The 72089-nt window shown below is 37.0% G+C and overlaps 5 protein-coding genes across 6 annotated transcripts in view; 2 read left to right on the top strand and 3 right to left on the bottom strand.

Moving 5' to 3' along the window:
* The window catches only part of LOC126801547 (protein FAR1-RELATED SEQUENCE 3-like), a 7903-nt gene extending 1658 nt beyond the window's left edge, over positions 1-6245 (top strand). The window contains exons 2-6 of the mRNA XM_050528931.1: positions 1-1175; positions 1328-1417; positions 1861-2010; positions 4732-4845; positions 5595-6245. The exon at positions 1-1175 is cut by the window's left edge and continues 1096 nt beyond it. Coding sequence (XP_050384888.1) covers positions 1-1175; positions 1328-1417; positions 1861-2010; positions 4732-4842 — 1526 coding nt within the window. The 3' untranslated portion in view covers positions 4843-4845; positions 5595-6245. The remainder of the gene's footprint in view (positions 1176-1327; positions 1418-1860; positions 2011-4731; positions 4846-5594) is intronic.
* A 1758-nt stretch (positions 6246-8003) lies between these two features.
* On the bottom strand, positions 8004-11538 carry LOC126802300 (ETHYLENE INSENSITIVE 3-like 1 protein). Its single transcript, XM_050529909.1, has 4 exons — positions 11337-11538; positions 11014-11078; positions 10271-10354; positions 8004-10196 (listed from the first exon to the last, which is right to left on the bottom strand). Exon 4 carries the CDS (start codon positions 10172-10174, stop codon positions 8366-8368), a length of 1809 nt encoding a protein of 602 aa, XP_050385866.1. The 5' UTR covers positions 10175-10196; positions 10271-10354; positions 11014-11078; positions 11337-11538; the 3' UTR covers positions 8004-8365.
* A 35105-nt stretch (positions 11539-46643) lies between these two features.
* LOC126803453 (probable pectinesterase/pectinesterase inhibitor 46) lies at positions 46644-48831 on the top strand. The gene is given in 6 exon segments (XM_050531260.1): positions 46644-46790; positions 46792-47689; positions 48123-48164; positions 48167-48549; positions 48552-48727; positions 48729-48831. Coding segments are annotated over 6 exon segments (1749 nt in total).
* A 611-nt stretch (positions 48832-49442) lies between these two features.
* On the bottom strand, positions 49443-53078 carry LOC126802223 (probable pectinesterase/pectinesterase inhibitor 25). Its single transcript, XM_050529814.1, has 3 exons — positions 52416-53078; positions 50276-50615; positions 49443-50140 (listed from the first exon to the last, which is right to left on the bottom strand). The coding sequence occupies exons 1-3, from the start codon at positions 53076-53078 to the stop codon at positions 49443-49445; spliced, it is 1701 nt and encodes a 566-aa protein (XP_050385771.1).
* An 11806-nt stretch (positions 53079-64884) lies between these two features.
* Positions 64885-69256, bottom strand: LOC126803237 (type I inositol polyphosphate 5-phosphatase 10). Of its 2 annotated transcripts, none has more exons than XM_050531025.1 (10): positions 68892-69256; positions 68730-68793; positions 67975-68062; positions 67760-67864; positions 66756-67275; positions 66457-66650; positions 66203-66311; positions 65590-65738; positions 65302-65514; positions 64885-65020 (listed from the first exon to the last, which is right to left on the bottom strand). In XM_050531025.1, exons 1-10 carry the CDS (start codon positions 68922-68924, stop codon positions 65014-65016), a joined length of 1482 nt encoding a protein of 493 aa, XP_050386982.1. In that variant the 5' UTR covers positions 68925-69256; the 3' UTR covers positions 64885-65013. The 2 variants fall into 2 exon arrangements, with proteins under 2 accessions (XP_050386982.1, XP_050386980.1); XM_050531023.1 differs by having other exon boundaries at positions 65324-65514.
* Between the last annotated feature and the right edge of the window lie 2833 nt (positions 69257-72089).

Below are 72089 nucleotides of genomic sequence, written 5' to 3'. Positions count from 1 at the left end.
CAGATGCACGTCACTGTATATGCAAGTGGCACATTTTAAGAGAAGGCCAAGAAAGACTGGCTCATATATATCTTGCTAATCCTTCCTTTTATGGAGAGCTGTATAGCTGTATCAACTTTTCAGAGACAATTGAGGATTTTGAATCATCATGGCTGTCCCTTCTTGATAGGTATGACCTTCGGAGAAATGATTGGCTTCAGGCAGTGTATAATGCTCGCAAGCAGTGGGCCCCAGTTTATTTTCGTGGGACTTTCTTTGCGGCACCTTCCTCAAATCAAGGAGTTGGATCTTTCTTTGATGGATATGTGAATCAACAAACGAGTATACCTCTGTTTTTTAAGCAGTATGAAAGGGCTCTGGAGCATGCACTAGAAAAAGAAATAGAAGCAGATTATGATACAATTTGCAGCACACCAGTACTGAAGACACCATCACCAATGGAACAACAAGCAGCTAACTTGTATACAAAAAAAGTATTTGCCAAATTTCAGGACGAATTAGTTGAGACTTTTGTCCATACTGCAAATATGACAGATGAAGATGGCCTTGTCAGTAAATACAGGGTTGCAAAGTATGAACATGATGACAAAGCTTATATAGTCGAATTGAATGTCCCCGAGATGAGAGCAAGCTGCAGCTGTCAGATGTTTGAATATGCTGGCATCCTCTGTAGACATATTTTGACTGTCTTCACCGTCACAAATGTTCTTACCCTTCCATCACATTACATTTTGAAGCGATGGACAAAGAAGGCCAAATCTTGGGTTGAAGTAGATGAACAGATCTCAGATCCGCAAAGTGTTGAGATACTCACTGTGCGGTTCAATAATTTATGTCAGGAAGCCATTAAATATGCAGAGGAAGGGGCAGTTTCTGTAGAGACTTACAATGCAGCAATAATTGCTCTACGAGACAGTGGGAAAAAGATTGCTGATTTGAAGAAACATGTTGCTAAAGTCGCACCTCCTAGCTCTCACGGAAGTGGAAGTTTACAGGAAGAAAATACGAAAAGATCTCATCTGCCATCAGGGGAAATGGGTCCTCCATTGTGGCCTTGGCAAGAAGCACTGCCACATCGCTTTAATCTTAATGATGTTGGAGTTCCACTTGCTGATATAAATCACCCTAGCATGGCCGGCTCTATTCAACCCGATGGCGGGCATCCTGATAATACGGTATGAAATAATTGGAGGTTTGGTGGTTGGTGTCCCTTTTACCATTTACTTTGGGCATACATTTTCTTGTGTGTGAGTTTTGAAAATGCTTATTTGGAATTTTCTGTGACATCTATTGTTAATTAAGTGATTAACTGTTTTTCTTTTTGTAGGTGGTTTATACATGTTTCAAGTCCATGACATGGGTCATAGAAAATAAGAATTCCACATCAGCTGGAAAAGTTGCTGTTATTAACTTGAAGGTATGCCAGTTCTTTTTGTCAAGGCAAACAAGTGCCTTTTGTTATCCTGTTCTGCATCTGAGGGATTCCTTATTTACGCTTAAAGATACATTTAAAGCTTTCCAATTTCATGATACCATTATCATGATGCGAAATGTGTCTTTCCGAAATGTGTCAATCATGTGTCATCGTCCATAACTGATTATTTATAACTCAAGTTTCTGCAAATTCTTTTTGGACAAAACGATAATCATTCTTTTCCCCTTAATTTTTTCTAGTGAGTAGTTCATTAATGATTTCTGAGTTTCGACAACCGACCATACGCTAGCCACTTGACATGTACCCTAGAGGAAAAATGGTCTTTAAAGGGACCGCGAAAAGTAAAAAACATAGTGACAGGTTTTTTTTTGGTATTGTTGATACTCTTGTCTTGCTGTTATAATTTTCGTTTCTGTTAACTGCAGCTGCAAGATTATGGCAAGAACCCGCCAGGAGAAACAGATGTACAATTTAGGGTAACCAGGGTCACACTAGACCCAATGTTAAGATCAATGGCCTACATCGGTCAGCAACTTTCTGCCCCAGCCAACAGAGTTGCTGTTATCAATCTCAAGGTATGCTTCTCTGATTTTTTTTTTCTTAGGAAGTTGTATGCCTAGATCTCTTTGCTTTCTCTTTTCTTGGTCTTAAGGTAAATGTAAAATTGAGTGGTTTTTGTGCCTTAATTTTGTTGTTGCACTTGGCATTGCAGCTAGACTTGTATAAAAAAAAAATTTCTGATCAGTAGAACAGGTCTGAAATTAAGAGAACTGGCCTGATTACAGTTAGTGTGGGCTTGGAAAGAGTTTAGAACTCAAATGCTTATGGCTTAACGGGCCAGGTTTAAGGGATGTGGTGGCAAAGGGATATATGGAGTGCCAGGTTTAAAGTTGACAAAGTTAGAGGGAATTGTCTGGCCAGTGGGCTGCATAAGTATTGATTCAGGGCCGTTAGAATGATTTACCCTTGAAATGTTAGGGGATTTTGTACCACGGTTGTAGGAAAAGTTCACTTCTTGAATGAAGGTAGAAATTTTATGTTTAGAGAGTTGTTCTGGGGCAATGGAAAATAACTTGTGAATAGTGTTCCTATTGTTGTTGGATTTTTTTATGCTAATCAGTGATCATTCCGTTTTGGGTTCTTAGAGTATGATTTGTAGAAGTTCATGCAACTATAGTGAGGAGTGAGAATGAATGCAAATAAATTTAAAGAATACATCAACACGAACGAATTTTAGGTAATTTATACTATATAATAGACTGCCACCATTAAGGTTCAAATCGTTTTCTCCTGGTCACCTGGTGACCAAGAAATTTATGGTCCCCAACATTTGAGACTCAAGGGTTGAAATTGGTTGTTTAGTGCATGCAAATATTTTCAATTAATCTCAACCCTTAATATTAAAGTATAATGTTCCTTCTGACAGAGAGGATGTACTTGGATGATGGGAATAAATTTGTTCTTTTGGGGCTCTGTTTGTATCATTTTAGTAAGTATGAAAATCAAAGGGAAGGTTTTGGTTACTAGATACAGGAAGGAAGTGAAATAGTGGATCAGCTTCTATTCTCATTGTTTCTATCCCTGGGAAAAGATGGGTTCATATTCTCTTTAAAGGGGAGATTAACACGATTGGTTTGAAACATTGAGGGTATTTCAAAGTTTTATGAACTGATGGATGAATTTGCAAAACATATGATCCAAAAGATTGTTTTTTCACCACAATTTCGGAAAGCATTAGCAGTTTCAATCATCTAAAGGATAATCGTTTACTCTAAAAAAGTATTATAGTTTTGGATTACTGGAGAAACACATGAATGAGGAATCACATTAAAGTCTTGTATGGCTGTACCATAACTATATGGGGACAGAGCAATAGATAAAGGTGCAAGAGGGTTGTAGGAATCCTAATTGTTTTTCAATATTTTGGTATGGAATTTATTTACTGAATCCCCATGTGCGAAGTGTTTAAAGACACATTTTGTACTTTTGGGGAGATATAACCTTTAAACTCTAGGCAGCATTACAAGTACATGTCTGTACTTGTAGGTATAGCTCAGTGACTTCTGTCTGTACTACATAGCCTTCAATGGTATGGAAACAGGAATGAGCTGGCAGATGATTTGAAATGGCTATAGTAGGATTTGCCGACAACGTTATTGGATGAGTTGATTTTCCAAGACCTGTTGTCTACTCTGGTAAAACTGACATGTTTAGGGAGACAAAGTAGAAGAAAAATGACTTCAAGTTGTTTATGGCTTATGATATAATGGGAACTTGGGAAGCAGGTTGCTACTCCTCGACGAGGGTCAAAAATCAAGACGCAATTTATCAAAAGATATCTCTAATGGGTACTCTTCATTCTTAGCCTGCTGGAGGTATGTGGTGGAAAAGTGGGGAGAGGTTGAGGTCTTGAGACTTGGGGATAGTTAATTGGAGGAATGTAATGCAACTTGTTCCCTTTACAATAGCTTCCTTGGATGCACATATCCAGAGATAAACAGGGCACGTGGTTATTGGATGTTTTGGTACCTTAAAGGCTTAAATTTCAGCTTTAGAAGAAATCTGAATAACTTAGACACAAATGAGCTCTGTTGCCAGGGTAGTTGAGAAGGCCAAACCCCCTTACTTCCTATAGGGGCAGGAGAAGGGCCTGGAACTAAGAAGGGACAGGAATGTTCTCTTGAAGATCATATTACATGCCAACCATTATGCCCCATCTGTTGTAACATGTAATATAAGTTGTTCCTGTACACATGCTTTCTTGTTTTGATAACATGGGGTTTTTCTTCTGTAAAATTGAGTTTCTCAATCTAAATGAAAGCAAAGATAAGGCACACATATTGTCTGTGGATGCACCGCGACAAAATCCTAGTTTTCTCAAGTATTCTTTCATGCTTATCTACTATGACACTATTAATAATACTTATCATGAATGTGACCTTCTTCACATTTCACCCTGTTCTCAATGAGAAATAACTTTTTGATGAGGCTAATGATCAATTCGTGCATTTTGACTCAAATTCTCCATTTTAATAACCAACTTTGCCGTGTTCTACTGCACGGTTCTGATTAAGTCATTTTATTAATTAGATGAGTTCCATATTGGAATTATGGAAGGTTTCATTCAAAAGTTGAACAAGAGGATGTTTTCTATAGATCTTGACCATGCTTTTTCCAACCTAGGAATCTCATCTGTTCAACATTCATCATATTTCTATATTTATGCTTTATGGTTTTGTTTCCCTGTTATGGTAAATTTCCTTCAGATGTTATATCTACATATTGTGGTTTCTCAGCTGCTAGATACAAACACAACATCTGGAGAAACAGAAGTCAAGTTTCAAGTGTCCAGAGATACACTAGATACCATGTTGAGATCAATGGCTTACATCCGTGAACAACTATGACATGTAAGACACTATATTCAGTAATATGTTGGATATTATATTTAGTCATGATTAATTACATTACTAAATGCTGTCTACTTTTCCTTTCATGAGAAGAGCCATTCTGTCCTCTTGCTCTCAAATTTCTGAACCGAGTTCCTATGCAATTATTTTCCTTATATCTATAGTTGTTTTCTTGTGATGCTACTTCATCGATAACCAACACAGAATTAAGATAGGAAAGATCACAATAACTTGGATCAGAAGTACACCAGAAGTCCAGAACCAAAACACACCTTGAAACTAAAATGAGAGAAATCTCCATTTGAATAATGCTCCCAATCACATTTAACTGCACTAAAGGGTATATCTCTGATACAGCTTTAATTAAGATGCTCACCTGGAACATAGTTCTGTAAGATGCACAAACCACATTCAACAATTCTGTTGGTGGACTGCAGTTGAGGTTGTCTCACACACATAGTAGAGAGTTAACTGGTGGCTGCCTCATGGAGAAAATTCAGTCATCAGGCTCTCTTAAGTTGTTAGCATCAGATTTGTTGTTGATAGTACTTTTTATAACTTCTTATTTTATTTTGTAAAATTAGTTTCCCTTAAAACCAGTTGAAAGGCGGTCTTGTGCTCTTCAACTCTAGTAGTCTACTATTCTGCTACTTTAAGATTTTCTTACTTTGATGTCTTAAATGAATAAAAAATAACCATGATTTGTACAAGGCCCTAATTCATTCAGTTTTCAATCTTACCACTCTCAGGAAGCTTGTTAGATTGGGTTATTCCTCATGGAAAGGTAACAACTAAACTACCAGTGACGTGGTACAGAGGAGAAAAACTGTCTTGGACTTCCCCTTGGTGTGTAATGGTTTGATGTTGAAGCGCTTGCCATAACAATGCCCGGTTGCATGACCTCCATTCAAATCACTGGGAAATTACTCTGGTTGAGGGAATCCTGTGGAAGTGTGTTTTGTACATAATGATTGTGGTTTTGAATGATACACAGTACAGCATTTTGGACAGAAGCATTTCAATAACTTTATATGGGTCATTTGGTTGAAGAGAAAAGAACATGTGAAAATGTGGAGGGACTGGAGCTTTTGCGGTAAAGGGTTTGATCATGGGCATCAGTTTCCGCAGAATTCAGAAATGGTTTCTACCATGGTAATGTCTAAAAATTGCAAATCCTATTGTGGTTTCTGTCTTTCGAAGTTTGCTATCTGTGCATTGATTCTGAGATATAGAGTAGAACATGTAGGTAGCAAATTTGGGTGAACATCTTGTCCTCTACATTGTACTTGGTATAATCTCTTAGTGAAAGTATTTTTTTTAAATTAGAAACACAAATCAATCTGAAATTTATAAGCTTTAAACGTCTGTGTTCTTCTCAATATATGGATTACAGTTTCCCATGTTGGTTGGTGTAGGCAACTTGCTCTCCTACTTGGTTCTTGGATGGTTATTATTATTATTATTATTATCATTTTTTAATGGGGATGGTTATTATTATTTGAATCAAATGAATTTGTTGCGGATGCACTTCATAGTGAAAGGATGGAGTTCTCGAACAATTTATAATCCTTGGGATGGTAAACTGATGCGGCCATTTCACTCGAAGTCTCGAACCTTTAGCCATGGAGTCCGTGAAATAGACGAATAACTAATAACATTTCACCATTTTCTTGCAACTAGTTTTAGTGAGATCAAGCACATGTACAATCCCAAAGATGATCAAACATGGATACAGTCGGGAGCTTCTGTAACCATTTACATTCAGAACCTCTATCAACACAATGTAAAAGATTTGTTCTGACTAATTTTACCGATATTAATATGGTCCTATAAGACATCAGTGACTGAAGATAACGAATGCTATATGGTTGCCTTTCAATCCCTTTAATAAGTCTCAAATATCCTCCATAAAAAAAAACCGAATGAAAAATCCAACCCATCACTGGCTTTCTTTGACTGCTAATTTCTAAACGGATATTCTCCAAATCACTTGCCAGTTCTATATACACTTATTCCAGCATTTTTCATGGAATGTTCAAACTCTACCAATTTATGGACCAACAGTCTCTAGTGATTTTGGATATGATATCCCTCAAACTGTCCAGATCTTCCTATGAATTGGAACCTCCTTTTGTTTTACATTTTCATCGGGAATGCATCCACAAAGTCACAAAACTCTCAAAAAAAAAAAAAAACCACCCGGGTATAGCTCTTTGTTGTCCATTACTGACCACGAAGTTAAAGCACAGGGCTAATGAACATGCTGTAATCAAGACTTGAGAATAGCCGTGCCATTGTGCAAACCCTCCCATTTCAAAAAAAAAAAAAAAACAAAAAAATAAAATAAAAAATACCAACTCATGTGAGCAGATCATAGGGGTAACCAACCTATGTAGCATCCCCTAATCTACTTTAACCTCAATGTGCAAACCAACAGTATTCCCTGCCATATTAGGATTACAGTGCAGTTAAGCAAATGTAATCACTAGCAGATTACATCTATAGTCTTGTCCAACTCAATTGGCAAACACTTGTGGTTCTCATTTGGTCTCCAATCTAATCCATTGCAATCTATCACGGAACCCTGCAAAATATCAAAGGCAATGGCTTGGAGTGAAGTGCAGGAGGAGGGGCCAGAGCCGAGTACAATATGTCTGCATAAATTTCAGGCCAGCGGCCAATTTTGTTGGCGTGACGTGCTATGTTGGCATGACAAAGAGAGATATAGAGACGAGTCATTCACCTTGCTTTGTCTAATATCTCATAGTGCAGAGGGCATATTCTGCACATATTAACTCTACTGGCTCCAAGTTTTATCGTACCAAAGCTACAAGAATCTGTGTCCGATAGTTGTGTGGAGAGGGTTGAGGCATTACCATTCTTTTTCACTTCTCCCCTGTTCCTCTCCCCCACTTCAGGGTGCGTTTCCAGACGATCTATAGTGATTCCGGTCACCCGGCTTTACTCTGATGACCAAATCCCAGTGGTTAAATATTGAGGAAGCATTCTAATAAATTTGAAGGGTGAAGTTGAGTGTGGCATGAAACAAACATGGTAGAAGTTTCACAGGAGTGAGCAGAAGGGCAGAACGATATCCATGGAGATTAAAAAAAAAAAAACAGTTGAAACCAACAAGCAAGACTAGATGAAACAAAAGGCACCACATAAATAAATGTCTTTATAAATAACATAATAATAGCTGCCAACATTGACTTAAGGATCTGAAAAATGCCTCTAACAAAAGCAACTGATTGCCCATCAGGCAACGTTGGGATCTTTCTGGTCCTTTTATTGTGGCCTACTTAAGCACCTATACTGAAATAATAAACTTGCTATATAATCCACCCCGAACACTTGGGATCTAATAAGTCTTGCAGATATGTAACTATAATACTAGGCAACTAAAACCTTAACAGGATGAGAAAGAAAGACTGTGTATAGACTATAAAAGATAGACTCGTTTTTCCCCCCATAATATACAGACTCATCCATATATTGGAGAAGCCGAGATAAAACTTGTTCAGATGTACCAAAACGATGATGCATCTTGCTTCATCAGTGAGTTACCAGAAGTATAGTCCGACTGCGGCAAGCTAAACTGAGATCCAGATCCAAATCTCAGGTCAGGAATAGCATCATTTGAATTGTTACCAAATGCAGAGTCAAATACCTTGCACTGATCAAACTGAACTTCTGGCGGTGGGAAAACTTGTTGATGCATAGGGATTGGGTTGGGTTCAGGCACATTGTTATGATCCATAGTCATCCCTTGACCATAAAAGTTATCATTCACTGGAAACCGATATTTTGAGTGGTGGTGGTTGTGGTCTTGCACGACACTGAAGTTGCCAGGATTTGAGTTTTGCAGAGTATTGCCTTCATATGACGACATAAGCTGGGATATCATTCTCTGCCCATCATCTGCAAGTCCCAGTCCTGAAACATCGAAGGGGCCTGACTGGTTCATCTGTTGTAGCATGGCGGGCTTAGCTTGAGCTGCTGGTAGAGGGTAGCCCACAGGCTTGCCATTGTTAAGCAAGTTTGGCATTGCAAATACTGCTGGACAATTCTTCCTGTATGGGCAACTCATCTGGTGATTGTTTCTAGCAGTAATGTCACTAAAGCCACCAATGCGACAATCATTATATGGGCATTGCAAGAATTCGCAGGTGTAAGCTTTCTGATTGAGCATCATTTGTGGCTCTTCAGCCTGACGCTGCTTTCTCTTCTTACCAAAAACTGAGTTGGTCTCGATAAGTTCTCCCTTATTTTGAGGTCCTTGTCCAATACTTCCCATATTGAAGTGATTCAGAATAGGTTTGCAATCCTCATCTTCAAGGTCGTCATCAACCCCTTCAACATCATAGTCACTAGTACCACTGATTACAAGAGACCCACTCCCAGCAGCAGATGAAGGTAGACATATGTCCGGGAACATCTTCCTGGCCAAAGCTTCCTCCTGGTGTATAATTGCCAGCCATGTGGCACTCTCCTTGGCAGTCATTTTGTCCTGCAAACATTTTGACTGACGAACAAGCTTGCGGATCTTGTTAATATCAGGTGACATGTGCTTGATTACAGCTGTGAGAACACTGACCTTCCATGCCTTCTTCAGATCATGAGGCTTCTTGTATGGCGGAGGGCCCTGATCCTTGCTCGAGTTCAATTGCAGCCACCATTCCTCATTACCAGTTGGCCACCATGGTGGAGATACACCCTTCTCCAATGGGAAACGTCGTTGGGGTGGATCGCAGTGCTGCATCAGGGCTGACAAAAGTGAACCCAGAGTGGTATCCTGGAGCTCCTGCAAGGTGTGTGGAGTAGATGCCACTGAATTGCAATCCTCCGTCATGCCAGGGATTGCATTATCTGCCTGATATTTGGAAATGGCAGCTGGACCATTACGATCAAATCTTACTTTCTCCTTCCACCATTCTCGAAGATTGTCAGAGGAGCCACTTACTGGTTTTCCTTTTTCAGGTATAATCCCATAAACAAAACCCTGAGCTTTACAAACTTCCATCATTTTCAGCATGTATTTCAAGATTCCATCTTGTGCCCGTGACATCTTCTTCCTCCGAGCTTGTTCCTGTGATTGTCGTTGCCTTGCATGCTCAGCTCCTTCCTTTCCCTCAGTTTGTTCTTTAAGACGCCTTAATAGAATCCGATCTCTCCACATTCTCCTTTCGAGCTCATCAACATCCAGTTCCTCATCACTAGAGTCCTCCTCCACTATTGCCTCTGGTCCTGGAACCACCTGACCTTCCCCAGCATGAGCTGAAATGAAATCCAGATTTCCACAGAAATCCATCTCCTCAAAGAAACCCATTTCACAACAGAAAGAACAAACCCTGGTTATATAATTTAGGCAATGACCAGTCACTTAAATGCTGTTCCCGTCAATGTCTTTTAGGCGATTTCCTACCTTGCACACCATTACTATATGCGAAATCCTCAGGTTTTCGGATCAAGGATAATCCACCACAAGAAGTAAACGAGTTGTATTTTTCTGCAAAAATAAGTAAATCACAAACAAGTCAGTTAAACGTACAATTATCACATATGACAGATCAGATACAATGAACTTCCAATAATAGATCCGATTCAACGAAAGAAATAACAATGGAGCGTACATAATTCCATAAATTTGAGTAGTCAGAACAGGACAGTAATTGATTCTATAAGTTGAAACTCCGTAAGCATTCACACAGACCATAAATTAAAACCAAAAAAAAGAAATAAATCAATTAAGGACACAGAAAAGAGAACAGGTCTCATTGTTTTCAAATCCTAATACACACGAAAAATTAAAAATAGCGCGGCAAGCGAACCAGAAGTAAAAATGAGTTTCAAAAACAAGTGAAGGACCCAAAAAATTCAACAGCAAAACAGAGAGCAGGAAAAAATTACAACTAAAAAACCAAAATTAAGCCGCAAGTAAATACCCTTTCCATTGTTATAGCACCCGGGATACCCAGATCCACTATTATCGGTTCATTTCATTTTCTTCACACAAAAAAAAGTGCCATCATTGAGTACACACATCACCAAATTAACAGGTTTCCCGGCTTACACAAGCTGTGATATAGCTTATAACACAAATTTTCTAGCTATCTAAGCAACGTAAATCTAGTCGTTAATTATATTAACATATCATTAAATACAAACCTGAAATTCCGGGTCAGCCTGCAAAAACTTGGTCTGGATCAAAATATTTGGTGGAATCGAAATCTCTGGAGAAACAACAACGAAAAGAAAGAACATCACAACAACAGAAATGATGAAGCAGAACCAAGCCAAAAACCAATGAGAAACCATACATATTCGTACAAATGAATCAGAACAGAACGGTAGTTACATATAAATGGCTCACAAAGATCAAACCTTCGAATCCACCGTACCAAATCATTTACATAGGATTTAGAAAAGAATATGTCTTTATTATTAATGAGGAATGTGAAATGAAATAAACAAGTAGAAAATGAAGATACCAGATTGATGACGAAGCCACTGAAGCTCCTTGACTGCTCCCTCTCTTTAGCAGAGAGAGAGAGAGAGAGAGAGAGAGAGTAGAGTTCTTCTTAGTGGGTCTTCCTTTCCGTTTCTCCTAATGGTAAAGAAGAAGAAGAAGATGATGCTATGGAACAAGGAAACTACAGTAACTATAACTTCAGTTGAAAGAGAGAGATTCAGAGAGACAGAGACAAGGACAGGGGAGAGACGGGGGAGTCTGGCCAACTATTTAACCAGGTCTCTGGTTACGTTTTTAACCGTGGTTCAGGCGTGGGACCTTTCGTTTTTGGATATGGGAGACTTTTATAGGCGTCTAAGTTTGTCTTGTGTGTGTTCGCTCACACCGAAGCCATTCGCGAGAAAGTACACATCACTCATCTTCCTTATTTGAGGAAAAATACACCTATATACAATTAATACACTTTGAACACTATACTTTGTTGAATGAAATCTTATCTATTTCTACGTATGCTCGTGTTGAACAATAAAAATATAATTATCAATGGCAATGTGAGAATGATCTAAAGTTTTGTTACATATTTCTAGGAAACGTAATGTAAGTAAGAAGATTCATAGCAATGTGTGTAATGAATTTATAGCAAAACACGTGACTTACATGTGCTAAGTTAATTGAGTTTTTCATTTAAGATAGTTCAACATTAGTAACAGTAACAACTATTGATGGAACCAATAAAGTTACACAAAACACAAGCAAAACAGAACATAACTTAATACGTGAAGTAATTTTTTTTAACCGACATGTGAAATAAAAATATTAAATAGTGGCATAAAATTGCATATTCGGGTTCTATTTTTGAAACAGAAATTTCAAAAACAAAACCTAATGATTTTTATTGCATATGCCAAATTGAGGAGTCCATTCAAAACAAATACCTATAATATCTGAGATATAACAGTATTACTTGATTTAACTAGCGATTTTGGTTGGTGGACAACGCCGTTTGGCCTTTAAAGGGAGCAAAATAAACACCATGAATTTCGTCAAAGGCGGATCTAGTGAATTACTATAAGAACCAATATTGAATCATAATGGGGGTTGTTATTAAATTACCATATTAATGTTTGCTGAGTATCCATTTTCCTAATTTTGGTAAATCCGGCAAAAGTGACAACAATTTAGGTGTATATTGTTTATAGCATACTAGTACAATAAAGATCATCCCCGAGGCCGTAATATTTGGACAAGTAATGAAGGCACATGATGAAATTGTAAATTAATATAAGGGTAGAGTAGAGGGATTCTCTATCACATAAGGACTAAGGAGTCATCATCATCACCAAAACGTTTGTGCACATGTGACTTATCAACATCATCACACATAAGTCTGGACAAAAGTTGGGTATCAGTTTCCACCTGTACTGTCTTTTCGTTGATTACTCTTTACAATTCTTTTTTTGGCCGCTTTTCAACATACCTAACTGGTAAAAACAAATTAGTACAAATTGCGGAAGATTTGAACTTTAAAATAAAATAAAAAAGTTATGAGGTTAAAAAATAAATTTTGAAACTACGACATGAGGTCTTTTATTAATAAAAAAATGTACGAAACAATATAAGCATATTTTCCGTTTGTTTCTGGAGTAAACCGTAGCTTCTTCACTGTTTACTTACAGAGCTATCACACTTAACGAACACTGGTTAGGAACCTGCCTAGTAGTTCCGGAGTATTCCACTATGATGCTTAAGTCAGTAAATAAGCTTTATCTTACAATAATAGCAAATAGGTCAGAGTCACATTATTTCCTTCTGAAGGTATCTACGATCCTTTTATAGCCCCATGAGTAATGATCCTTTGGGCTATGTTCAATGTGGGACCGATGTCCTTCTGACGTTCTATTTTCCAGCCCTCTTCCCATTGTCGTCCCAATCCGCTCCTCAACCCATATCACGAGTGAGGTCGACTCTGGGCCATGGTGTGTTGCAATAGAGCCGACGAGGGCGGGCCCAGATGATCTAGTACCGGTCTTATTGCTATTGTCAACACCGCCCCTTTTTGGAGCCATGATACTTGAAAATATGAGAAATGGCCAAGAACTAAAAACAACCCTAAAAAACTAGAATTACAACCAGAACACGAACATGTCTATGCTGAGTCTATGTAGTCGACTTCATAAACTAGATATGCGCTTCAGACTTAAACATGATTTAAAGCCCAAATTAGCTAACACTCATCACCTGGCTCCCAAATGTGGACTGAGAAGTGTCTGGGCAAGGAGAACAAGGCCCAAAACACCCAGGCCCACATAGGGAAACCCATATCTGCTCTAGGCACCACAGTCGGCCTTGCCCTCAGCTAAAGCCACCATCTCGACAACCAATGTTCTATCATCGTCTTCCACTACTGCCCCACCAACACACTCAGATAAAGAGAATTAGCGAGAGTAGAGATCTAGCCAGATAGGAAGATATTATGGAACATTAAGAAACCATCCAACCTTGCACCCTAGAAGCGTGAAAACCGCATGTCACACCCCGGGATGATTTCCGGTCTCGAAATGTAGCAGTAATCGGCGTAGTCCTAAGTTAGTACCAATCGATACGGGATCCTACGTATCAACAACACCAACTTACGACTACAAGACTATGAGGATAAGTAAATAATAGTAAATTCATGATAAAAGTAAATGAAGCTTAATTTATTGAATAAATATGAATAAGCGGAATGTAGCAAATAAAATGAAAGTTCAAGTATGACAAGAGAAAAACACATCATCACAATAAATACGGGCCAAAAGAAACAACCACACAACTGAACTGCAAAGTAACAAAGTACACATCGTGCGATTATTGAAGTAGAAACAGAGATTGGGTAAATAAGAAGTCACACCGAAAGCTGGCTCCTTGGTATCGAAAGTGAACCACGAGCAATTCAACGCAACTAGCACTTAATCCAAGTCCTCGCGAACCAGTTGCCAGGTACCTGAAAAATAGGGGTGAGCACTCGTCTTCACTAACCCGATGCGGGTGAGACGACCCAACCGTAGTTAGGTTTGAAAACCATTTTTATATACATACATATATATATATATATAAATATAATAGTATATATATATATACATACTGTTAGTGTAAAAATACGTAACGAAAGTCCAACCGAGACTATAACATCAAATGTGCCGACCGGCTCTAAGGTTCACCTTCGGGCGAACTGAGAGCCAATAATGTACTACGGTGCCAGACATCAGAATACTGTTATCACCGTATTATTAAGCCACACGGTGCTGGACATCAGAACAATGGAATCACCGTGGGTAAATCATGGTGCCCGGACATTAGGACGCGAGATTCACCATATAATAATAAAACACGCGGTGTTAGACAACAGTACACAGAATCACCGACTTATAATCATGCATAAAATAAAAGGATCAGTCATGAGACAATATGACCAAAGTAAAGTATCAATGAATGAAACATGTGATAAAGACGTATAGCACATAGGTTTTAGAATTAATTTCAGTTTACCCCCATAAAGTTTACATCCAAAATCAGTTTACCCCTTAAATTTTTATTTTAATTAGTTCACCCCCTTATACTTTCAAATGACATCAAAGTATGACAAAATTTAGATTTTTATATGGATTATATCGATAATTATGCTACGAGACCTAATTTTAAGCTTTAGTGTTGTTGTAAAATTATTAGGAATTTTGTTTTGATCTTGCATATATGATTTGAAACCTTCTTTTGATAGTTTTTGATCTGATTTTAACTAAAAAAATCTGAATTTTGTCATCCTTTAATATTATTTGAAAGTATAGTGGGTGAACTAATTACAATAAAAGTTTAAGAGGTGAACTGATTTTGGGTGTAAAGTTGGGTAAACTGAAATTAATTCTACATTTTATATATAGAAAACCACTAACCCGGAAGGTACTGGCTCACCCTAGCGGGCGTCTCACCCTACCTGATATAGCAGTGCCGAAGTTTGCGCCCCAAGTCTTGCTCCGAGTAGAATCACGTCCCTCAAGCTCGTCTCGTGGCTAAACAATAACAAAAAAGGGAAAGTAAGGTCCATGAAGTTTTTAGTCAATTTAGTAATTGATCGTCGGTTTGACTAGTTTGACTACCCGAGTCGAGGTCATGGGATGATCGGCTGACTTTTCTAAAGGTGAATGTGAATTTATTTTATAGATATTCGTATCTTAGATTTAAGACGAGAATAATTGATGAATGAAAATTTTAAATTTATTCTTCCGGCATTTAAATCTCTCACGCTTAAGAGTTCCTCGATTTCCAATCTGGGCAGAAATTGAGTTTAAGGTTTAACTGTAAAGCTAAAATTACGTTTTAGCGAAATGTTACTAATTTTTCTTAATTCGATTTAAATTGAGAAACCTAAAGATAAAATTGTTTAGGTAAAAAGTTAACTAAAAATTTACTGAAATAATAAAATGGTAAATCTGAAAAAGTAAATGTAAACAGTACATATGTCAGGGGTATGACTATGAATACTAAAAGTGAACGGGGGCATTCTAGTAATTTCACTCCATGGTAAAAACAATAAAAGGTAACTTGGTAACATTAAATATGTCTGGGGGCATGTCGTAATTACAAAAAGTCAACATGTATATTTTGGTCATTTCACAGGGCCAGTAAAACAGTAAAATTGTAACTTTAGAAACGGTAAAACTAGGGTTTTTACCCATCTTCCTCTGATCAACATTTTCGGCGAAGATCTATGCCTAAAATCAACCAAATTCGACATTCAACCAAACTAGACGAATCAAAACAACATTACAATCGCAACAATACTAAAATAAAGAAGATTGGAGCTCATTTGATACCTTTACGAAGACCAGAACGAAACCGATTGACGTTGCACTCCTTCGCTCCTGATCTAGGCTGCAATTGCTCCTCTGTGGCTTTCTAGCTAACTTATATTGCTGCTTCAATGCTTCCAGGCTCACTCCTAGCTAACCTAGGCTGCTAGCTCGATGAAACAAGGTCACCGGAACTTGACGCTCCACGGCGGCGAAAACAAAAGAAGAGGATGGAGTTTAGAAGCTTGGGTGTGACGGACAATGAAATGGAACAAAACAGACTAATGGAAGGACTGAGCTTATCAAGCAGTGGTTAGGAAACTCCCCAGAGTTTGATAGCTGCATGCCTACACCGGTGTGCCTCGGTATCTCGATCGGCTTCAAAATCGACCTCATTGGAAACTTGTTTGCATGCGAGGTCTACGAGTATGGGCAGGAAGAGGAGAATGAGGAGGAGATTTTGGTGGTGGTCCGCCTACCCAGTTTGGCCGGATGATGTTGGCGTGACTAGTCAAAGACAAGGGCTTTTTCTGGGTTTTAGAGAGAGATGAACAGAGAGAGGGTGCGGGGAGGAAGAAGAAAGAAGAAAGAGAAGAGAGGAAAAAAAAGGGAGAGAGAGAGAGAGAGAGAGAGAGAGAGAATTGTGTGTGGGAGAGCCTAGGGTGGGCTCTCTCTCTCACTTTAAGGAAATCAACGACCCAAATTGCACGAAGGAGATTAAGGGCCAAGATTTAAATATGCAAGAAATGTAATTTCTGAAAGTATAATTTAAAAATCGTTAACTTCGTAAATGCGTAGAAAAATAACCGAGTGTCGGAATTGTTTTTTTTAGTACTCCTACGTTTGAGACGACGTGTAGTTCAACACGAAAATGTTAAACTACATTTTGACATTTCGGAAAAATTTCGATTAGCGTGTCAACAATGCCGAAAAGATAAAGAAACTTTTTAAGGGCTCACACCACTAGCCGCAGTCGTCGATCTTCACCAAAATCAAAGAAACCAAACCTGCTAGTGACACGCCCATAATCTTTACAATTCCTTACGATTTTACTTTTATCTTTTTACTTGGATCAAGAGTCGTATTAAGTGTAACTAGTCTAAAAGTTGACTTTTCGATGCGTAAGATTTTCGAGAAAACTTCCTTCACAAAAGTTGTAGAGCTCGTCGATACGAATTCGTAGACACATGACAGGCCCAAATTGTAGTTCGTATGAAAAAGTTGCGAATCAAGAAGTGTTTTGGGTATTTTTGGAAAATAGTATAAATATAGGGTTTAAAGAGAGTAAATGAGAAAATTTAAAATCAGGCTGCATTGTTCCGCCATCTGGCCACCGATAGGGGCGCCACCGGTCGTGTTAGAACCGCCCCGCTATTTCCCGTCGATTGGTACTGATCTCACACCATGCTGACCGCCGTACACGGCCTAGTTACCAGCGTTTTTCGGTCACTCCGGAGCTCGAGGTTGCTACTAATCGATGTGATCCTTCATTCTGGGCATGTTATGATTGAAATAAGGCGACAAATCGGGCTAGATCAAAAAATTCTAAATAGGTGCACTATTCCGAAGTTCCTCCATGTTTTCCGGCCACTTCCCGGCTGATTTGGTCTCCGGTGCAGGTATGAAAAATGTTTGGTTTTGTGTGATCTACAACTTTCATGTTGGGGTCGAATAATTTTGGTAAGGTTGGAGAGGGGTGGCGTGTGCGGCCCACGCACAACCACTGTGGTGGCACACGCAGCGGCGTGTGAGGTAGTAATTGGAGCAATGGGTGGCTCTGTTAGGTTGTAGTCATTGATACTAACCCAACGAAATAGAATTTGTCGAATTTGGTTATCGTAAGTGCCATGTTTGGAGATTTTAGGTTTATGGTCACGAATTTGTGATCGTTTATGAATAATTACGGATAATTGATTTTGACGTGATATTGAGTTATTATTTTTCTTGGTTAATTATATTGATTTTCGGTTATTTGATTTGGATTAAAGTATGAGGATTATATGTCTTATTTGAGATTTTGGAGTTGTTGACAATATATTCGGGAATAGGATTTTCGAGAGTTGAACTATGAGTGGCTTGATCCCTTTTAAAGGGGTACGTACGGAGTGTCACCAAGTTGGGTTGTTACAGTGGTATCAATAGCGTACTAGAAGGATGGTGTGTTAGGTTTCATATGAGTCTGTGTGTATGAACATGGTGATTGTGTGAGTATTTGATGAGATTTCTAGGTTGAGGTTCACGTATTTTATATTATTGTAATGGTTTGATATTTTGTCCGGGATATTGGTTGTATATATGTTACGAGGAAGACTTGGGGTTAGGTTATGGGATTTGTGTCTAATGGTTTGAGATGAGTGTATGAAACCGGAAGAGAGGGGAGGAACCGACAGGATGTTGATGTTACGACCCAAATCTTTTGGTCACTTTTATTTTATTAAGTTTAAATACGAGTGTCACCGAAGTCCAATTTTATAGTTGAAGATTATATATTTGAGGTAAGTTTCTATTTTTTGGTGGAGAAAGAAAGAAAGGAAAAAAAAAGAACAAAAAAAGAGGGAACTCAGTTTTTCCCCGAGCCTCCCCGATCTCATCTCCTTCTCGCCGTCGCATTGGCCACCGTCCAGCCACCCCGGACCGGCGCACCGGTCCCGTTCGAGAGGTGACTCGACGCTCAATTCATCTACGGTAGTGGCAGCTCCTATCTCACCGCTTGGAGGGAGCGGTGTCACCTGGAAGTTCCGCCACCGTAGTGGCATCATACCGTCGGAACTCACTCCTCTGGCCGCCGTAGCTTCAATTCTTTGAGGGGTTTTGCTTGTCACAACGTCATTGACAATCCCTCCAAAGGAATTGAACCAAATCAAAGGGTAAGAACTCGAATCTAGGAATTTGAATTCTAGGTTTCTTGAACAATGCCGATCGTATGTTTTTGTGAAATTGGACGGTTTATAGTTTGATTTGGACTTTGTTGTCAACTAGGAAGTTGTTAGAAATGTCATTTGGATTGTAGTGGTCAATTGTGGGAGTCATAGGAGGTGGCCGGCTGCTTTTCCCGGCGGCGCTAGGGGCGCGCACCGCTGTGCCGGAGGTATTTTCGAATGGGTTTTGAGTGGTTTGATAGTTGAGAATAGTGTGGGAATATTTGTGGAATTTTGGAGTTAATTAGACATTATTTTCCCTCAATTTTGAAGGGATAAGAAGATGAGTTCTTGATTTTAATCAAGGAACTCTTCAAATTATGATTCTATAGTGCTTTGGAGAGTGTGGAAATCGTTGGTGAGATTGAGGATGTTTCTAGTTGAAGTTTGGAATGGTTTTGAGCGTGGGAGGCCGATGATATTATCATGTCTCTTAATTCGAAAGTATGGTATTTTAAATATAATTATGTCTTTTTAAACAGGACGTTCGGAGACTAGAGCCGAGATCACTTCGGATCGACTCTTGGCATACTTGGTTACTGTGAGTGGACATTTATTTTTAAGAAAATGCATGCATGATAATTGTGGGGCTCTTATTATTGGGAAATTATCGATTTTGATTTTTTGAATGTCGGAATGAGAATGTGATATCAGGGAGGGGTCTTAATATAATTGTACCATATTTGTCTTGGGTTTGGCTTATATTATATGTCTTCACCAAGTCCTATCAACTCAATTATCTCATCGAAATCAACGAGGCATAGGTAAATAACTTATCAACTCGGCTATTCCATTGAGACTAATGAGGTATAGGCAAGGTATATTCTTAGATATGGGACTTCCAGATTTTTGATGATGATTATGTTTATGGTGATGATGTTATGATGGTAGTGGTGGGGATGGTGTGTTTGGTTAAGATGATAATAATGATGATTTTGATGAGGACGAGAAAGATGGTTATTGATGATGATACATGTATAGATTCCATCTTATGGTGTCAGTGGCTGATAGGAGCACTTTGTGCGACGTTCTTAACATGTTTTTATCTCAATTTGTACTTTGCTTAGCCCTTATTGTTGTACTATTGAGTCATTCAGTCGTAGTAAGAGTCTTGAGCGGTATTTGATGCATTTTTGTGCGTACATGAGTTAAAACACATAATTGGTTTAGAGTCCTAATTTGACTAGGAATCCTTGTTAGGTTTTGAAACTAATTATCTCTTACTTATGATTTTATTTTCTTATTTTCAGATTAGATTGAAGAGATAATTAAAGAAAAAAAGATGGAGCCAAGTCATGCAACAATTAAATAGAAGATGATCATTAAAGGCATAAAACATGGCATGTTTTAGGGAATAAAACATGACATGTTTTAGGGATTAAAACATGCCATGTTTTGGGGAATAAAACTTTCCATGATTTAAGGCATTATTATAGGAAGAAAGAAGCAATTTCAAACCCTCCATCTTTCCTCTATATATTCATGGCCTCACCTCTCAAATATCATCACTTCTCATTAGCATTCAAGAGCCAAAACTCTACCAAAACACCACCATAAATTTCCCTCACAAATTAGCCAAGCCGTCCACCCCAAAACTATCATCATCTCCACCGAGTTTCACTATTGAAGACACACCTCCAAGGTTCCTACAACGTGTGATTCTCGCAACTCATCTCCATGGCTTCGTCTATTTGTGTTAATCTACAATTCTTTGTCTATGAAGATTGTAAGTTGTTATTTATGTGGAAATATTGGTTTTGTATTTGTTTTAGAATTTTCATATTGTATTTGATATTTTTTTAGACTATACCGAATTTATGTTCTTATAATTATTGAAGTTTGTATTTCTATTGTTGTGTTCTAATCATCTTTCTCATACTTTTAGATAATTTTCAGATATGTGTATATGAATTTAGTGGTTGGATGCAGTCCCTAAGATTGTGTTTGAGTGCTAGATTCATCAACCATATTGACATATATCGAATCATGCTCTAAGTTGGTTCGGTTTGTGTTGATTAAAAGTGGTAAAAAATTCTGGAAATTTGCATGTGAAACCATGGTGGGTGATGCCACACATGAAACATGTCTCCAACAAAGATTTAGTGCTTAAATGTAATCTTGTTTGATTTCTACTCTAAGTGTTATTGAATTCGATTGCATGCAAATTTAGATTAGGCCCTAAGTCAATCTAAATGTTAATTGAAATCTTGCACGATTAGATGATCCCCTAAGGCTCTAATTGTATTGGTGTCTAAAAAGTATGTAATTGGTCGAATTAGAATGCATGATAGGTTCAAACTTGTAATTATGTGGTGTAATGGTAAATTTGGTTTAAGTTTGTTAAAGAGAAGTCGATCATGTAAATAGTAATTTAGGTTTTATTTTAGTAATTAATAATCAATCTCAAACCCCCAATTATTTGTTAACACTAAAAGTTTAGAGTTCCCTTCAATTCCCCGGAAAGAACGATCCCTGCTTATTCTATACTAACGATGATGTTTTACAGGGTTTATTATAGACGTTTTAACCAACGCTCTATCAGTGGCTATCCCTAGTAGTGCACCCAAGCCCTTTCCGCCTGTGAGGCGATGTGGTATGCCGGCAATGCCACGAAAGCCCGTTACCCTCTCAGTTAACGTGACATGACGGTTTCGGGAGTATGGGAGTACATATAGATTTTTTTGCCTGAGAGGCACATGGGATGGCATGATGAGATTATGATGACAAGTGGGCTAGTCTATATGTAGAACTGGAGAGGATGGGGTGACTAGCGGGGCTAGTCAAATTTTGATATTTATTTCACATATTTATGTAATACATGCATTCATCGGAATTTTACTTTGCTAGTTGAAATTTGGGAAAAGTATTAAGTTATTTCATCTCTTTGTGTTATGTTTTCGTCCATTCACTCTAACGTTTTAAATACTTTCCCATGGGCCCTTTGTTTTCAAATGCCCAGTTCGCAAGCTTTCCGACTCCCCCTAGTAACCGCCAGGACTTGAGTCCATTGTCGACTATCCAGACCTGTAGGTTACCTGCTTAATCTACAAGTCACGTATTTTTTTATTTGTAGTTTCTCTGCTTGCCATGGGACTTAGAACTCTATGGAGTTGATATTTTAATTTTGAGTGTTGTATAAGATTGTAGTTTTATGATGTATAATTGTGAAGGGGATGATTATTGTGTGGTTTGAAATATTGTTGGATTTGTTAATTGTATTGCTACAGGTTGGTTGCCTACTTTCAAGGGAGAGTATGTCGAAATTTTTGGTAAACCTCCTTGGGTAGTGGTCCCAGCATGATCTACTCTAGATATTAGGGTAATATTTGAGGTGGGTCGTGTCAGTTGGTATCAGAGCCTAGGTTTTCGATTTACGCTTCCGTTGTGTCACTCTTATATTTGTGACACTTAGTGAGTGTAGAGAGATGGTTTTGTTGCGATCTCTCTCTTTATAACTTACTAATTTATTGGTGATCCTCAGGTGTTCAGTATGCCTCCACGTAGGGGTCGACAGCCCGCAAACCGCCCTGAGGAGGGTGAAGGAAGTAATGTTGGTGGATTAATGGCCACACTTGAGCGCCTTTTCAGGCAAATGTCGGATTGACTTGCTAGCCATCATCATCGCTAGACAGTTAGAAGAAAAGATGTCATCGAAGCATAAGCCTATGAATTTAAGGGTGTCATGGAGGCATTGGATGCTCATTAGTGGATATCCCGGATGAAGAAGGCATTTGTGGATGCAAGAGTTCCTGAGAATCAGAGAGTAAGCATGGCAGTGACCTTTTTGGATAGGACTGCCTATCATCGGTGGGAAGGCGTTAGAGTTGAGCATGGAAATAATGGAGAGATGACTTGGGAGCAGTTCAAGAACTATTTTATGCTCGATTTTTCAGTCAGGCCCACCGTAGTCGGTTGCGCGTGACTTCTTGAGTTTGAGGAGGGGTGAAAACGAGACTGTAGTGGAGTTTGAGCAGAGATTCACTATGATGGCATACCACCTTTCCATTTTGGTACAAGATGAGCAAAGTAAAATAGAGATGTTTATTGAGGGACTTGGGGGAGTGTATGTGAATAAGATGATGGGTAATGTGTACCCAAACTTCCTTCAAGTGGTGGGTGCAGCTATAAATATTAAGACCAGAATGTTTTCAAGTGGTTGACCTTTATTTTCAAATGCTCAGTTCGCAGGCTTTCTGACTCCCCTTAGTAACCGCCAGGACGTGAGTCCGTTGTCGACTATCCAGACCTACAGGTTACCTGCTTAATCTACAAGTCATGTATTTATTTGTTTGTAGTTGTACTGATTGCCATGGGACGTAGAACTCTATGGAGTTGATAATTTAATTTTGAGTATGTTGTATAAGATTGTGTTTCATGATGTATAACTGTTAAGGGGATGATTATTGCGTGGTTTGAAATATTGTTGGATTTTGTTAATTGTATTGCTGCAGGTTGGTTGCCTACTTTCAAGGGAGATTATGCCGAAATTTTCGGTAAACCTCCTTGGGTAGTGGTCCCATCATGATCTACTCTAGATATTAGGATAATATTTGGAGTGGGTCGTGTCAGTTGAGACACTAGGAGACAGAGGATGAGCTAGTGGTCTCGGCGGATTTTAGGACCGAAAGAGAGGGGATGAACTGGCAGGATGTTGAGACACTAGGAGAGAGTGGTTGAACTAGTGATCTCGACAGATTGTAGAACCGGAAGAGAGGGGATGAACCGGTAGAATCGGAAGAGAGGGGATAAACTGGCAGAATTGGAAGAGAATGGATGAACCGACAAAACATAGAGAAGTGGAAGAGAAGAAATGAACCGGAGCGGTTTTGATGATGCTAAGTCACTAGAAGAGAAAAGATGTACTAGTGGATTCCGGAGAGAGATTCAGAGAGAGAGAGAGAGCGCGTTGTGTGATCTCGTATTTGTTCTCTGAGTCAACTTTGGGCTAATTACAATGCACACAATTCTATTTTGACACAATATATAGTAGGGCCCTATATAATATAGGGAAAACATGTATATTCAATAATGATCCTTGATAATAAAAGCCAGTATTGAGGAGTATTGCTAATGGGAAACTCTAGCCTTTTATCTTTCCACACATTTATTCCTCCAAAACCCTAGAAACCTCATCAAGGCTCCCACGTCCACTCCTCCCTCTCCCATCGTGTTGCATCATGTTCTCCACCATAGACATCGACACAGAAAGTTTTACGAACTCTCTTACTATTGATACCCAAAAAATCTGGCGATTAGTTACTATACTAACACGTGACAAACATTATGCTCAGTCAAATAATTATATAAAATTCCATAGTCTTATAAGGATTCATGTCTAATTTCGACACTATTAGGTTAATATTAACCTAGTAATGCTTGCCTTATTTTTATTCTTTTGCTTTATTTATATATATATATATCTATGTCTTATTACATTTCCTACTCATGATAGGAAAATGTGCAAATGATCAGAAACACGTCAAAAGTTGTAGATTTAGCGCACGTTCTGGATTTGGGTGAAACTTTCAACCCAAAAAGAGTAAATGTGGAGATTTCACAAGAAGACAAAAGTCAATGCCGGAAAATGCTGGTCAAACTCCGGTGATGAGAAGGTGGTTGCCGGAAATGGTGGTGGCTAAAGTCAATAAGTCAATGAAGCATATTGGTGAATCATGAATTGTGGAATTTAATTTACAATTCAAATTCAAAATAGAAGAAGACAAATGAAAGAGACAATTTCAAGAACAACATCCACAATTTGTGCTCCATGAATTGAGGATTTAAATTAAAAAATTCAAAATAGAAGAAGACAAATGAATGGGACAATTCCAAGAACAAGATTCACAATTTGTGTTTCCACATTTGTCCACCATATGTAGCCATTCATCTCCTTACATCTCCACCATTCATTTGTGACCCTAAGGCCTTTAAATACACTCATTCTTCCCAAATTCATGCAACCTCCTTCGCCACACTAAAACTCCATCAAAACTTCATCTTTTCAATAGTTTTAACATAGTTTTATTATGCCTAAGTCATATATATCAAGTTGTGTAAAGAGAAGTGTAAAGTGTCTAGGGTTTTCACCAAAAACTAAAGATATTTTACACCTTTGATCAATCACAAACTTGTTTCATTGATTTGGGTTGGAGTAAAGAGTTGTGACAGTGTGAGGGTTTTAACAAAGTCATACTCACTTCACCCTCTTCATCCTCTACTCGTAGTCATCCTCAACCCTTGTTCTTTGTTTCTAGATTGTGTGGATAAAGTATGATGTTCATAGAGTTCTTCCTTTGTTAAAACTCATTAATACCATACTTAGAAGCACTTTATTTCTTATTACAACTATGTGGGTAATGAACCTTTAGAGGTATGGTTTGGTATCATTTGTACCAAACCCTTGGTAATCTCTTCTCTCTTTACTCTACTTCTCTTTTGATTTATTTCATTTTCAAGGGTTTGTTGTATTTAATGGGTTGTGAGTAATTGGATTTGAGGCTAGGCTAGCCCTAGCCAAACTCATGTGCTAATGAATTCATTTACTCTTAATTGATGTTGATGCATGTTGAATCTATGGGGTTCTACACTTAAAATGTTTACTAAATGTGTTACTAGTTTTGTCACCTAGAAACATGTTTAGGTAATTAATGAATCGGAACTTGAACTTGACAACTTCTTGAATCCGTGAGCATGGGTAGCCTTTAGGTGGTGGCTTAGTGTTTCTTACGGGAAATATTAAGTTACTTGAATTTCTTACCTTGAACTTAATGTTTGTGCCATGAGTGTAATTACTCTAAGGGGGTGTTATGCTTGTGGTGCATAGCCCACTTATATTATAGGGTAATATAATTGGGACTAAGGTTGTGTGATTTAATTTGGCTCCAAAAGACTTTGTTAAATTGCATAATTAGTTAGCTTCTTGGTAGGTTCACCAAAGCACTAGGGGGAAGTTTGTCAAACATGTTTATGCATTAATCTTGAGTTACATTTGTGCATGAGTAAGGCTAGGTGCAATGCCTAAGTCTCTACTCCTCTTTTGATTATATCTCTACATTTACTTTTCTTTGTTGTTTTTGTGCAAGAATTAGTTTGCTTAGCTTAATTTTAAAATCAACCAAGTCGATTCGCTACCACTTGTTAATACCATTTCCATAACTTTTAGCTTCCAAAGGGCTAAGGTTGTGAACTTGTAAAAAGTTAAAATGCATGTTTTTTTCTAGTTTTTCTTGCGGAAATCTAGTTAGAGTTGAGTTTCCCCCAATCCCTTGGGTACGATATTCTATACTTTCCCTTACTAAAACTTGACATCTTATACTTGGGAGTAGGTAGCTTCACACATAAATACACATATTCATATTTAAGTGATGCAACCAACAAACACACAGAGCAAACACGCTTTATATGTGGACCTAAGCCACATCTACATTTTTTACAGGCTTGCAAAGGTAGGTGTAGGAAACACACATGCTCATTTATCGATTCAACGTTGCCAGTGATTTTGCTCTATGGCCCAAAATCCAAGCATGTTGACTTGAAACGAAGTGAAATGTTGAATGAGAATTGTTAGATTGGGCCAATCTTCCACCTAAAGCACATATATTGTTACATCTTGGAAAGGGATGTGGCCAGCATAATTAAGATTACAATTATGTTTAGCAAGCGAACAAAACGAATAAGTTTCATCCTGACACTCACTAACATGAACCTGTGAACCAAAAATTTTCAACAAGTCTAATACTTTCACAAGTAAAAAGAAGGACAACATACTTATTACTCCTTAAATTTTATCCGTAAGAACAGTTGTGTCCCCCACCTTTTAAAAGAAATCGGTTAGTCTTTAATCTCTCAATTCTCAACAATAAGATCAATTTCATTGGCGAATGTAAGAATATCAAAATGTCTAAAATACCCTCATTTAAAAACAAGTTTTTTTCCCTCTTTTCTTTTCTTTTCTCTCTCATTACATCTCTCTCACACACACTCACAAACGAGCAATGGGTCTTAAGAAACACGTAGCTATCTTTTTCTCTTCCTTCCTAGGTTTTCTTTTATATTCTCTTACATCTCGCTCTCACAATCCCTTTTGTTTCCTCGTTCATCTTTAATGTCAAAGATGTATGGATTTTTCAAGAGAGTTAAACGATATCAATGATTGAATTTCATTTGGAGTGGCAAAGGGGTGGTGGATCTAGTGGGATACTTGTAGATGCGTGCTCGTCTATGAATACTATTGAAATGAGAGAGAAAGAAAAAGAAGTGGAGAGAAAACAAAAGAGAACAAGAAAATCGATTTTAACTAGGGTCTTTTAGTCATTTTATTAATTTAATTGATCCTTATGTGATGAAATGGACCTTACTGTAGAGAAATTAAAGATTAAAGACTAACTAGTTTAATTTGAAAGGTGATGGACAAAATTGTTTATAAGGGTAAAATTCAAGTAGTAATAAGTATTTTTTTCCTAAAAAGAACAACTCTTTACAAATTTGTGAAAATAAATAGATTCATACAACAAGTATGCGGAGGATAGCATTAAGCTACCGGTCCAAACTTTAAATAAACATATGACAACCCAAATTTCAAGATAATAGTGGCTACAACTCTGAATATAACCTCAGAAATGGAAAGTAGGTTACTTCACAATAAATGGAAAGAATCACACGAGGAATGAACAATAAACTCGGGTAAATTCTTGAGCTCCTTAAATTGTCAATAGGACATGCAAGAAAACTATAGTAGGGGTGTGCATCATCCTCGCTTGCTCAGTAGGGACCAGCCCGGTCATGAGGTTTCAAAACTGGGAAATTAAAGGGATGTGAAATAAGTTTTATATAATGTTGAGGGTAGGTTAAGCACCGAGGAAACTATTTATTAAAACTATGAAAGTTTGGGAAATACATGATGGTAAAACAGTGGAGTACTCAAAGTTCGGATATGATCATGTTAGAGATCTTTGACCGAACATAGCGACAAGGAAGTAAATACAATTGTTTCTTAAGTCGATGTCAATTGCCTTGTTATTAAAATAATAAGAAAAGAGTGAGAGTATCTATTTCAGACAATACCCTAAGGAGATAAAAGTCACTTTAATAATTTCCACAAAGCAGGAGAAAGAGTGGGACATTGCCCTTTTGAAGGGTTAAGGGTTATCGACACCGAGTGTATCCTGATAATCCAGGTTCCCATTTACTAACAGGTCTAAACATTGTTGTCATTTCCACAATGATGTCATACTTAAGGATCCTCTCTCTCTCTAACCAATCCTATTATAAAAAGTATCTAGCCTCTGGTTTTCGCAACATTTAATGCATAACACAAATAATCTTCCAAAAACTAGACTATGAATCTAAGTTTGGTCCAAAAGCAAGATACGAGAGTTAGCTCCTCTCCTCTACCTGGATTGATGTACATAATCCCCAAGTCCAAAACGTTTGCTCTAGCTCCAAAATAATACTGTTGTTCCAAACATTGAGTAATTCTTGTATCATCGACCTGTTCTGAATTCATTAAGTTCAGAAGAGTTAAACTCAAATCTGAAAAGTTGTAGATATGTTGACTTGATCTTCTTTCCTAGTTAGACAAGTAAAGTCAACATTTGACTTTCTGTTGACCATGGCTGGTTTGAAAAGGAGTTGATCTTGTTTAACCTCTTATGAACTAATTCTCGGATAGCCCGATAATAGTCTAACTTAAATGTTGAACGATGCAAGCGTGTTTTAATATTATTAAAGACACTCAGAACCGTATTGAAAATTTATATATTTACCAACATATATCTAAGTTAAAAAGAGTTCTCGATTTCTGAACCAGGCGGAAATCAAAAATATCGTTTAGTTTTCGTCTCCAAATTAAATTAGGGTTTTACTAAATTACCCTAAGGTAAAAGTAAACATGCACAAGCTGCTCAGCTATTGCTAAGTCATTAAAATAATTTTATAAAATAGTAAAAGTAGCTTAGGTAAAATTATAAACAATAAAATTATTACTTTCTTGCAGAGGCAGAATAGTAATGTAAAATTGTAAAAGGTACGTTAAACTAATATTTCACCCTATGTTTCTCCAACTACGTTTTTGGTTCCGAAAATCAATTCCGATCAAACTCCAATCCACATGCAACAATGATACAAGCTCCAATATGACATCTCATACTCAAATTTGAGAGATTGAAGAGAAAGAAGGTGATTTGCTACCTCAAATGAACTTAGTTGTAGACTCGGAGGTTGCTGAGTTATGTGTTCTTGAATCCAAGATGTTATTACCACACAAAAGTGTCTCATAGTCCTATGTTGCATTCCAAGCTTACTCAAAGTCTTCATATAGTTTCATGCCCAAAATGGAAACATAAAGGGAAAAAAGATTAATGATTGATTCCCAGAAAGGGTGATTGAAATGGAAATTGAAAGAGGAACAAAAGGTTGATTGGGCTTACGAATACGTTTATGTGAGCCTTGCCTAAAAGAGAATCGCTGATGGTGGTGACGCCGTGGTGATTTGGCAGAAAAGAAGAAACTCGGGTTAAGGTTCGATATGAGAAATTGAACAAGGATCTCTACTGGGTTTTAAAAAGAATAAATTCAACTTACAAAAAATAAATTGAAACATATGATCAAAGCTCTAGAATCAAGTTGAAGCTCTTTGATTGTCCCGAGTTGCCTCTCCTCCAATTTTGAGCAAATCAAGGTTGTTTGTAGGATTTTTTGATATGAGGAGATGTAGACTGAAAAAAAAGTTTAGGTGGTGTGTTTCCATGTCTAATCCTTGCCGGAATGGTAACAGCGTGGCTCAACACCGAAGGAGTGGTCTGTTTGGTTTGGTGGAAGAAAAAGAGAGAGAGAGAGAGAGAGAGAGAGAGAGAGAGAGAGAGAGAGAGAGAGAGAGAGAGAGAGAGAGAGAGAGAGAGAGAGAGAGAGAGAGAGTGTGTGTGTGTGTGTGTGTGTGTCAAGCATGTTCTCCTTCTTAGTCGAACCTGCTTTACCATTTTCCCCCAATAATCTCTCATATCTAGTTACCCCGCAACACCCAAATACACATTTCGTCCGTGCACCAACCAAATATACAAACCAAGCCAAAACCCCTTATCATCTCATTTCCCACGATAAGTCTTTAAAGCTGTTAAGAGGTTTTGTTCTCCCTAAAACCTGAAGTTCACAAATTCCAATATCCTTTGATTACCTCCTTTCATGTTTTGTGGCATTTTGTTTGTTGCATCACATCAATTAATGACTATCACAAGAAAAATCTTCTTTTCCTGATTTTATGGTAGAAATCATGTTTGAATTTAGGATGGAGGCTTCTAAATTCCTTTTCTTTTATATAGAACCACATTACGATTTTCTTTAGTTTTAGTATATTTTAAATATAAAAAAGAGAAAAAAGCAGAGACGAATAATATGAAATATGGTTAGTTAAATAGTCTTTTGTGTGGGAGTGCTTATCTCTCTAAGAATGAGGTGTCCTCACAAGTTTGAAAGTTGACTTTTGGAGTAGGAGGTGGATGTTTTAAGAAAGATGAGCAATATGATTGAAGAAGGTAGAGTCGGTTTCAATTGCTCTCTAATTGGCTAAATAGAGTCGAATGGATTTTCAAATATATGTTGAGAGTATGAGTGAAGAAGAGAGGGACATAAACATAGGGGAATCGAAAGAAATTTGGGAAATAAGAACCCTAGCCTGTTTCATCCCAAGGTACGTAAGATGTTCTTGGTGATCCTCAAGTCTAAGAGCAAAGACAGGACTCGAGTTTCCGCTATGAAATACCAGGTTAGGTTTATTGAGGTGTGTTTATGTATGCAACTCTATGATATGTTTGACATTGTTTGATTTAAATTTTGAGTGATAAATGTTAGTTGATTTAAAACATTGCTTGATAATGTTATATTTATGTTGGAAAAGCAAGTGTTAAATTTTTTCCGAAACCTAATTACAAGCTTACATTGGAAAACATATGTTCTTGCTTTTGAATATGTGATACATGAACATACACTTGTTTTCATTGTGGGATATGAGATTTGTTATTGAAAACCCTAGTTTATATAAGTTCACTCATGGGGCATCCAAGATCTATGGTCAGCTCATAAGTGTGATAGAGCGTTCTGTTAGAACGTCTATAAAATACCCTGAAAAACATCATCGTTAGTATAGAATAAGCAGGGATCGTTCAGTCCGGGGAATCAAAAGGGCCTCAACACTTATCATGTTATTGGGGGATTTGATTTGGATTCTAAAACTACAACTTAAAATAAATCCTAAATTACTTATATACAATTGATCAACCACTCATCACATAACCAAAACACGAATTCTACTCAAGAAACATGTATGACACGTATAGAATAACATATAGGCAGCAAGTATTTTCGATTCTTCTTCAGTCCATTTCAATTCCAATTCTAATTAGAGTCCGAAGCGGTTCATCTAATTGTTAAGACTTCTTAATTATTTAGAATCAACGAAGCGTTCAATCCTAAACATATGCTAATGAGAGTTCAACATAACAAAGCGTCTAGTTAAACAACAAAGTAGCACATAAGCACATTAAGTCGAATTGGAGACATGTTACACAAGCATGGCGTCACTCATCTTGATTAAACATGCAAATTCCTATAACTATCACAGCCCTATATAAGTATCAATAATTGAAACACGAAGCGCATATTCAATCAATGAACACTTTGGTGAATTAAATCGCAACCCTAGGAGAACCATGGCCTTGGCTACCTCAAGCATTGATTTGGATGCACAAGTTCAAGGAATTAATTGAAATAAAACCTAAATAGAAATCGAAAACCTACTGCCCATAGACGCTACACACGGCACACACACATATTTCATGAGTTCATGCAATTAAAACATAAAACCAAAGAAGTCTGAATTTATGTTCTTCATATATGAAACTGAAAATAACATCCAATAATTCATACAATGAATTCGAAATTTGCAGAAAATAAAAAGAAAGATTACAAGCCATGGATGAATCACACATTAGAAAACCTTGAAGGATGGAGGAAGATGAATTCGAATTGGTGGAGGAGGAAGATGAGCACGGCTTGATGATGATGGATGAAGGTTTTTGGCTTGAATTTTCTGGATTTATTTAGGCAGCAATTCGGCTTTGTTTGTAAGAGAATGGAGATGATGAATTGTGAGGGAGGCCATGCCTTTTATAGAGGAAGGAGGAGAGGAGGGGCTGCGAGGGTTTTGAATGGGCTGATCCATGTATTTTCTTCTCTTTTTTTTCTTTTCTTTCCTTCTCGATTGAATGATGATCATCTTTGTTGGTCACATGCATTCTCCCTTCTTCTAGACCACATGCATTCTTCAGAATTATCTCTTTGTTCTCTCCTTCCTTTTTCTTCTTTTGTTTCCTTCTTTTCTTATTCTTTCCATTTAATAGCCGGATGAACCTTCCCTCCTTTGAGGCTGCATACTTATTCCTTTTCATCTTATTCAGAAACTAAATTACTTCTTTCCTTTTTCTCCTTTTGTTTCCTTCTTCTCCTCTTTCTTTCCATAATTTCCAAGTTATTATCTCAAATTTAATTCTGAAAATAAGGAAAGGAAATAATAAATATAAATCACATATGTTACAGAAATATCGAATAATAAAAATCCTAACCAAACTAGGTTTCCTAGTTCGACAAGGAATACTACTCTATAGTACTCTCGACAATTTCTGCGTTTTACACCCGTTTTAGCACCAAAATGCAACTAACGCCACCCTAGGCTCCTAATCCGACTCAATGACTCAATACTACAATAATAAGGGCTAAGTAAAGTACAAATGGAGGTAAAAATATGTTAAGAACGTCGCACAAAGTGCACTTATCAAAGTGCACATATTTGGGAAAAACAAGTCCCTTTAACGGCGAACGACGATAAAATGATCTTATAGGGTTTCGAGTTTGGAGATCATGAATGTTATGAGATAACTAACATAGAAGAAAATTTATAGATTTTAGAGTGGTGCAGCGTTGAGAGTAAACATCATATTCATGCATTGTTTTCTTGTAATGTGATTTTGTTGTTTGTGTTTGAATATAATGTATTTGTTAGTGTATTAGCTAGCCATACTAAATTTAGCTCACTCATTTATCTCCCATTGTAGATATGGTACTAGTTGTGTAGAACAAGTTCTAGGGAATCTTATATTGTAAATTAAGATATCATATTTAGTTCTTTGTATGTAAGCTTTGAATAAATAATAGTTGTTTTGAAAAGAAATATTTTTATACTGTGTTGTAAATGCTTTAAGCATGTATGCTTCAAGCTCTGTTTCTAAAAGGATTGTGATATTAAATAAAAGTACAAGGATTTTGTTTCTTATGTTATGTTATGTTATGTTATGTGATGTTATGTTATGATATCTATCTTGTTTTAATTATGAATATTAAATCGTCTATAATGAGAATGCGATTCACATCTGAACATGAGTTTATACCTTTACTTGAGTTGAGGTGTAAAATGTTGGTATCAGAGCATTAAGTTTCGATTCTTAGTAAACCAACCATTTGTATGCTTAGGATACAATGATTATTTATTGATATATATGTATTGGATTTTAGTATCCTTATATTTTGGATGTATAGGTATGAAACTAGCTTAGAGTGAAGACACTTACATTGATTTCAAGGTAGTACCAAATGGACCGAAGCATGTGAACAATATTAAGTCGATCTCCGTATTCACTATACAACTACACTTAGCTAGGTTGTAAGAGTGTATAATAGAAGTTGGAGAACGTTGGATTTTGACACTCCTCACATGCGGAGACAAGTTGTACAACATCAAATAATGCGCGATCAAGACATTGCGAATCGTGAGAGACCTCTGAAAACTTCAGATTTTTACTACCAAATTGATATGGATAAAACCATGTTGACAATTACATAATAGTGGTAAGTAGGGTATCGTTATAGGCCGGAGATTGAGGGTACTCTGCAAAATAAAGTGTTAATAAAATGATTATTTATAATTATTTACATATGTACAAGAGATATAAAAGAGTTGAAGTTTTGCTTTCATGGATCGTTTGCAAATAAAATAAAGTTAAAATCTATATACATATTTACAAGTGATCATCTTCCATTTGTCAACTGCCTTTCTCAAATATCTCATGCTCAAGTATTATCTCAAGTAACCGTCATTACCATGTCATGTCTTTGATATAAGATTGAATATAAATGAAACGTCAGACATAGTCTAATTGCACTTATTCATTCCATCTATGACGCCAAGGTTAGGAACAATCCACCCTAAACAATTCCAATCTAGTTATAAGAAGTAATCCCTGACACGATCGAGAAACTTTCACGCAATCACTTAAGAACCAATTAGAACTATAACATATTAAGAATGTTTTATTCACATCTGACAATTCAAGGCTACTTAGCGTGAACATCTACTACTTGGATTGAATTCATCAGCAACTAGTAATGCTTAGAACTCGTTCCTAGCAAATTAAAGATGACTCTCAATCAATGGGAGTACATGAGGAATCCATTCATGTTTATATAACAGAATTGAAAACCTTTGAATATAAAGAACATAATCATGGAACGAAAGCTAGCATCATATATAATATTAAACACTTAGCCAATAGATCATACATCGCTTAATATGATCCATTAGACTTGGGATATATAAGAGAAGAATAGTCTATAAGGAGGGAGTCAGAGACATCACCCCTCCACACACAGCTCGGTTTTAACTATGGGAATTTGGGGGAGAGGGAGGTTCAAACTCTTAGGGGATTAGGAGAAACGGATAACCTTAGCGTCTTATCCGGGGGCTCTATTGTTTTTATGTTCCGTGACTCAATTTTGTCTCTGGGAGTATTATTGTCATACCCCGGTACCATTTCGAGTCGAGAGATGCAATAGTAATCGCCGTGGTCCTAAATTAGTGTCAATTGATGCGGGATACTATGCACCAACAACACCCACTCACACCACAAGGCAAGGGGTAAACATAAATAACAAATGAAATTAAGATATGAAGCAAAATGGTTCAAATACTATTTTATTGTAAAATAGTGGAAAGTAGCAAATAGTTCAGAGACGATTAACAACAATGTGAATAAAACATGTCATCACAATAAGTACGGGCCAACGGGAAAGGAAAGCAAGTCTAAATCAGTATGCGACAATGCATTTATTGAAGTAGGAACAAAGATCGAGAAATAAGGAAATCACACCAGAAGCTGGCTTCTCGGTATCGGAAGTGAACCACGAGCGATGCAACGCCACTAGCATCTAGTCCATGTCCTCGCAAACTGGCTGCCAGGTACATGAAAGTAGGGGTGAGCACTCGTCCTCGCTAACCTGATGCGGGTGAGACTGATAGTGCTTTTTGTTAGAACGTCTATAAAATACCCTGAAAAACATCATCGTTAGTATAGAATAAGCAGGGATCGTTCAGTCCGGGGAATCAAAGGGCCTCAATATTTATCATGTTATTGGGGGATTTGATTTGGATTCTAAAACTACAACTTAAAATAAATCCTCAAATACTTATGTACAATTGATCAACCATTCATCACATAACCAAAACACAAATTCTACTCAAGAATATGTATAACACGCATAGAACAACATATAGGCAGCAAGTATTTTCGATTATTTCTAAGTCCATTTTAATTCCAATCCTAATTAGAGTCCGAACTGGTTCATCTAATCGTTAAGGCTTCTTAGTTATTTAGAATCAACGAAGCGTGGTAGTTAAACACAAAGTAGCATATAAGCACATTAAGTCGAATGGGAGACATGTAAGCAAGCATGGCGTCACTCATCTTGATTAAGCATGCAAATTCCTAGAACTATCACAACCCTAAAAAAGTATCAATAATTGAAACACAAAGCGCGTATTCAATCAAAGAACACTTTGGTGAATTAAATCGCAACCCTAGGAGAACCATGGCCTTGGCTTCATCAAGCATTGATTTAGATGCACAAATTCAAGGAATTTGAAATAAAACCTAAATAAAAATTGGAAATCCTACTGCCCTAATTCATAATACACGACATACATACATCTTTCATGAGTTTATACGATCAAAATATAAAACCAAATAAGTCTGAATTTATGCTCTTCATATATAAAACTGAAAATAACATCCAAGTAATCATACAATGAATTTGAAAATTTCAGAAAACCAAAAGATAAATTACAAGACATGGATGAATCACACATTAGAAACCTTGAAGGATGGAGCAAGATGAATTCGGATTTGGAGAGGCAAGGGGATGATCACGGTTTGGTGATGATGAATGAAGGTTTTTGGCTTGAATTTTCTGGATGTATTCAAGCAACAATTCAGCTTTGTTTGTGAGAGAATGGTGACGGTGAATTGTGAGGGAGACCGTGCCTTTTATAGAAGAAGGAGGAGAAGAGAGGCTGCTAGGGTTTTGATGGGCTTATCCATCAAGGATGCACGGCTGTGATTATTTTGCTTGAATGGATTGAATGGCTGCTCTTCTTTTCCTTGTAGAACAAGCTCTTCTCTCCTTGTTTCTCTAAGGTTACACGGCATGGGCTGGACTCTCCTTCTCCTTGGCTGAATTGGATAGCACGGCCTCCTCTCCTATTTTCTCTCAAGAGTTCCACACGGCTTGGACTTCCTTTGGCTTCAATATGCATGGCTGAAACTCCCTTTTATTTCTCCCTTGAATTATCTCTTCAAATCTGAAAATAAAAACCGAAATTAATAAGAAGAGATAATCTATTTCGAAACTTATGTCTTAATCTAGACATTTGTTGTCTTAAAAAGACACATGTAATAGATGAGCTCAACTAGATTAGGAAAGTTTCTAATTTGTAAAAAAGAAACTTACTAGAATAAGTAAGTTACTAGAACAAGAAAGTTCATTTAGGAAAGTTTCGTAATAAGAATTTGAGTTCAAGTAGGAATTTCCCAAATGGTACGTTTCCTAGTCTAACAAGAATCCCTAATGCAAACATGACTCTCAAGATATCGCCAATGCGACCAAAACGTAGAAACATGAAGACTCTTAATTCAACTAGGTTTCCTACTCCTATAAGGATTCCTACTCAAACTAGGACTCTAGACCAATTCTTCGTTTTTAACTCGTTTAAGCACAAATAAACATCCATAACCGTCCTAGACTCCTATTGTGACTCAATGGCTCGATATTACAACAATAAGGGTTAAGCAAAGTACAAATGGAGGTAAAAACATATTAAGAACGTAGCACAAAGTGCTCATATCAGAGACGACCCAACCGTAGTTAGTTTGAAAACCATTTATATATATATATATATTTATTATGATGACATGTTTTATTCACATTGTTGCTAATCGTCTCTGAACTATTTGCTACCTTCCACTATTTTATAATAAAACAACATTTTAACTATTTTGCTTCATATCTTAATTTCATTTGTTATTTATGTTTACCCCTACCTTTGTAGTATGAGTTGGTGTTGTCGGTGCATAGGATCCCGCATCAATTGACTCTAATTTAGGACCACGACAATTACTGTTGCATCTCTCGACCGGAAATGGTCCCGGGGTATGACACTGGGCACCAAAACCAAAACCACCGCCTTGAGCCTGTTGAAAAAATGGTTTGGATAAACCATTTTAAACTAAATTTTAATTGATTAATTAAATTAAGTTAAACATAAAATTAATTAAAGATGAACATAGATTTGAGTTATCCATAATGAGGGCTACAAGATCATATATTTGTTTGTGTAATTTGGTTAGTGAGTGAATAAGAAATTGTCACTCACAGATGACTACTTAGAATGATGGAAAGTGGTTGTCCCACATTGGAACAAAGAAGTGTTGAAAAAGCTTTATATAGAATCCATTATTTATGGGTTGTAAAGTGTGTAAGCCCCCTTATAATTTCATGTCCTGTTTTGTTTTATAATTCAGTTTATTAAATTATAGAGGAAAAACCAAAATCATACCTAAAGTATCGTGAAAGGTATTTTTTGGTACCTACGAATATTTGTTACCGAAAATGGTACCTGAATTATTGCACTGTTACCCAATATGGTACATCCGTTAGTTTCCGTTAAATTGATGATGTGGCATGTATTTAGAGTTTTTTTACCAAATATAGTAAAACCTCGTTAAAATAAAACCTTTTTTCGGTCTCAACTAAGAGTCAACGTGTTAAATCAATAATTCACTAAATTTATAAGATAATGGAAGTTCGAGAATTTATTTAGCTAGACCCCATCAAATATATAAATTATTAGTGTCATAATTTATATAATAAATTTTAAATTTATGAGGATTTCATTAAAAATTTAATTAATATAATCATTATCAAACAATATAATATTTTTAACAATGTTGTACTTAAAAAATAGTATATTTAATAAGGTATACGTAATAAATTAAACAATGTAAGTCAAAAAAATTTTCTTCGACAAAATGTAACAAAATATTTATTATATCTTGGTAAATTAATAAATTAATAGATTATTAATTTATTGATATATTAATATATCGGTAAATTAATAAAATTTATCAATTCCGAGACTATTAATATATAGAGGTTTTACTGTAAGTAATAGGGAAAACAATAATTTTAAAATTAATTTTATTATTATTGCTAAACAAATATATATACTAAAACTTGTGTTATGTTTTGTGATACAAGAGTTGATTTTCCTTTTAAAATTACAAATTTCATAAAAAATATTGTAAATAAATTTGTAAATAATATATGTATGATTTATCAAGTCCAACAAATTTTCAGTCAGTTTGGTGAATTTGTGAGAATTTTGAAGGAAAAGAGATAGGAAATAAAAAATTTGTGTATAGACCATTTTGTCCTTCTAAATACATGTCACATCATCAATTTAACGGAGAAACTAACGGAGGTACCATATTGGGTAACGGTGTAATAGTTCAGGTACCATTTTGAGTAACAAAAATTCGTAGGTACCAAAAAATACCTTTCACGATACTTCAGATATCATTTTGGATATTTTTTCTAAATTATATATGCAATATCTCACTGATTTTCCAACAGAGCCGCTGTTCAATTCCTCCAACTTAATCGGGCGAGCTCAAGTCGGGAAGTTAATCCCAAATTATTTCTCATGTCCTAAGCTGTAACCATCTTAAACTCATATTTTGCTTTTGGTCTATTCGCTTTGGGTTGGAGGTCGGGTCTTCACACTAGTTTAGATGATAGGGAACCGGCTGCTACTGGTAGTGGTAGTACGAGGAATTTAGTGTTAACTAATTAGAGTCAAAAAATTGTAGGGATATAGCTGCTAAGATTATGGATGAGTTGTCTTTCATCTTTGTCGAAAATAAAGGGTTTAGGTATTTTTGTCGTATAGCTGTGCCTATGTGGAATGTACCTTTGAGGAGGGTGATTGTCGAATTATTTTTTTTCTATGTAAGCAAAAGCAAAACTCATGCTTAAAAGAGAGTTAAAATCTCATTGTTTGTGCCTAACCACCGATACATGGACATCGGTGCAAAGTATTAATTATAGAAGCCTTTTATCCCGACAGAGCCAAACATTCCATTACTATCATGAGAGGAGTATACACCCAACCATTAGTTGGACCGACATTAGCTGATAGTCTAGCAGTAGCTGATATCGTAGTAGCTGATATCCAATGGTCCAGAGGAGCAAAATTTGTTCATTTGAGCTTTAGAATGATAGCCACTTAAACATGCTTTCCCAAGATAAGCATATTAAGTTCTACATCAAACATCAGCTTATTAGGTTAACAATTGAATTTGATCTTAGACAAAGTCAGCCCACCAAAATGTGTATGAATAATTACACTAAGAAGGTCTCCAAGTACTACAAAATATAAACCGTATGGATGAGGATGAGACATATTGGCCGAATTGAGGAAATATAGAACTCCACAACATTCTCAACATGATGGAAGATTGAATACAAATACAACAAAGAGGATAAGAGTAGTAGAGCAAAATATAGGTTAGAAGATTAGATCACCGCTAACCAAAAAAAAAGTATCACCACTCACCAAAGGCAGCATTTTCCTTTGTTTTATTAGGAGCAGTTTTTTTCCTTGTTTGTATTAGGAAAAATAAAGCTACAAGACTATTCAAGTCAAACTTATTTACTGAATAATGTAAAACAGTAGATCTAGCTCTAGTAATCAATGACTACGATGAAGACTGCATATTATGTAGGATGTATCCTAAAACTATAGTGCCTTTAGTTATGGAAAAAGGACAACTGTCTGCCCGGTGACAACTATCCATTTTGTTATATAATCGCTTTATATAGGGTGACAATTACAAAAATATAAAGTAGACTAGTAATACATTAATGACAATTAAAACTACTTGATCAGACACATTAATGAAATTATCCTTATGAGAATTGACCAAATGGTCAAAAATATGCCAAAATGTGCCCATCCCAATTCAATGACATCCATTAAAATTAGGCATAAATGTCGATTTGTACCCTAAATTTGACTGAAATTGTCAATTTGCACCCCGAACTTGTATTTGAGTCAATTTACCTTCTAAACTTGGTAAAAATTGCCGATTTACACCCCGAACTTGTATTTGAGTCAATTTACCTCCTAAACTTGTTAAAAATTACCGATTTGCACCCCATCCGTTAAATTTAACTGTTTCTATCTAATTTTACATCACATGTCATGCACATGAGGGGTAATGTTGTCATTTTATATTTATATTTTTCTTTAAAAAAATAAAATATTCTTTAAAATGAGGATTATTTTGTTAATCAAATTATTTATTTACATCTTTTTTTCTACCTACTTAACCCTACTTTGAATTATATATTCAATATACCCACCATTCAAATATAGTGTGTTGTGTATAAATATATTTTTATATGTACACATTGTTGGAGGATGAACAAAACGAGAATAATAACGACGTAATATAACAGAATGTAACCGTTTATTGATTGATAATGAGACCAATATATATGCATTATATAACCACAATCCCGTAGGATTCGGAGTTATAATCTATTACAGAGATGCGAATCTATCTCTAACAGGAAACCTAATAAGGCTAAGACATACACAATGGTAGAATAGTAATTCTCTCGGAACACACATTTATTTTTAATTTTCAAAATATTTATTTATTTATATTTTTTCTAATATCTTTTAACATACCATATCACATAAAATAATAAATATATAAATCAATAACATGTTTCGAAAAAACAAACATTGTAACAAGTGTTCCTCTTAAATAATTTTATTAATTTATTTCATTATTGAATATGAATAAATATATAATGACAATACTACCCCTTAAATGCATGACATGTGACTTAAAATTGGATTGAAAACATTAAATTTAACGGATAGGGTGCAAATTGGCAATTTTTACCAAGTTTAGGAGGTAAATTGACTCAAATGCAAGTTCGGGGTATAAATCGACAATTTTTACCAAGTTGAGGAGGTAAATTGACTCAAATGCAAGTTCAGAGTGAAAATTGACAATTTCAGTCAAGTTTAAGGTGCAAATCGGCATTTATGCCTTAAAATTACCTAACTACACTAATTTCATTCACCTATTGTCCTGCTTCATCATAAGTTCACGACCTGCATATGTCTCTCCTCTCTCTCTCTCTCTCTCTCTCTCTCTCTCTCTCTCTCCCGACGCCGATGGAATCCAAACTCTGACGTTGACGTCAATGCTGACGACGTCTGCATCCCAAAATCCCGATGGTAGCTCTCTAACTCTCTCTCCTCCTCCTCCTCCTCCTCCTCCTCTCTCTCTCTCTCTCTCTCTCTCTCTCTCTCTCCTCCAATCCTCATCCTCTCTAACCCAGGCCATCGTCAGCATCTATCTCTTACCTGCAGATCCCACCGCCGCCTCGAGTCCACACCACTCGGTGTTGGACGACGACGACCATATCAAATACATTGCCAAAAGGGAGAGGGAAACCACATCAACCATCTCATATCTGCCCATGACATCGTTCAACTTTTCAAATCGGATCTCTCTCAATCCACCATCTCTATTGCCATCCTTCGGCTACACGTCCGAGCTTTGAGTCATGATAAAGTCAACATCGAATAAAAGAGCTATGTTCATGTGAGAGTTCTGTTTATTTCAAGTTTTTGTTTTTAGTATTTCATTGTCAATTTATATCTGGTTTGAATCTGAAATTTGGAGTTATTTTCATCAACTATATAATGCCCTTCAAAATGTAGTAGACTGTCCAGGAAGTCAGAAACTATTGATATTTTTATGGGATACACTACGTTCATTTAGTAAGAAATTCTTGATTTCTGTCCGATTTCTTCACATATTGTAATACACTTACCTATTTGTTAAGTTATTTGTGATGAGTAATCAACTATACACTATTTACTAGGGGTAGTAACATGATTATTGATTATCAGTAACATAATTATTAAAGTTACTGGGAGTTAGTAACTTAAGAATAGTAGTATGTTATACCGATTTCAAAAGCTATTAAGATCAGTTTATCAAATAACTTGAATTAAATATGAGTTACTGGGGGTTAATAACTTATTGTTAGGGGTTACTGACTGTCAGTAATTTATTGTTAGGGGTTACTGTGAGCCTGTAATTTATTTCTAGTTGTACTGGTGACCAATATGTAATTCCATCGACCGGTTACACGATTTTCAATTTCCAATGACCGGTGGCTCGAAATTTATTTCGGATTATTAGGGGTCAGTAATTTATTCCGGCAAATGGTGATCGGAGTCCGGCAACTGACAATCGAAGTCCTATGATCAGTGGCCCGATTCCAGCAGTTGGTGGCCAGAGTCTGTGAGGTTCCGGCCTAGTGTTCCTTATCATCAACGTTCTCTCTCTATGATTGTTTTAATGTGTAAGGGTTAAATAGTCTTAAAAATATACAAAACAATAGTTTTTGTACTAATTAGGTAAATGTTAGATTACCTTATATTGAAATAAACATATTTTAAATTATGTCATTCAAATAGTCATTGAGGGGCCCAAAATAGTACTAAAATGGACATTTTCCCTTATCCTAATGTCCTAAAATGAACGGTTTAGAGATTTTATCTCTAACTCTAACTATAACCCACCCTTAACGCTAAAATTTGTGTTGTTGAATATATAGTTTGTCAACCATTTCAATATATGAAAGTTATTCCCTTCACAACCGTGGAGGGTAACAGCAGATAAATAGAAATGTGGCTGTCAATGGTTGGTTCCATAAAAAAGTAAATATTAGAGGGAAACTATCTGTGCATGGGACTCTCTCTCTCTCTCTCTGCTACCAGAAGCCTTACAATTTCGTAGCCATGGCGAGCAAAAGTTCTTCCATATCCATAGTTTTGATACTCTGTCATATTGACATCCGTTTTAGTTGTTAGATTTGAACTTTTAATAATAGCCAACGGTTATTATATTGCCAACACGTCAGAATACCGATATTTTAAGCATGTAAAACGTTGGCCCATGGAGAGCACCAAAGTTCAGAGAATCATCATCCATGTGGTTAACTTTCTGGGCATAGATTCAATTCTATTTTTTTTTTTGGAAATTTGTGGCTTTTCTAATGTCATTGGGAATAGAATTGGGTTGGGATTGAGAAATTAGGAAAATTACTGAGATAAAAAATTAGATTGGGATTGAGAGAGAACTAAAAGTACTACGAAGTTGGAATTGGGTTGGGATTGAATTACTAAGATGATGGAATTGGTTTTGAAGAACAACTCGTGTTGAGTACAAATTTGATATTTCTATTTAGAGGGAGTTAAGACTGACGAATTATGAGATCGTCAGTGTTCTCCAACCCTTCTAGAGTTTCAGTCCTCTCAGGTCCTAGCCATCCTCTGCTCCAACGTCGCCATAGCCTCACCACACCCGATCAATGATAGGAGCACTTTGTGCTACGTTCTTAATATGTTTTTACCTCCATTTTATACTTTGCTTAGCCTTTATTATTGTAATATCGAGTCATTGAGTCACAATAGGAGTCTAGGACGGTTATGGATGTGTCTTTGTGCTTAAACGAGTTAAAAACGAAGAATTGGTCTAGAGTCATAGTTTGAGTAGGAATCCTTATAGGACTAGGAAACCTAATTGAATTAGGACTCTTCACCTTTCTACGTTTTGATTGCATTGAGAATATCTTGAGAGTCTTGTTTGTATTAGGAATCCTTGTTAGACTAGGAAACGTACCATTTTGGAAAGTCCTACTTGAACTCAAACTCTTATTACGAAACCTTCATAAATGAACTTTCTTATTCTAGTAACTTACTTATTCTAGTAAGTTTCCTTTTTGCAAATTAGAAACTTTCCTAATCTAGTTAAGCTCTTTTATTACATGTGTCTTTTTAAGACAACAAATGTCTAGATTAAGACATAAGTTTCGAAATAGATTATCTCTTCTTATTAATTTTGGTTTTTATTTTCAGATTTGAAGAGATAATTCATGGGAAAAGAAAGAGGCACGAATTGGAGAATTTCAAGGAGTCATATTCCATGTTGGAAAAGAATAGAGCACGGCAAGGAGATTGAAGATGAAGCTACTCATGTTTTCAGCCCATATCCAAGAAGAAAAAGGAGAGCCCAGCCCATGTCGTGTAACCCTAGAAGAAATAAGAGATAATAGCTTATTCTACAAGGAAAGCAATGAGAGCCATTTGATCCAATTAAATAGGGAAATCACAGCCGTGTATACATGGATCAGCCCATCAAAATCCTAGCAGCCTCTCCTCTCCCCCTTCCTCTATAAAAGGCACGGCCTCCCTCACAATTCACCATCTCCATTCTTTCACAAACAAGCCGAAATTCTGCCCAAACACATCAAGAAAATTCAAGCCACAAATCTTCATCCATCACCACCAAACCGTGCTCATCTTCCTCCTCTTCCAAATCGAAATCATCCTTGTTTCATCCTTCAAGGTTTCTAATATGTGATTCATCTATGACTTGTAATTTTTATTTTGGTTTTCTGCAAATTTCAAATTCATTGTATGAATCATTGGATGTTATTTTTGGTTTCATATATGAAGAACATAAATTCAGACTTCTTTGGTTTTATGTTTTGATTGCATGAACTCATGAAATATGTGTGTATGCCGTGTGTAGCATCTATGGGCAGTAGGTTTTCGATTTCTTTTTAGGCTTTATTTCAATTTATTCCTTGAATTTATATATCTAAATCAATGCTTAAGGAAGCCAATGTCATGGTTCTCCTAAGGTTGCGATTTAATTCACCAAAGTGTTCTTTGATTGAATATGCGCTTCATGTTTCAATTCTTGATACTTGTGTAGGGTTGTGATAGTTCTAGGAATTTGCATGCTTAATCAAGATGAGTGACGCCATGCTTGCTTACATGTTTCCAATTCGACTTATTGAGCTTATGTGCTTCTTTGTTGTTTAACTAGTACGCTTCGTTATGTTGAACTCCTTTTAGCATATGTTTAGGATTGAACGCTTCGTTGATTCTAAATAGTTAAGAAGTCTTAACGATTAGATGAACCGCTTCGGACTCTAATTAGAATTGGAATTGAAATGGACTTAGAAAGAATCGAAATAATTCGCTGTCTATATGTTGTTCTATGCGTGTCATACATGTTTCTTGAGTAGAATTCGTATTTTGGTTATGTGATGAATGGTTGATCAATTGTATATAAGTAATTTATGATTTATTTTAAGTTGTAGTTTTAGAATTCAAATCAAATCCCCTAATAACATGATAAGTGTTGAGGCCCTTTTGATTCCCCGGACTGAACGATCCTTATTTATTCTATACTAACGATGATGTTTTTCAGGGTATTTTATAAACGTTCTAACCAACGATCTATCAATCAAACACAACTTTGAAACTGAAGCCGGCGACGACAGGATGTAATTTGACGAAAATGTGATTTGGGGCACGTAAGCAAATGAAGCATGCGAAACACAGGTTGTGAATTACCACATGAAGGCTCCACGGCCGTGGAGGGAATAAGGAATGTTTGATTCTTAACTGCGGCGAGCTTGATTCTCAACAGCACCCCGCAACATCCATTGGCCATCTTGATGATAGTTTAGGACGAGAAGCTAGAGTTTGATTCTTAAAGAAGGCAATGTTTGAAATTTCATATAATTAATCATAGGAATTGGTACTTCTAAAAAAAAAAAAAAACTCATAAGAGTTGGTAGCTTAACAAATACTCAAATAGGATGAGAAAATAATAAATATTTCTGACAAATTAAGTTGTGATGTGGTGGAAATTTCCTAGTCGTTTGGAATATTGTATGTTTGAGCGAGCTTTCTTTGTGATCGCTAGTTGATTGCTCGATCTGTTTACATATGTGGGGGCTTATTTGAAGAAGAAGAAAAAAGTTGACCGCACCACATCCGTAAACTGTAATAGTCAGGAGTTGCAACATGTTTAGCACTCCAGAGTTGGAATTAAGTTATTGACCAAAAAAAAAGAGTGGAATTAAGTTGACAAAATTATAGAATAGTGCAATGCACGTAGTACCGCGTCTGCTCTCAATATCTATGTTATTCATGCATTTATGCTTCAATTTGTTTTTATATATAAACACAAACACACCACCAGCCATTATGCAATCCATAAACAGAAAGAAGTAGAAACACGAGCAAAGGCAAGCATGTCGTCTTTCAAAGCTTATGGCAAAGTCAGTGAATCCGACCAAGCCAAGCTCGACACTCGTCGTAAGACTCGCAAGAGAGTCGCCATCATTTCCATTTCCTCTATAGTTCTTGTCTGCGTCGTCGTTGCCGCCGTAGTTGAAACTTGAAACTGCTACTCATAACTCCAAAAAAGGTGACGACAATGGCAAAGGTTCGCTTTCCACTTCCGTCAAAGCTGTTTATGACGTGACATTATACCAGGACTCGTGTTATTCTAGTCTTGGTCCAGCTGCCAACTCCAGCAATTTGAAGCCTGAGGATTTGTTCCAGTTGTCGATTCAGGTGGCGATCGCCGAATTGTCCAGAGCCGCCACTCAAATTTCAAATGAAGGGCTCTTCAATGGTAGTGTCACTGACAAATTGTCAGTCAAAGCCTTGAAAAACTGCGGCGAGCTGCTTAGTCTTGCTTTGGATCATCTCAACGACTCGTTGTCTGGGGATGGTTCCTTGTTTGAAGTGGCTGAAGATCTCAAAACATGGTTGAGCGCAGCAGGAACTTACCAGCAGTCATGTGTAGAAGGGTTTGAGGATGCTAAAGGAGAGCTCAAGGATACCATCGAAAAGTATCTCAAGGCTTCCACTGAGCTCACTAGTAACAGCCTTGCGATTGTCTCTTGGATTTCGAAAGTAGCCAACTCTGTTAAATTAAGGCGGTTGCTGAGTAACGATGCTACCGCGGCTAGCCATGGCATGCCCAAGTGGCTGCACCAGGCAGATCGGAGACTAATTGAAAGTTCTGACTTGAGAAAGAAGGCCAACATTGTTGTAGCGAAGGATGGGAGTGGTAAGTACAAGACAATAAGTGCTGCACTCAAGGCTGTGCCAGACAAAAGCAAGAAGAGAACAGTCATCTACGTGAAGAAGGGAGTTTATTTCGAGAATGTTCGTGTGGAGAAATCCAAGTGGAACGTCGTGGTGGTCGGCGATGGAATGACTTCAACTATTGTGTCCGCCAGCCTCAACGTCGTGGATGGAACTCCCACCTTTTCCACTGCAACATTTGGTGAGTTCCAAGACGATATATTCTTTTATTACAAGCTTCCAATCCATTTGGTAGATACTTGCCCTTATTTCTGATAAAATGAAACTATCAGAGCACATTACTTGATTACAAAATGTAACTAATCTTGCTCGAGGCGTCGAACCCATTAATTCATAACGTAATAACTTTTATGAATGCATGCATGTCATTCCTGACATCATTTGGTCCATATAGTTGCTCGATCGAGCGAGGCGTATTCGTTCAAGTGTTGAAATTTCAACTACCAATTCTTCCCTTTAGATTTTTAGAGTAGCGATCTTTAAATTGATTGTTAAAGTTTGTGATTTCATCTTGCATGCATATTATGATGTGCAGCAATTAACATGCCTCATCAACAAGCAGTGACACTTGATTCACTAAAACCATCACTGATTATAATTTTGGGCTTGTGCAGCGGTATTTGGGAAGGGATTTGTTGCTAGGGACATCCGATTTCGTACACAGCCGGAGCAGCCAAGCACCAGGCCGTGGCACTAATGTCAAGTGCTGACCAGACGGTGTTCTACAGATGCCGCATTGATGCATTCCAGGACTCACTCTACGTTCATGCCAATCGCCAATTCTACCGAGATTGCGACATCTACGGAACAGTTGATTTCATATTTGGCAATTAAGCAGTAGTCCTCCAGAACTGTAAGGTGTTCCCCAGTAAACCAATGACAGGCCAGCAGAACACGATCACTGCACAAGGTAAAATCGACCCTAACCAAAACACAGGAATCGCATTTCAGAACTGCACCATTTGGCCTTTCGGAGACTTGTCTTCGGTCAGGACTTACCTCGGGAGGCCTTGGAAGAATTACTCCACAACTGTGTACATGGCTACATGCAAACGTTCATGGGAAGCTTGGTTCACCCAGATGGATGGTTGCCTTGGGTAGGCACAACGGCCCCTGACACCATTTTTTACTCTGAGTTTCAGAATTTCGGACCTGGTTCTGTCACAAAGAATAGAGTTAGGTGGAAGGGATTGAAAACAATCACCAGCAAAGTGGCCAGCATTTACCGTGCACTCATTTCTTCAAGGAACCAAGTGGATTTCTGATGAAGTGTTCCCCATAAATCAGAACTCTGATCAAAAACACATTTGGTGGTCTTCATGAGCATGATTGTTCTTTTTTTTTTCCCTTTTCTTTTTGATCATATGTTCACTGTTTTGTTTTGTTTCGTTTACTATACTTTTAGAATTTTACCGATTGTTTTTGACAATTGTCAATGATATCACAAATATGAAAGACGAGTTATATACGGTTGTTCCGATCCTCTCTTCCATAGAAAGGGAGCGCTCTATATTATATATATATATATATATATATATATATATTTTTTAAGATGGAAAAGAGAAACTATCTATATCCATTTAAAAGCAACAGTCATTGTGAACAAACTTTTTATTAGTTTTAACTTTAAAGGTTTCAGGTTGTTTTATGGGAGTAGTAAATTAGACATTCAAATCTCTGTGAATTCAATGTCATCAACCAGTGTTATAGTGGAATTGCTGAATAACATAAAGTACGTTACATGCTATTAGGTTAATATATATAAACCGAGTAGAGAACAAAGAGGACAAAAAACAAATCTAAACACAGAGCTTCAAGGCAATATGTTTTAGACCAAGGAATTAAGTAGAAGTTTCCACTACATGCAACTAAAGAACAAATAATTGACTAAGAGTTTTTCTTTTCACTTGGAATCGAATCCGACGAATCGTCAGTTAATTTCCAATTAATCCTGCAAAGAAAGGTATATCTGTGTAAGGCAACCAAGTGTCTCCCAATGTGAAGTTGGTCACTGTAAAATTGAGAGCTTGTGTGGCATTCATAAGACTGTAACCAGGCCATTGCACTCTGCTACTGGTATTAGCTCCAGGTCCATGATTCTCAAACTCACCATAATATAAGGTGTCTAATCCAACAGTCCCATTCCATTCCAACCATCCAACAGAACTAATCAGAGGACCAATATAAGACTGCATGATCACAGTCCTAGAATACACCTTCCAAGGCCTTCCCAAAAAGTTTAGGGTTGAGTTCAAGTCCATTGCCAAGTCTGGTGCCGCTTCAATAGTGCAGTTGTGAATTGAGATTCCCGTGTTTTGATTCGGGTCAGTTCGTCCCTGCGCTGTGAATGCGTTTTTCTGGTTCGGCATGGGTTTACGCGCGTACAAGTTGCAACTCTGGAAGACAGCAGCAGCATTGCCGAAGATGAAATCCACAGTTCCATATATGTCACATTCTTTGTAGAACTGCCTTAGAGAATGTGCATAGAGTGTGTCTTGATACCCTTCGAAACTGCACCTATAAAATGTGGAGAAGTCTGCATTGTTTCTTACTGCCACCGCTTGGTGCTTTTCTGGACCTGCTGTGTTTTTGAAGGTAACATCAATGGCCACAAATCGCTCTCCCGAAACAGCTGCAGCATAATTAATAGCAAGAATTATATACTGAATCACCTTCATTTTGTTCACAGGTATACGATCACGTTTGTATCAATACAAAAATTAAGAACACGTACGAAATTAAGTTAGTAGCTAGCTAATTAACTTACCAAAGGTAGATGAATTGAAAGTAGTCCAACCATCGACGAAATTATGTTTTCCGGTGATGATAGTCTTGTTAATTCCATCTCCGAGCAGCATGATGTTCTTCTTGTATTTGGGAATTACAACATATTCCTTATAGCGCCCTTTTCTAGCGTAGATAACGAAATATCCATCTTCTGGCTTTGTATTATTAGGTGCGGAATCGATGGCAGCTCCAATGGAAGTGAAGTTGTCCGAACCATGTTGACTCACAATGACTGCATCATAAACAATAATGCCGCTGCTCTCCATTTCGTCTAGAATTCTCTCATCTCTCGACCTTTTGGAAGAACCCTTCCGTAGACCCTGCAAGATCGAGATCATATCCGATCCATTCATTTCGATCTTCCTTCATATATATTATTTCGATACAGTTGTACATAATTGGTTCACATAATTAAGTTTGCACGAATTAATATTATCATGGAATTAAAACTTAGGATCACATGATTTATATGCCTACCTCAAAATAAGCGCATTCTACCATTTGGTTTGAAGTAAGCAACTTAATGTTGGCTGGTTTTAAACTTAAGGAACATGGTTTTACTTATAAATTTGTACGTTATTGAATTGTATAATATTGTAAAAGGTGTGTTCATTCTAATTAAAAGAAAATTATATTATAGTTCATTAGATTGTCGAAATGTCTTTCATGCCATGATTGAGGCACATGGGATTACTTCTAATAACAGAAATTTAACAAATAATATGCTCCTCTTTCTATTATAGAACATGCATGATATTGTGTAGAACCAATAATCAGCTACAACTAATGGTTGGATATATAGTTTCAATTCCACTTAAAAACAAAGATGCCAAACAAAAAGAATGATAGTAGATCTTGCTAGAATTTTCACAAATAAGTAGTCATCTAGCGAGTATCTGAGATCTTAAGCAAGAAATCCATAACCCACTCAAGTATAATCTTACAGGGTACTTAACATGCATGATATAGTTTAGTGTCATGGTGAATGTCACTGTTATTTTGATAATAATGTACAGAAACTAACGTAGTATGGTTACGAGTAATGAGATGGGTGGTGGCGTGCTTTATCTGGTGACGGTGAGCCGGTGAGGAAATAAGGGAAAGGCCATGCATGATGATCTGATGTAAGCGGTACAATTGCCTCTCTATATGCACACTTCATGTGACCTTAATTGATTGGCCATCTGCCCCAACTACTTGTATCTCACTACACCTACATCAAACAATTATTGATATGTTTGACTTAGCCTATCACATTACCCTAGTTGACTCGTTACTTTGTAATTTAGGATTTCAATTTATAAATTAATACACGGTCACACGGGAACTGCCTGTTGACATAATTGAACAATATATATGATTCATTAGCCTGAGATCTTGGAGGACCTTACCTTCTAATTGATAGTCTAGCTAGCTTACAATCTAGCATATGTATCTATGATCATCTGCATTCCTCACTAACCTTATTTTGTGGTAACCCTCATGGCCATAATCATGGACGTACGTACCACGTACATTTCCCGTACGTTTAGGATTACTACTTCACAAAGACATTACGTCAATCTTCATTACTGTCTCAATTTTAATTTTTCGTCGAATTCAATGAGTGTCAGTTTTTTGTTTTTGGAACAATGCGACCAGCTAGATGTTGATTTGTCGACCTAAGTTTACACAAATACACATGCAGTTGGAGTTCAACTAACTTTTATTGGGCAAGGAAAGAAAAAACCTCTTGTCTATTTGCTAATTGTGATAAGGATAAACAAACACAATTTGAACAATCCTTTCGAAGTCTTGTTTGTGATATTTCACTACTAAAAAAAAAACCACATTAGTTTTTACGTATATACTTCTCTACCTTTGTTTTGAAAGGGTTTTACTTCTCTACCTTTTTTTCAAATAGTTGCCATATGATCGACAGTATGAGGCAAATTATAAATGTTCTTAATTAAAATATCCCTATCAATTAAGCTAATTAAGAATGTAGTAGGCGTGGACCAGATGGTCCAGATATACATGCTATCATGCTAAATGTTAATAGCCTAATACTAATTACCCATTAATTAATACCCACTATGCAAGATTTAGGCGAGTAGAATCATACAAGAAAGCACACGTACCTCGATGAATGTTTCAAGTGGCTCCCGGATTTTGTGACCGTGAGAGACAAAGCCTTTCCGTTTCTTATGCTTCTTGAGGTTTCGAGCCAGAGAATGAGTGACCAATCCGAGCGACACGCTGTAGAGCTGCGTAGTATTAGAGAAGGCCACGGACAAGGGACTCGTGCTACTGTTAACGATGCTGCTCTTGGCCACCACCAGCCCGTCGAAGCAGGTCTGCTGGTTTGTCACTATCCCACTTAACAAAGTCTGCACCTTACCCACCAGCTCCTCGTTGAGAAGCTCGGCCGACTTTAGCTCCGTCCCGATGGCCTCCAAGTAGTCGACGTTCAGCTCCGACAGCTGCTGGCAGTCCTTGAAAGCGTTAACCTCTGCGTTGGTCATAGAAGAGTAGCGTTTGGGGCGGTCGAGGGCTTTGGAGACCTTGCGTGCCTTTTTGAGGCATTGGTTGATGGAGAACTTGCCGTAGTTGTAGGGGTCGGAGGGGGAGGATCCGATGGTGGAAAGAATCGAACGGCAGAGCTTGGGGTAGAGGGTGTACTTGCACGCGGCGGAGGCAGAGGAGGAGGGTGACGGTAGCGACTCGGCTTCGGCCGCGAAGCAGAAAAGGAGAGGAACAACCAGGAGGAGGAGCAACGACGAGGATGGTGGTAGTGTCGGCATGGTTTATGAATGGAATTGGTTTGCTTTGGGGGGCTCTATACATGCATGGAGGGATTTATAGAGAGGGATGGATGTGCGTTAAGTGTTGTTGATCGATATTAATATTATTGATTGAGGAGGTAGGAGCTAGCAGAGTGGCGCAGTATGGGGGGAATGGGGTTGGGTTTGTCGGTGTCATCGGTCGGTAGCTATTAAGCTACAAATATGGTATGGCAGATGGGAACGTGCATGCAGGGAAACAAACACATGAACTAACCTAGCATTACTTCATTATTATCATTTCATTGTATCGTATTGCCCCGCTACTCCCTAGCTCATAGATTCAGGAAAGAAATAACTTATTGCCTTTGCTAGACGCCTAGATCCATATATACACCATCTTCTAACATTTCAGATAATAATACGAAATCTTCTTGGCCATTTGATGACTCCCCGAGAGAGAATTCCTTTTTTTTTCCCCTCTACTTAAACAGTCAAATTCACCCTTTTGTAATTTCGTTAAAAAAAACTCGCATAAATTGATACCATTATGTTCAAAAATTTCATCTACCCTCTCTTCACTTGTGGTGTAATCACTAATCTAATTATTTGAGACTCCAAAAAGCTTTGAATTGTCCAACGAAAAAATCTAACTAGCAAACTACTCTAGATTAAATCATCAATTTCATGAAAAGTTATTGATAACCTCTTAACACAACAAATGTCTAACTACTAATAATAACGTTTGTCAAGCTTGATCTTGAGAAGGCTTGTGACTATCTGAATTGGGATTATATCTCAAAGTGCCTTACTAGGTTTGGTTTTAAAGAAAAATGCATTAAGCTAGTCATGACTCATGAGGGTTGGTTCCAACCAACAAGAGGTTTCAGGCAATTGACCCCCTCTCTCCTTATATTTTTTATTTTAGTAATGGGGGCTTTAATCAGAAAGCTCAATTTAGTAGCTTCCAATTATAAAGCTCAGGTGGGTTTTTTGTTTTCCCTCAAAGGTGATAGGATTTCAAAGTTAATGTTTGCGGATGAATATCTCAATTTTAGTAAAGCTACCAAAAAAGGTTGCTAGAAATATTGTTGGAGTTCGGGATAATTTCTCTTTAGCTTCTGGACAAAAAAAAATTAATTTTCATAAATCATCTCTTTATTTCTCTAACACAAATGCTAATGTAAGTTTAGAAATTGTCAATATTTTGAGCACTTAGCAAAAATGTACAATAGGTAAGCATTTAGGAATACATAATGCCATTTATTGGAAGGATGTAGTCAATGCAAAAAAGTTGCTCTTGACAATTTCCAAGAAACCAAGGCCCCGTTTGGTTGAATGAAGTATAATGATGAGAAAGTGAATTGTACACATTTCTCTTTCAAGGATGGAATGGAATGGATTTAGCATTTTCACTTGTGGTGTTTGGAAGAATTTAAGACTTGAGATTAGGAAATGATTTGAGTTAAATTAACAGATTAGTACTTTCCAATAATACCTAATCATATTAAATACGAAAAATTAGAAAATGTTATGTGTCATTCAAAATTACCAAAAATAATGCAAAATTTGAGAGTCTGGATTGAATGATTAGATGCTGAAAAACAAAAACAAAAGAAATGGAGGTCTAGTGAGTGAATGAAAGGTGTGATGAGTAACATATAAATAAATTCAAGGTTATTTGGTAAATTGAATGGAGGTTTAGAGAGCAAATGCATGTATTCAAAAGTATAATAGAGATATAAAGACCATGGGAGGTCTAATGAGAAAATGTGGAGATCTTGTTAGCAATTCTCATTAATGTATCTTCCACAGTTACAATTCTAAATGTTTATGCCTAAGAAATCAATATTTTTAAAATGTTGTGTTGTTAGATGTTTTTTTTATCGAAAATGTCAACTCATTATATTGCTCAGCAAAAAATACAAGGCGTAAACGCCATATATAGCCAACAAAAAGAATTACACCATATGACTATCAAGCACCTAGCTGAACCTAATCCCCTAACAACCTAAACACCACCCCTTTTGAAGCACTTTATAACGCAATTCAATAGACTCGGAAAACTTAGAAGCTTGAATAAAGCGTATCAACCAAATGGATAGCCGGGTTTGTTTCATAAATAGAAATCCATTTTGAACTCTAAAGGCTCGGTTCAACCAGATAAAGATAGTGAAGGTAGCCAAAGGCCCAGCTCAAGAAATAACTAAGGCCCAAATCCACCTTCTCATACAATATTGTACCCTCAACATCTTTAGCTTTAACAAATTGGGGCCAAGCCCTAATTAAAAGACTCATATTCTGAATCTTCCACAGCAGTCCAACAGATGCATCAACAACAAAAGGAAGACTTCTCGCATGTGAGTCATGAGAATTTTACCATACTAACTTTGGAGGTTACGACAAAGTTAGTAACTAATGGTAAAATTCTTAAGTAACACGTCATTTCTTCCTACGACCATTTCTTAACTTCGTCAACTCTTCAATTTCAAGTTACGACAACTAAGTATATGTCATTACGAGCAAGGTTCAAAATCTCCCCGATATATCCTATGATATCTCCGTTTTTCAAAAAAAAAATGATATATCTTAGGGGTAAATATCTTATTTTTTTCCCGTATCTACGATATTTCTCCAATAACATAAAATATCTCCGATATTTTTCCGATATTTACAATATATCATATATATCTTCGATATTTTAGAGAAATATCCGAAAAATTTTATTTACAATTTTTTTTATCTCAACTTGATGATGTCTTGGACTGTCGGAGATAACTTTTTGATTAATTAATCACCTTGACTCTCGAGAAATATCAAAAATAAGACTAGAAGAGTAGTCCCTCAATCGGCCAATTTTACTTTTTCGTAAAAGATATTTGGATGAGGAGTGAAGGTTCAAGTCTTAACTCTTAAGAGTTAAGATATATCAGTGACAAGTGCTCTCCTTGACCTCGATGATGAAAATGTCAACCTCCTCTACATGTCGTAGAACAGGCAACTGATTTTGGAATTGATATAAATAAGGTATTATCTGATGAAGTTGGAGACCCGAAAAATGATTGTGATAATGCTAGTGTGTGGGGTGGCGTAGCAACTCCAGATAGTTCAAATGATGATGGTGGTGGTGGTGGTGGTAATGGTGGGTGGTGGTAGTGGTAGAAGTGGACAAGGTGCTAGAGATACAAGGTTTGAATATGGACAATCTTATGTAGCTGGTGGATTTGAGCAGTTTACTTGTGAAAGTAATTTTGATCATCCTACCCAAGATGAAGATCATAGATCTAGAGCAAGTGGTCATGGTGCGTAACAACAAAATAAGTGCGAGAGGATGACAAAAGGGGTCATTGATGATCAAAGTATTCCATTTGATGTTAATTTAGTTGTCTTAAGTTTTGATTCTATATTGATAGAGCACATAGCATAGTGGGACGTCAAACGAATCACATGAAGTCAAACTATCAATCTGGTTATCCTATTTACGATTATGATCGGCTTGGAGAAGTATATGATCAATTATCAAGTTGAATTTATCCTTATTATCCACTTTTTGGAGAAACTATTGGCAGCTCAAAAGATATATATGTATATCATGTTAACCATTACAATTCATACTATATGGCTTGTATAGGAGTATTGTAGTTTTGTTGATCAACATGCGTCTTTTCAAGTACCTATAGCTTTTTTCTGGTATTAGGTAAAGTTAATAATTGTATATGTTTGTATGTAATTTAATAATAAATAAATAAATAATTTTAGAACATGAACGATATATTTTTTTCAATATCCCCGATATATCTCCCGATATCTTCATTTTTTCAAGACCAATGATATATCTACTTATACCGATATTTTGAACCTTAATTATGAGTACACCGGTACTTCCGGATTATTTTTCTGAGTTTCGAGCTACTTTCTATGATTTTTCAAAGTTTTGCAATCTTGAAAAATCATTTCTTTTTATTCAGAAAAAATAGGTGAAGAGATCTTGGCCATTTGCCTCTTTCCATTGTTTCCAAATTTAATCATAGCTCTCCATTCTAATTACTTTTCCTTTCATTTAAAATTCTGACCAAGGCTTTTTCTTCTAGCCTTTGGATCAAGGCGTCATCTTCTAATCTCAGCCCTCCATGCCTTTATTTAAAAAGAGAGATAAGTCAACTTTTGGTCAAAACCAAAAGAAGAAGAAAACGAAGAAGGAGAGCTCGCGTCCTTCTTTGCTTCAGACCCAACGACCCGACGCAAGGAGGCGGGTCGACCCAACTGGTCCGGCCAACTCCGACAACTGAACGGCGCCGGGAGCTCTAGATCGGCCTATCTCGGCAGCGCATTCCTCCCTATGCCAACATGCAGAAGATTAAAGCATAGATGAAAGGGTTGGAAATTTGAGTTCATCACCTCCATTGTTCTTCATCTTCCAACTTGATGTAACTGTGATTCTTCATAATTTCTGGTGAGAAATCACACTCCTTTCATCAAAAATCTATACTTCCTTATGGCTCGAGTTATTTTATGATTTTTTAGCTTACAGTTTAATCAATTTGAACTCATTCCCAATTCATTTTTTGCTGCATGTGATCTTTGGCAATATCCTTACTGAAATCCTTACATTTAGCCACCGATTTGGGTTAGAAGTTTAACTGAGAGGAAGGGAAACCAGAAAGGAGTTTGATTGAAGAATAGAGGACTCATTGAATTGGAAGGACTGCATTTTATAGCTTTTCATAAAGTCGATTTTGTTAAGGTAATCACTTTTTATTTTGGGTAAGCGTAGAGAGGACCAACATCCTCCTATGAAAATTTATTGAAACGAAAAAAAATATACAAAGAGGAATAAAGAATAACAAACACAATTATCCTTCAACCAACTAAGAAACAGCTAACGAAAATGAAAATTAGGAAATCCTAATCGATCTCTATTACAATGACTCACCAAAAAATCTGGAACTGAATCCCACCAAGTAAAACTATCTGAAGAAGCACTGAATTTAGCAAGAGCATCAGCAGCTTGATTGCCTTCACGAAAAATATGGCTCGATCTAAAATGTATTTGGGAGATTCGATGCAAGCAATTGTACCACTCCACACAAAGACTCTAAGGAACTAGATTAGGATACTGTAGATAAAGAAGAATAAGAGAAGAGTCCACCTCTAACCATATAAACTTCCAGTCTCTAACCCAAGCTAATTCAATAGCCTTAATGACCGCCATGACTTATGCATCAACTGAGCTAGGGATATCAAAAGTATAAGAGAAAGCACCTAAAACTGTACCTTTGTAGTCTCTATAAACACCACCATAGCCTGCCTTATTAGAACTAATTTTCCATGCTCCATCAATATTAACTTTGATCAAACCAAAAGGAGGGATTAACCAGTTCACCTTAATCACTCGAGGTGCCCGGCGAGGCTTGCAACTAGCACCCATACTTTTAATTACGCAAAGCTCTTGAACATTATTAAACATAGAACCGGAAGACAACTTACTAGAGGACGCAACATTACCCGTAATTAAATGGCAAGCTTGAGAAATATTAACTTCAATACCATCATACTGGGCTCGATTTCTACAATGCCAAATGAACCAAAGAGCTAAGGCAAAACATGCAACCCAAATATCATGTAATTGAGAACTCCGACCAGCCGACAACTCCATATTCAAAATATCAACAATAGAGCTTGGGACACCATGAAACGCAAACTTCCCTAGCATAATGGACCAAATAACTGTTGAGAAAAAACAATGAAGAAAAATATGATCTAATGATTCTCCATAGCAGCGACAAAGCACACACATTGAAGCTAGAGATGTGCCTCTTCTCTGTAAACAATCTTCTGATAGAACCCGCTCCCGTGGAACTTTCCAAGCCAATGCGGGGAGGAATATACTTTGCCCAAATTAGCTTACCCCATATCAATGGAGGAGTTGTAGGTTTTAAAAAACTATACCAAATTTACCAATGAACAAAAAATCGTGTTCTTACATAATTTGTTGGTGATTGCTTATGTGTTGGTTGGTTGATCACATGTATATATTAGTTTAGGTTTTATTTTATGTTTTTATCTTTCAATCTGAACATATATATCAAACTCTTTTATATCTTTATGAATTCGTTGTTAAATGTTTGTGATTCTATGCCCTGGCTGGATCTCCGGTTTGTGAATGATACTCTCTTGCTTTATACTACTTACGATGCTTACATGGTTAAATATTGATGGCGAGTAATCGAGTCCTATCAATTTATGAGTGTGACTAAGGTAATAGATACGCATTGGCTAACCCCCTTTGTGTATTTCATGCCCATTAAATTCATTGTCTATTCCTCGGTGATTTTTTTTTGTTGGAAATTGCATATATGATTTAGAAATGCTAAAACCCGAGGATAAGCGGATAATTTTTAAGTGAGTAGACCTGAGAGTGAATGGGGCCCAATATTCAGGTAACCCCTCGGTGTTGATAACCGTAAACCTCCGGAGGGGCAATGCCAAGTTTATTATTGGATCAATTTGTTACTATTGAGGGCATTACAATAAACAGACATTCTCACTACTTTGTTGTTTCTACAAAGGCAGTCGACCTCGACTTAAGAGGTGACTCATTCGCCTCCTAGTCGTTAGGATCGATCACCACTGACTTGATATTTTTGATGGTCATCATGCATGTTTTGCAGTATTTTCCCGTGATTATTAAACTTAGTCTGTTTCATACTAAATGATTTAAAGAGCATGCTCATATCTAAATGTTTTAAGTTTTCATAAAACTTAGCCGACCACATTGGTGGGCTGGCCCTGATCAGTTCGATTACTCGACATCAATATTTAACCATGTAAGCATCGTTAGTAGTATAAAGCAAGAGTGTATCGTTCACAAACCGGGGATCCATCCAGGGCATAGAATCACAAATATTTAATAACGAATTCATAAGAGTTTAAGGATTTTGAGATATAGGTTCGGCATCAAAAATAAAAACAGAAAATAAAACCTAAACTAATATATACATGTGATCAACCAACTAACACACAATACATCACCAAAACAAATCATACAAAGCTAAAGAAAATCAGATTCTAGTCCTCCTTTAAGAGTCATGTCGAGACACTATCATGAATAACTAAGGTTGGATCATGCAATCAGGGTCCAAAGCAGTAACCTAAACACATAGACACTTAACACATTCAACTCTTGCCAAGTGGCCTTCATCGAAATCTAACATGCTTATCCTACCATGCAACTTCAAAGCCACACATATTGAATTCATTAAGCATGTCACCTACTTAACCAACAATCATGCAATTCCGAAAATCACATAGAAAAGATAAACATGTTCATAGCATAAGTCATAAATCCAACAACCTAAATATCATGCTACAAGCGTATACATGACACATATATACTTTCGAAATCACACAAGAATAGATCACGGCAGAAACCAAAACTCATAGAACTAAAAACCTAAAATCGCAACTTTATATAATTTGAAACAAGTAACTATCTCATAGACAAAATTGTAACAAGTTTACAATGACCAAAACACATACACAACCAAGAACAAGAAAAACCAAAAACCGAAATAAACATAGAGAGAATCATGGTTACACTTTATCAATCAAGCGATCTCACAAAGTATAGCCGTGGCTTTCTAAGGGAATGAAACTTCTTTACAGGCGTGCTTGAAGCTAAGGATGATGGTGAAGAATGGTGGAATCAGTTTAAGGATTTCTTGGAAGGGTGAGTATGGAAATCAGTAGAGCTTTGGCTAATATGTGCACAAGGTTGATGATTCTCTAACAATGAGGCTGTGCCTCTATATTTAAGAGTCAATAAACCCTTCATGCCGTCCCAATTAGGAGATAGAATCGGATTGAGAAGCTGAAATTTTCTTTGATATGGACTTTGATTCATGTACTCCAAATCCAACTTGTTGTAGGAAACCAAATCCAATTGGGAAAAACATAGGCTGCACGGCATCTCTCCTTCTTCAACTAGGAATAGCTAGGCCGGCCTCTTCTCTCCTCATCCAACTCGGACATGACTTCCTTGTCTCACTAGGAATGCATCACGGCATCACTACTCCTTGTCCAAATAGAATTTGTCTTTCTTGAAAAGAATTCGACGATTAAGGAATAGGAAAGTAGAGTCCTAGTCGAGTAAGGAATCCTAGCTCTATAAGGATTTATAGCACTTAGCACAATTTCATCATCAATTTATCCATATTCGGCATAGCTCTACTAAAACACACAAATGACAAATATGAACCTAAAACAACTAAATCAGAAGTAACAAAGCACAAGAATAGGGCATATATACATTAAGAACGTCACATTTTGTGCTCCTATCAGGCCCCTATTGGGTGAGCGAGGACGAAGCTCACCCATACTTTAGATTCCTTGTAGGTTTCTAGATTTATTTTCGGGGCTTAAGATACGTGAAGTTAGGAGTACACCTCATTTGAATCCAAGATGTTTAGACTAGTCTTTTATTTGTTATTTGTTATTGATGTTTATACATTGAACCTCTTATTCCGAGGTTGTGATTTCATTTATGTCACCATTCTTGTTTATCTTGGGTTGCATGTATTACTTATTAGTTATGGGCTGGTGACACCCACTTCTACTTCCGTTGTTTGAAACTTTGTTGTATAGCTCGCGTATATCTTTGTAAATATTCTTTTGTGTTGTAAAAGTTTCTTTCGTTGTAAACTTGTCAACTTGTTTCCTTTCGTGAAAAAATTTAAGCAGGTTTTCAGTTATCAAGTGTTGAAGTCGAACTACGTTCGTTTGTTCGCTTGTTAACTTTCTATTTCACCATTTCAATATGGTCATTTTCCCTTCTGGGATGTGACATCACCGCCATTAATTGCAAAGGGAAAAAATCACCGCTTTCAATTAGCCACATATTAAAGTCCCAATTTGGTCCTGAGGTGCGATTGGTTTGCAGATTTTTTAAGCAGCAACTTCTAAAAACTTGATTTTGCAGCTTTCATAATTTGCCTAAAAATTGCATTGGAGTTCGTGAACTTAGAAAATAAGTTGATTTACCAAACACCTTGGTTAGATTATTTGAGAATTTAAGCCTATAATCTAGGCCAAACTCGGAGCCAAACTCAGCCTAAGCTGATAGTGACCTAAGATTCAACTATGGACTCCTTACTGAAATCAAATTTTCAAGGTCGTTTGTTGTCGTAAAACAACCAAACGCCTTCAATGTTGGTTAGACCAATCCCTATGTTTGGCCACATATTTGCTGAACCACCACTGTTTGACAACAATCTCTAGCAAGCACTGAAGATCCACCATTACCGTTACAGGAGCTGAATCCGGGGGGATCGAGCTTCACGTAGCCTTGTATTCCGGTAAGTCAGCTCAGTGGGACCTGCACACAACACAAGTCAAAGTCAAAGGGTCAGCGGTGCGCCGGCCTTTAACCCTCTGAAGCTTAAATTAGTATTCGGTATGAAACAAGTTCGAGAGTTAAGGATTTAGGAATACGTTTCCTCTTTTAGGTGGTTTAGCAGCCTATTCATAGGTGCATTGGGGAATGTGTCTAGCTCTTCCCTCGATGTGGGAATGTGCGCCAATATATTGCGTCTTTCCCTGAAGGCGAGCCATCGTGGGTGGAGTCAATGGCGATATCCGAGCAAGCATAGGGGCTACCGGGCCGACTTGCTTGCCTGCTGGGCCTTCTAGGTCTCCGGGCCACTGGTCCGGCAACCGGAGTAGGGGGAGATTAAGCCGGAGATCACCCCATTCAGGGGGTGGTGTTAACAGTGTGTGATCTGGGATCGGCAATCGTCTCTAGTAGCTAGTGCATGTGGTGGTTCTGGGACTCTGGTTCAAAGTCGAGGCTTTCGGCGTTGTCGAGGGGTGTTTGGCCGATCAAATTCACAGGGCAGAGGATGTGATTATGGAGGTTGAGCCCAAATCAAGAAAGAAGGACTTGACGTGACTATATCTTCCTTAGCCGGGCTTTGGATCCATGCTATGCCCATCTTTTGTTGGGTCAATATGTAGTTTAGTCAATATACTATTTTCTTTCTCTCTTTAGTTGATCGTAAGTGCGAGCTTATACTTTTGTGATGTCTATTTGTGTATGAGTATGTATATGACTAATGAGTTGTCCTATTTTATGTACCATTGTGTGTCTTCACAACTTTTCGTATTAACATGTAGATGATTGCGGAATGATATTTAATGGCTGCTCTAACCTTATCTTGTACTTTATTTTCGGACAATGTGAAAGCCGTATTAACATTTGATTAAAAAAAACTAGAGTTTCTTGTATTTATGAAAAAAAATTACTGTATTGTCTTCCTTTATTGTGTCATCTCTAAACAAAATAGCTATTTGCTCGTACATTTCTTGTGTTCTTAACAATTTCCGGTTTGCTACAACCATAACAATAGAACACTTTCTCTGTGGTTCGTAAATAAATGAACGGTACTAGCTACTAGCTACTAGCTAGGCTTATACAAAGCGACAACAGCGTTTTAGTACTTGATGTAACAGAGATACTTCAGCTCCTTTTCCCCGGCCTCAACCTGTCATATAATGCTTGTATTAATATAAGAACAACGAAAGAAATTGGTTGGTACGAAGTTAAGACCAAAAAAAGGGTTGAGGAACTAAAATGGAAATGAAACTACTTGTTCTGTGTAGGATTAGGAATGCTGGGAGGTATTCTTCGCAGGCTGTCGACTAGAGTTGGCTCGTCGGCAGTGGTGACCGGCTTTTTCCTGTCGGAGTTTGCATGTTTGAGAGCTTGAGAGAATTGACTCAATTGAGACGTTGTTGAAGATGAAGAAGACACAGGAGGGTAGAGTCTTGCTAGGGCTGTGTAACTTGTGCAGAGTGAGTGCATCAACAATACAGTAATCATAAGCTTCATCAATGATTTGAAACAGGAAGATTTCATGGTTTTGCTGACTCGGAGGGGATGTCGTTTTGCCTAATATATGCTTGGTCTCCAGCGATGACTACCTGAGGTTATTTATAAGCTCATGATGCAAGAAAGAAAAATAGTTTCATTTCTCATAACCTTCTTATATGTTAATATTCAGTTTGTATTAGATGGAGATTAGTTACAGTGTTTCATGTGGTGTATCTTTGACTATTCCAGCTCCTTCCAAGTTCCAAAGCCAAATCCCACACAGAACTTGGATTAATTTTACTTATATAGATCAGGCACGTGATATATTTATTCTTAATTGGTTGGCAAACTTTGGATTCTCCTGTGTTTTGTTTACAATTACCACAATAAGATACTGAGATTTGATGAATGACATTGATATGCCTAAAATATTTGACACACTTGACTTAAAAACCAAGGGTTACATTACCAATGTCATGCCAATTTGAATGACAACAGTTTGAAACTGATGCTCTTGTTAGTACTAGAGAAACGAAGGAATTTGTCAACTTTGCATCTCACCTTCACCAGCACCAACCTTGGTTAGTGCAAGTTGGAGTAACTGAGATGATTTTTAAAAACAAAGGTTCAGAATACTACTGCTTGAAACTCCGTTTCAGACACGAATATTCCGACCACTCGATGGGGCTCAAGTTATCGTCCAGGAGCCTTGAGAGGTTCGAGCAATACTCAACGAGTTGAGAGTGTTGATATTTCAACAAGTAAAAATTGGTAGCTGAATGTCTTTGAAAATCCCAATGTGGTCTATATTTCCCACTCTTTTCCAGAAGAGCAATTTTGGCCAAGAACAACTATCTGATATTAAAAGTATACTATGATAGATGACAAGATCCAATACTGGTAAATTCAATCAATGCGCTGTCATCTATGCATCTTAACCAGCAACTTGTTAGAAGAAAATCATAAAATTTAGATTCTAACCATTCCCGACAGAATTATTTACATTTTGAGAAACACTATGGCTACTCCATCTCATTTATCAGCAAAACTGGGCATTATCAAACCTTTCCATGCCTGTGATTAGTAACTTTAGCGCCTGCGGAAAATAAGGACAGTCAGCAGATAAAACATTTAACACTTGGCAATTTTAGTACAAGAAAATCAGTCGTATTAGACTAGAGGAAATTGATCCGATGACCAAAGATAAAGAAATCAAGTTTAGCCCATCTATATTTATGATTTCAAAAATTAGCTTTCCCATTGTTGGCTAAATATCAACAAGACAAGTTGGCAACAAGCACTACTCATAACCATCATAATGCCATTTCAAAGACACTATATTAGCAGGAATGGTACCAAGATTTTTATTAAACTTACAAGATTCTCGATTGTCTGTTACGTGTTGGTAAAAGCTCTTCAATTTCAATTTTCATGTTAGAGATAGGTGTTTCCTTCTTCAATCCATACTCATTAACAGCGACATCCACAATAAATGCAGCACAAACTGGCCGGTGGTCAGAAAAACGGGACTCTCCACGAATGTATGACAGTTGTCTTATCCCATTTCCATGCCAAAGTATTCTATCACACCTGGAAATAAGAACTAGTCAGATGATTTGTTAAATGTAAAACTTGATTCCATAAGTAAATCCTTCAAAGCTATACCAAGCTGGGGTTCTTCTTTTCTTCTTCGATGTTTTTATCTCGCTAAAATAACTGTCCGAGTTGTAGAAGTATTTGTAAGTAGGTGCAAAGAAAATTTTTCCTTCTTTCCATCCTTTGAAAACCCGGCCTGCTTCTCTTTCAATCTTGAGCTATACGAGCACATAAACACTAATGAGTTCAAAAGATAATGGAAGTGGACAGTTGACTCTGGGTACATCAATAGAAAAGGGATAATACCTAGTGTCACAAAGTTTTGAGGTAGAAAAAACTACTTAATTTGATAAAGTATATAATCTGTAAAAGAACTAAAATGCAAGTGTTCATTTCCAAAACAAGACTCATTTATTTTGGTGCTGGCACTGAAAGAAAACATTTCCATTTGTCATATATGATAGATTACTGGCACGAAAGTAGATAATAGAAAATGTCAGCCAGGGCTGAGTTCCCAGTTACATGAAACAATCATCAAGCCATTTATTGTCTCAGTGAACCTAAGATCTGTATATATTAGACAACGTTTAGGATCAAAATCCTAACATACATATATATATATATATATATATATATGCAATGCAAACTCGATTTCTTATTCCTTTCTGGTAATGTCAAGTACCTGATCTTTGTCAAGAAGTGTATCCCAGTCATTGTCAACTAAAAGTTTCCGGGTTTCTGAGTAGCTCAACGCAATACGGTAGTTCAAGTCCCCTAACCATATGACCTTTCTAGAACCATTTTACAAAAGGAAATATTCAGATAACGAATCATTGAGTGACCATAAATGTGAGAAAATTTGATGCATTATAGAAATAATGATGATATAAATAAAGAATTCTTCTCTTTTATATAGAAATATTCATATATACTCACTCATGGTCTAGAATTTTATCTGGAACCCTAGTGCAAGCTGTTCTACAAATCTTAGGGAACTGTGTATTCTTAAGAATCTCCAAGACATCCATATTTCTCCTAAGCTCATCCCCCTCTTTCTCACCAGATGCCAAGTGACTACAGACGAAACAAAAGCTTGTCTGATGGAATAGAAAGCTTACTGAAATACAACCCTGCAAAAGGTAAACCAAGAAGATAATCATATACGTGTGCAGTACAAAGTGAAAATCATAATTGGCACATGCTTAACTTTATCACTGTAATATCCATTAGAATACCTTGTTTCCAAGGCAGCCCATGATGCCACGACTAACACAGGAGATTCTCAAGTGACTAACATATGGTACGCACTCCTTCCTTGCCCAAAGAGTTACAAAAATTCCTACCATTTGCTTACTTGCTACAAGGCTGTAATTCATCTGGCTGGCAGAGGATATGGAAATTTCTGAGATATCAAGGCCATTAGATCCTTCGTCATCTGGTTCAGAAGACAAGTCATCTTCATTTATATTAGGTTGTTGGCATCGAAAACAGAAATCTTTACTTTGCTTCCTTTCTAATTCATAAGTGCAGTTGCAACTCTTCAGCTTCCTTTTGCTCTCTGTTCTATACGACTTGCTAACCTTTTTAAGGGACGGCTTCGAGAAAAACAATGAACTACCAAGACTTGCTGTATGTGAAGACCCATTTGTTGGTTTATTCAGCGACTGATTGATTAAAGCAAGCCATTTTGCAGCAGGTTCATTGTCTTCTAGAACTAACACATTTCCAGCATTTAAAGGAACAATTTCCTGAAAACTGATGGTGATACAGAAAAAAAAAATTAATCAAAGGAACAAATCAATACTTGTTACAGAAGTAGTAAAGGATATGACAATTGGTTTTTCAATTTTCCATAGTACAAAAGGTATATGACAAACTAAGAAACTACAGAATGAGAGCATTACTGTCTTTGGGTTATATCTACCAGAAAAAGGTTATAGACGATCTGTTTAATGCTTTATGGGAGTAGGCATGTAACAGACACAGTGTCGTACATTGCATTTCATGAAAGCACATCACAAAACACTTGTTTCACAAACAAGTAACCACTACCAACATTTGCATTTTAGCTTTGAAAAGATTCTCAAGTTAGGGACTCTCATTATGGAATGGAAGATTTTCAAGGGATACCAGAGCAACAAAAATTACAAGCTTAAAGATGTTACATATATCCACAGAAAATAAAAACAGAACAAGAAAAATCAGGAGAAGATGAAAAATAAGAAAAGAGAAATTATACCCCAAGACATATATGTCTGATGGATTATCAACCTGAAGAAAATCGTCCAAGTTAAGGCCAGTATGGGGAGACTGCCCTCCTACATTCCAGGTTGCTACAAACACTCTGAAAGATAAAACCAGAAAGGGTATATAAAATCTTATGGCATATATCGTAATGGAGAAAGCAACAAAAAAATAGAAACAATAGAGAAAAACGACTCTAATTATGATTACCGAAAGGACTTAACATCTCGACCAACAGGCATTTCAGCACCTCCGCCACTTAAAAATTGACTGTCAAGCCCCGGATCAGATTGAGCTTCTGAGAGAAGATAAAAGCAGAGTAACTTTCATGCTGAGATCCTTAATACTATGAAATAAGTGAAGCAAAAGAAAGCAATTTTCAGAGGATCAACAGGTAGATAAGAAAACACATAAATCAGTTAATTGATAGCACAAGATTTATAGGAGCATAAAAAAAGGGGTTAACATCTTAAATTTTGGCATTAGAGGTGGACAGATTCTATGCTTGGTTCCTTTCTTGCACTACTTAAAGTGCAAACAAGATTTCTTCCATAAAAAAAAATAAAAAAAGAAGTTCAAACAACAATATATTCCAGTTCATATTGCCATGATCAATCTTGAAAAATAGTACACCCAATTGTCTTAAATAGACATGACAAAGACTCATTTTAGACCCAAATGTATAGAACAGTAAGTCACATCCTCACTACCACCAAAAGAGGATAGATGAGAATATCAAAGTAATCAAACTAAGCCATTCACAAAGACAAGTAACATCACATTCTTCAAAAAGAAAAGAACATGGAATGATATTCTGCTAACTGCATATCATAAAAGTAAAGACAGTAACATGTAAACAGAGTTTCCAATAGCAAGGAATAACATCTCACACAGTCACACCTCTGAGAAGCCGCATTAATTCTCGAATTCAAAACAAGTAATGGCATGCACTATTAGAGACTCACCAGGAATATCAGATGTGCCAATCACTTCTCTGTCTTTAATGGTGAAAATCTTGTGGATAAAAGACTGCACCAAACAAGAAACAAAAGAAAAACCAATCACATATTTATAAAAACGCACAAATCAAAAGATTAAGAATCAGAGTGGAGCAAAGAAAAGGGCACCTTCTTTTTCAGGTCTTGATTCCCAATAGCCATATCTAGACGTGAAATTCTTTCAACAATTGGGGTTTGGCAGACTTTAACAAAACCCAACAACACAAATCTTATAATTCAAATTCTTAAGACAGGGACGATCAAATGATCAACATTGAAACAAGTACTAAACAAACGAAGGGTTCTGAAGCGCGAATGAAGAATCACAGTCGATGATGGGTATAAGAGGGTAGTATATATAAATAGTGGGAACCCATATATATATCATATATGAAACAGGCTGGCAAGAATGAGTTGGGATTTTTCCCGAGAAAGTCAACTGGGCCAAATTCCTGAAACAAAGTAATAAAATCCTTCCCGGAAAAGCAGACAAGGAAAAGAAATCATTCCATATGGAACAGAATGCGTTATCTGGAATTCAGAAACACTGTCACTGCTATTAATGACATAGAATAGAATAGGAAGGAAGGTACCCAAAGACAAGGACTCTAGTGCAATATATAATATAAATGTGATCAAGGGTCAAATGTAGATTAGAGACTTTGTTAAGGGCTTTGTTTTCTTCGCCGGGAAACAAAGCCTTGGTTTGGTTCTGTGGGTTCTGCAGTTCTGGTGGGATTACTGTTGTTGTCTGTAGGATTTAGATTAAAAAGTTATAAGAATGAAAGTAGGAATAGTAATGTGAGTTGGCTGCTGGACTGTTGCTGATCGAGGTTGGTTTGTTGTTTCAAATTTCAAGTGCATGGCAGAAGAGACCAGAAGAAGAAGCAGGAGAAGGGTTTGGCCCCCCTGAGTGTGTTGTCGTGGTTTCCGGGGAGTAAGGCAGGGAAGTGGTGCCTGCTGCCATGGCCCCTCCCCCGCCTGGTTTTGAGCTCTCATCAGCTTTGATTGTCATTCAAATAAAATTTCAGCAAAATAGGTGGAAAGAGATGCACTTTTGTTTATGAAAATGATCAAAAGTAGGCCTGGCCGGTCTCATCTGTTTTCAAATTGTATTTGATATGGTTTCGTATAGCGTAATAGAGTATAGAGGTAAAAAAAACTTCGTATGATTTACTTGGGTTATATTAATTATTAGAAAAAATGAAGTAAGAATATAATGATACAGAGGAGTATGACATTTTTACGGATGAAAACACAAAGAGGGACAAAAAAATCAAGTGTTAATGTGGAAAATTAGAAACATGTTGGTTAGGTTATTTTCCAACTTTTGACCAATCTCAAACCTTACTTGTCTAACAAACCAGGTCAAATCCCCTCCTATAAGAATTCAATCATTCAACATAAATTTGACAAAGAAAGGGCCACATTTGATATAAATGTGGAAGCACTATGCAAAGTAGTAGACTAGCTAACTAGTTTGCTACATTGATCCACCGTGTATAAGTATATAACTCCTTATTGTTACAGTTATTGTATCAATTTTTTTAGGAAGTCGCTCTTCTTGTTATTCTTTTACTTCTGTAAGAATTATAAACACGTACGAATTTTTCCTAACAACAATATATACGGGCCTTTTGGGGAAACGAAGCTCATAAACCATAGGAGTTATGTATAAGAGAATTATCCTATTCAATATGCAGTCTATAAAGTATAAACCAAGCATGGTCTTCCTAAACAACAGATCCAAGTATCATATACCAGTTTAAGTGTTAGTCAAATAGCCAAAAGAATGTACGCTTAAAAGAAAAGAAAAGAAAAGGGTGTTCAACACTGCTGAGTACGTCGTGTTGTTCAAGCGGAAAGGGGCAGATTCTTTTTGGGAATGGAAGGAACCAGTCAATCACAATCACCAGTCTTCTATCTATCTGTGCCTACTGCCCTACTTTTGTTGCATTTCCTTTTCTTGGGCCAAATGCTTGTTTTTGTTTTCAAGGGGCCAATCCTAAGCATATTCATTACAAATTAACAAAAGAAACGAGCGGCGTGCATTTGATACTAGCCCTTACGGAAGACAACATGTTTGGAATATTGAACCTCTTCTGTGCTTCAACGTGAGTTCAAACCCGAAGCTGCAACGAGTTTCGGACCTCATTGGGATACCCTTTTTTATTTTTTTACATATATGCTAGATGGGAGATCTTTGTGCAATTCATCGTCTCTTCTTTGAAAACAAAATGAAAACTGCTCGAAATATAAAATTTAAAAAAAAAATAGAGAAAATAAGTTGTTTAATACATCTTGTTTCATAACAAAATAGAGAAACGTGTTTGGCATCTAAACAGGTTAATTAAGTTCAAAATGAGTTATTTAATTCTTAAATAAACCTATTTTTAAATGAAATGAGATGTATTAATCAATTTGTTTTTAATATAAATTTTTTTTATGACCCTGCTTGTGGTAATCTACCTTAGAAGCTATTCTTTGATTTCAGAGGTCACTCACAAAATCATAACGAAATGAAGGGACAAAACTACCCCAGAAAATTGGTGGGAACTAAAGACACTAAGGGTGTTAATTAATAAAATGAACCAAAATTAGGTTAAGATAGAAACACGAGGAACTAATGGGATAGTTTTCAAAATTGAGGTACAAAAATTTAGAATGGTAAATAGTTAAAAATAAATCAAAAAGGTCAAGATATATATTAAGTAAACAGAATCAAGATTACACATCCCTAATGCCGATATAAATAACAATCTCTTGACCCTAAAATCTAAATAAAACTGGTTAATATGACCACAATTTACCTATATTTTCAGCACCACACTTTAATAACAAGTTCAATGAGTCAAAAAGACCCAATTCATCCATACCCACACAACCAACTGAATCGCAAGCCCACCAGCCGTGTCAGCTAGATTCATCACCTAGGCCCAGAAAGCGTGAGCCCAATCCCAGCAACGTCCAAAACCAGAGTCCGTCTCCCCCTGCAGAGTCGCCGACGTCGGAGAAGCCCACAACCGCTGGTAAGAGATCAGCAGCAACGTTGTGTAGCCCCAACCTCCACTGGAAACTATCAACACCCAAAAGCAGTTGGTGGAGGCTGTGGCAAGCAGAGATCCAATTAAGAGCCAAGCCGGGTTATTATCTGGTTGTGAAATCGCCGAACTCGAGTGGCACTCACCATGAGGGAAAAGCCACCCGACGCCACCGGTAGAAACAGAGGTTTCCAACCCGAAGAACTTGACGCCTCCGCCCTCACCCAAAACGGACAGATCTAACACACTGCTACCCCGCAACCCAGATCGGGTTTGAAAACACCAA

The sequence above is a fragment of the Argentina anserina genome, chromosome 7, assembly GCF_933775445.1.
Source record: "Argentina anserina chromosome 7, drPotAnse1.1, whole genome shotgun sequence".
Lineage (NCBI taxonomy): Eukaryota > Viridiplantae > Streptophyta > Magnoliopsida > Rosales > Rosaceae > Argentina > Argentina anserina.
This window is presented reverse-complemented; position numbering and strand designations above follow the sequence as displayed.

Excerpts from the sequence above, each read along its gene's own strand:
- LOC126802300 (XM_050529909.1), bottom strand. The coding sequence starts at position 10,174 with ATGGGTTTCTTTGAGGAGATGGATTTCTGTGGAAATCTGGATTTCATT.
- LOC126802223 (XM_050529814.1), bottom strand. The coding sequence starts at position 53,078 with ATGCCGACACTACCACCATCCTCGTCGTTGCTCCTCCTCCTGGTTGTT. Across the intron at positions 50,616-52,415 it reads CACTTGAAACATTCATCGAG|GGTCTACGGAAGGGTTCTTC; the intron begins GTACGTGTGCTT and ends TCGATCTTGCAG. Across the intron at positions 50,141-50,275 it reads TTTCAATTCATCTACCTTTG|CTGTTTCGGGAGAGCGATTT; the intron begins GTAAGTTAATTA and ends ATTATGCTGCAG.
- LOC126803237 (XM_050531023.1), bottom strand. The coding sequence starts at position 68,924 with ATGGCTATTGGGAATCAAGACCTGAAAAAGAAG. Across the intron at positions 68,063-68,729 it reads TGGCACATCTGATATTCCTG|AAGCTCAATCTGATCCGGGG; the intron begins GTGAGTCTCTAA and ends ATCTTCTCTCAG. Across the intron at positions 66,312-66,456 it reads GATAAAATTCTAGACCATGA|AAAGGTCATATGGTTAGGGG; the intron begins GTGAGTATATAT and ends AAATGGTTCTAG.